This window comes from Vicia villosa, unplaced genomic scaffold (genome assembly GCF_029867415.1).
Source record: "Vicia villosa cultivar HV-30 ecotype Madison, WI unplaced genomic scaffold, Vvil1.0 ctg.002494F_1_1, whole genome shotgun sequence".
In the NCBI taxonomy this organism is placed as follows: Eukaryota; Viridiplantae; Streptophyta; class Magnoliopsida; order Fabales; family Fabaceae; genus Vicia; species Vicia villosa.
Window position 1 is genome coordinate 54,272 of NW_026705946.1, and position 72,089 is coordinate 126,360.

Genomic DNA, 72,089 nt, shown 5'->3' on the forward strand with positions numbered 1-72,089 from the left:
TTTGACTTTTGTGACTTCAGCTTCTTGTATCATTCCATTTACATTGTTTATCCTTTTAAAGGAGTTTGTCAGGTTTTCAAGCTTGGAATTCAAGAGAGTTACCTCATTTCTCAGATGAGAGACAGTTCACAGAAATTCCTTTTTTTCAAGTTTCAGATCATTAATGATCTTTTCGTGTACTTCTACAATTTTGAGATTTTCTTCACACCTGCCACAGGTATCCTTGTAGGACATATTCAGGTCTTTATAAAAGTCATTCTCATCACAGGATTCTACTTCATCTGCCCATATGCTAGAAAGGGCCATCACAAGTTTGGTAGTTTCAGTAGTATATTCATCTTCTGACTCATCATCAAACCAAGATGCAATCAACCCCTTTTTTTAGAGTCTTGAGATAGGTTTAACATTCTGGTCTAATGTGACCATATCCATCACACTCATAACATCGAATACCCTTGCTTTGATTGGACTTTTCTTCAGATCTGATATCATTATGAGAATCATTGTTGTTCATGATGTTAGATGAGATGTTCTTGACATCGGGTCTTCCTTTTCTATCCATTCTCTTTAGAATTCTATTGAATTGCTTCCCAAGTAACACACCAATTTTGGACAGTCCTTCCTCAGTATCTAAATCAGCTTGACCTATTTCATATTTAGTGCTAGATACAAAGGCTATGCCTCTGTTCTTCTTCTCAGACTTTTCATTAATAGCTAACTCAAAAGTTTGAAGTGAGTCAATAAGTTCATCAACCCTCGTGGTGGTGAAGGCATGAGCTTTTTTAATGGCTGTCACTTTCATGTCAAATTTCCTAGGTAGAGACCTAAGAATTTTTCTTACAAGTTGTTCTTCTGACATTTTTCTCCTAATGCACTGGATCCATTAACAATTTCAAGAATTGTTATATGATATTGTTGGATAGTTTCATCATCACTCAACTTTAAATTTTCAAATCTGGAAGTGAGAAGCTAGAGCCTAGACATTTTTTACCTTAGATGTGCCTTCATAAGTTGTCTTGGGGATTTCCCAAGCATATTTTGCAACAATGCAGGTGTTGATCAACCTGAATACATTCTTGTCTACTTCGTTGAATAAAGAATTCAGAGCCTTGGAGTTTTTAAAAGAAGATTTATCATCCTCATCAGAACAATCTTTTTCAGCTTTTAAGAACACATTCCCATCTTTGTCTTTACTAAAAGGATGCTCCCAACCTTTTAAAATAGCCTTCCAAACTTTGGTCTCCATAGATTTTAGAAAAGAAATCATTTTGATTTTCCATCAGTCATAGTTAGACCAATCCAATAGAGGTGGTCTGTTATTGTATCCTCCTTCTTTATCCATAGTACCAAAAAATATTTTCCCTGGAGCTCACCCAATAAACAGAACATGGTGCCTGCTTTGATGCCAATTGAAATTTTGGCACTTACAACATATGTCAAGATAGATGTCCTAATAACACACAATGTCAAGACATATGTTATAACATCTGCTGACTTACAAGAAAATTATTAGAATTGAAAACAACACCTAATCTGGGGGATTCCAAGCCAGGAAGGAAGTCCAGTATCAGCAGTATTAGTTCAAAGCTAAACACTATCGTTTACAACTTCTCGCCTAATCACTACGCAATGCTACTTCTACCTAGAAGTCGACATCTAAACCTGAGAAATCGCCTTCCCACTTCCAATGATAAAACAGTCACACACCTTGTGACCAAGGGAACCCAAGTAGAAAGATTACACTTTCCAATAAACAAAATACTTAGTTAAGCACTCTAACTAAGAATAATACTTGATCTTGCTTAAAAGTTTTGATCAAGAACAACACTCAACTCTCTTGCTTAAAAAATTTAAGAGTGAGAATACATGTCCACCTCAATGTATCATAAGATACACGAGTGACACAAAAGAACAGAAAACACGAAGAGCTTGAAGAACTTTCAAAACAACAACCCTTATTGCTCCCTCGTTTTTCCTTACATGAAAGCTTGGCAAACTAGGTTTCACAAGTTCCTTTTTATATATACTATTAGAATAGGCTTAGACTTCAATCTGAATCAAGTATTCTCTTTTCTGAAAACAACTGCAAGATCTTTTTACAAATTAGGAACAAATCAAATCAAATTAAATCTTAGTTTTTTAAAAAGAGATCACAAAGAATATTTTTAAAAATATTTAATCGGAGTAAAATAAAGTCTATATTTATATATATTTTTAATAAGTTACGTGATACCTACACAAAATCTCCAAAAGTTAAAAAATAAAATATATTAAAAATTAAAATGAAGGGTTTAATATGTTTTTCATCTCTATAAATAAATCAATATTTAATTTTAGTCCCTAAAAAATTTCCCTTCAATGAATGGTCATTCTACATTTTTTTTCATGCATTTTTAGTCCATGATATTTTTTAAAATTTTAAAAATTGTTTAATTATCCTTTAATTTTTAAATTTTTGAATAATTTTTTTTATACATGTTTAGAATACTGCAAAATATTTATTTATCAAATTTTAGAATTGTTTAAAATGATAAGAATTAAATATGAATTTTTAAAATTTAAAAAAATAATGATAAAAGTAATGAAAATCTCGACTTAAAAATCAAATTTTGAATTCATTTTTTTCAAGAAACTTTTTAAAACGTTCTTAACATGTCTCCAAAAGAATCATTCAAAAATACACATTGGTTTAACATTAGAAACTAAAACTATGTGCATAATAATTTTGTAAACATGTCATTTGTTTTATAGAGACCAAAAACAAAATTTGCTAGGGACAAAAAAAAATTTAACCCTAAAATGAATATTACCATATTTTAATGATGTGACTGTTAAATTGTATAGACCATATTTATATTTGAATGCATGCAATGCATGCTACTGGTGCTAGCTTTGTGTGATTAACATGTATGCATTATAATATTGGCCATTTTGACCTTGTGTCAATTTAAAAATAGATGACCATCAGTACTTTTCAAATGAAGAAAAAGGTTTCGTTTTCAAATGTAAATAATAAATGAGTCTTATTTCAATTTCTGTTTTCTTCTCTTATAGGACTTGGTCTTCGAACAATCAAGATTGTGCAGTGTGCATTATATAAATATGTTATACCACTTTTCCACAATAATAACACATAAATCAGGCTTTGAATATATCATTTATTAGTATTATTATTATTATTATTATTATTATTATTATTATTATTATTATTATTATTATTATTATTATTATTATTATTATTATTATTATTATTATTATTATTATTATTATTATTATTATTATTATTATTATTATTATTATTATTAATTGACCATACTCGTTTTCGTGTATAGTTTGGTACTCAAGAAGTTTGATTCGTTCAATTTTCAAAGTACAAACCAACAAATTACTCAGTCAAGAAACGAATTTCAAAAACCATTACTTGATGTTGGGAAACCTAGCTACCCTTCTTTCTCTTTATATATGTCCGATTGTTCCATAACATACCATTTCCATCTTCAAATCTCAAGTCCTAGCAAATAAAAATTGTACGTTCTAATTAAAGCTTTATATCATTAGATTATAGAGGAAAAAGCAGAAGTAGCATTTTTAATTATTACCTCCAAAGTAATTAATTACATTAATACACATTAAAGAAATCATGGGTATAGCTTTCTCTTACAACAGCATGAGGATCCTTTTTACAGTTCTACTCATCATTTTCTTCATTCTAGTTGTTTCTCCTCAACTTGGAGCTGGCTGCAGGCTCTTGCAAGATGAACAAGTTTCGAAAGAATTTGATGGGCTTTTGTTGCCGATCCTTCCACGTGGCCCATCAAAGCCTTATCCAAATCATCCTTAACTCATCGACCATGCAATGAAAACGTATATGCCAAAGTTGTTCATAATATTACCATCCTTACTAATACGATAATTAGTTAGGCTTGTATTGTAAATGTTTAACTTTTCACAGCTCACCCGAAAGCTTTGTGTTATTTTTCCTTCTTAACCATTATTCTTTTATTCACATTTCTTGTATGTTTAATCATTATTCTTAACCAAATATTTTGATAATAAATATCTATTTCTCTATATTATAGTGCATTTTCATTGGATTTAAATTAGAGATGTTGATTGTATGCAGTGGCGGAGCCAGAAATTTTATGCAGTCTGGGCAAATAAATTTAACTGCACGTTACATGTGACCATATATAAATAGTCATAAAGTGAGCTACATAAGAGAGATGAAATCTAACCTACGAATAGTGTGCTAAATAAAATTAAGAGGTAAATGCCCTCTCCGAGACTTCTTTGCAGTGAATGTTCGAATAATATCAACATCTTTAAGTGACTTGAATATATCCCGCTCGGTGTAACATATCATCAAGTCATTGAACCACACATCATTAATCTTGTTGCGCAAATTAGACTTGATAATCTTCATTGCTGAAAATTCTCTTTCAACAGATGCTGTCGACACCGACAATCTAGAAATATAAATAAAAATTCAAATGTATTCATCTAAATTTAAATGAAATTTACAAGTTCAAGTTAATAATTGTAGTAGTTTCAATAACAAACTTATTATACTAACCTCAACATCACCGCCATTTGTTCTTTGACAGATATATCACGTGACTCATTGTCTATCACCAAACTCTTCCATAATCACCTTGGTAACTTCATGTGCACAACACGTTGCAAGCTCCTTTTGAATGTCACCAGAAGTCATTGTGCAATTTTTTGGACCATGATTAAAAGCATCTCTCACTTTTTCATCATTAGATTTTACCCAATCCACCATCTCTCTAAAATTTCCCTTGTTTAGAGAAGTAGAGCTTTCATCATGGCCACGGAAAGCAATGCTTTGTGCTATGAGATATCTAGTACAATCTAAAGAACAAGTTAACGGATCTTATACAATTCTTCTGATTCCCTAGTTGCTCTAGCAAAGATACTTCTCACACTTTTTCTTTGATTATTATAATCGTCATAGTGTTTCATACATGAGTTGTGCTTACTATCATGACTACCAATATGATCTTTACAGCCTTTAGTTGCATGCTTCCAATCTTTAAATCCATCTTTGTTGAAAACTTCATAACCAAAGTGTTCGGCCCTCCCGGGAGGCTTAAAGAGAAAGCAATAGAAACAATAAGTGACATCCTTCGACTCACTGTATTCAATCCATGTATAATTCTTATACCATGCTTTACAAAATGCTCTTGAAGACTTCCCAAATTGAGTACGAGGAAATCTTTCTAAATCTGGTTGTGTTGGACCCTTCAATATATATGCCCTCCTCACTTGGTCTTGAATATCCGGAGCATACTCATGAATTTGTTTCCCACTTTGACTTAGTACACATATATGAGAATGTCAACGAAATGGTTTTAAATTGCAACTGCGATTGTGATTGCTGCGATGCGCATTATAGCGGTTGTAAAATGAGTTTTAATTAGGAGAAATTCGAAATATACTATTAAAAAATACTTGATGTTAAGATTTTTTTATTAATTATATATAGGACATAAATTAAGTTTTTGGGTTTTAAAATTTTGAATTTTGATAAAAATATTTGAAGAAACATAAATGAGATTTTGTCTTATGTGACTTCTAATAACAGTCAAACGCATAATTTTAATTCATACCATAATTACGATCTAATGCGTTTGCAGAAGCCACTGCATCAATAATTTTGTGATAACAATCACGATTGCGATTGCAAACTGTAATTTAAAAGTATGGTTGATGTTTTGTAGAGAGTGTACATCATTAATATTATCGTTCAAAGTTTTTATTCTGATATATATAAATGGAAATTGGAAGGTTTTCTTTGTCCTTATAATTTATTTATGTTTTTAAGAGAATATAATGGAAACCACTACTAATAAAATGTTATTTTCTGTAAAAAAAAATTTGAGACACATTTTTGAGCTTATAGTTTATAAGTTCAAATGACAATTTAGATTTGTTTGAAAACGGTCATTTTATCACAAACTTATAATTTATTTTGCTAATTTAAAATTTATTTTTCAAACGTTATCTCAATTATCGTTTTAGCTTATAACTTATCTTTACACCGACGGTGCATATTCATTAAACTTATACATACCAGTCTTAAAAATTCTTGATGCAAATTCTAAAAATTGATCCAAATTAAATTTAGTCGCATGTGTTTTTGAAACCACTTTTAAATAAAATTCACACGAACACCTAAAATATGTGCTATATTGATTTAATTTGGGATAAATTTGAAATATATTTAATATGAAAAATTACAACAAGAAGATGTCAAGAAAGATGATTCATAAAAAAAAATTGACTAACCCTCGACCTTTATGTCCATAAGTTTGGGAATTGGGATGCACCGATTCAATAAAAGGTATGTTAAATATGAGAATTAGATGTTTGGAGAAGTTACTTGTATAACAAGTTAGCAGACTATAGTGTAACTCTCAGTTAGTTAATCATAACTAACTTCTACAAATTGAGTATGTGAACGTTAAAAGCTTAAGTTAATTATGTGAAGGTTAAAAGTTAGTTAGTATGCATAACTAACTCATTACACATATATAGTGATTGTAAAGGCATTGTGTATTGTTCAAAAAAGTCTGTTGTGTGCGTGTTTCTCCGGCAAGAGCTGGGAAATTTAGAGGTCCTAGTAAGTATATTGTTAGAACATAGACTTGTGTTCTAGAGGTTATGCGCAGCAATGTGAGAATAAAAGTTGGGAGAGAGAAAGGTAATAGAGAAAGTCTCAAAAATGTTTATTAACAGGGCTAACTTGAATATTTACATTATATTGGCTATTTATAAGTGACACACACATATGCCAGCTAGGATAACTAACCAATAGTAGTTTTAACTAAACAAAAGAAAATATACAGTTCTGAATTAATCTCAACACTTCCCCTTAATTCATAACTGTTTAGCACTTATAACACCAAGCTTGTTTCTCAAAAACTCAAATCTGTCAAGTTTTAGAGCCTTTGTGAAACCATCTGCCAGTTGCACTTCAGTTGGACAATACTGCACTTCAATCACACCATTACTCACTTGTTCTCTAATGAAGTGAAATCTAGTGTCAATGTGTTTGCTTCTACCATGGGAGACTGGATTCTTGGCAAGGCTGATTGCTGACTTATTGTCAATTCTCAGCACCAATGGCTTCATCACTTCACACTTTAACTCCTTCATAAAAGAATCCAGCCATATTGCTTGGCAAGTTGCAAATGTTCCAGCAATATACTCTGCTTCACATGAAAAGAGAGCAGTCACAGGCTGTTTCTTTGTACACCATGAAATGGTTGCTTCATTGAACTTAAAAACATAACCAAATGTGCTTCTTCTATCTGTTATGTCACCACACCAATCACTATCAGAATATCCAACCAGTTCATGTTTTGCAGCCTGATTTTCCTTTGGAAACAGTAGTTCAAAGTCCTTTGTGCCCTTTATGTACCTAAGTATCTTCTTGGCAGCTTTCATGTGTGTCTTCCTTGGATCATGCATGAACTTGCTAACAACACTAACTGAGTAGCATATATCTGGCCTGCTGTTGCACAGATACCTCAATGATCCAATTATCTGCCTAAACAGTGTTGAATCTACCTTCTCCTCATTGTTGCACTCATCAATTTTTAAATTTGTTTCTGATGGATTTGAAGTTGGATTGCAGTTATCCATTTCAAACTTTTCCAGCAATTCACCAATATACTTTTCCTGATGCATCAAAATTCCTCTTTTTACCTTTAAGAATTCCATGCCTAAGAAGAATGAGAGTTCTCCTAAATCTGTCATTTCAAACTCAGATTTCAACTTGCACTTCACATTTTCAATTTCTGAAGCATTGCTCTCTGTGATGAGCAGGTCATCAACATACAAGCAAATTATCAAAGTTTCTTCATTTGAATTCTGCACATACACTCCAAATTCTGTTGCACACTTCTTGAAACCAATTTGCATCAGAACTTGATTAATCTTCACGTTCCAGGCTCTAGGAGCCTGCTTTAGACCATACAAAGCCTTGTGGAGTTTGTACACCTTGTGCTCTTTACCCTTTACCTCAAAACCTGGAGGCTGTGATACAAACACCAACTCTTCAAGTGGGCCATTTAAGAAAGCTGACTTTACATCCAAATGGTAAAGTGACCACTCTCTTTTACATGCCAAAGCAACCACCAGCCTCACAGTTTCAATTCTTGCAACTGGGGCAAATACCTCATTGTAATCAATGCCATGTTTTTGCAAGAAGCCTCTAGCCACCAACCTGGCCTTATGCTTTGAAATCTTTCCATCAGGGTTTAATTTCAACTTGAATACCCATTTCACATCTATCTTCTTTTTCTTGTCTGGCAGGTCAACCAACTCCCAAGTGTGATTCTTCTCAATTGATTTAATCTCTTCCATCATAGCTTCCTTCCACACATTTATTTTCAGTGCTTCTTCATAATTGAGGGGCTTAGCATCTGTCAATAGAGCAAAATGAATGATGTCACCTTCTTCATTTACAACATTGTCAGGGATCACCTCACAGTCATTCAGTCTGCTTGGCAACTGTCTGGTTCTTTGAGGCCTTACATTTACTGCTGTCACTTCTAGTTCTTCTGGTTCTTCTGTATTTTCTTCATTTCCTACTTCATTTTCTGACTCATCACTTGAATCAGGATAAATGCAGCTTTGTTGTCCACCTGAATTGTAGACTGGCTCCTCTTCCCACTTCCACTTCTCTGCCTCATTCACAATCGCATCCCTGCTGACATGCACCTTTTGGGTTGCAGGATTGTACAACTTATAGGCACCTGTAGGATGATAGCCTATAAGTATCATGACTTCACTCTTGTCTTCAAGCTTGCTTCTCCTTACATCTGGCACATGTTTGTAACATAAGGAGCCAAACACTTTAAAATGCTTTACACTGGGCTTTCTCCCACACCAAGCTTCCTCTGGCACCTGATGTTTTAACTTCTTTGTAGGGCATTTGTTAAGAATGAAAGCAGCTGTAGTTACTGCTTCACCCCAGAATTTGTGTGGCAAGTTTTTCTGTTTGATCATGCTTCTGGTCATGTTCAGCAGAGTTCTATTCCTTCTCTCTGCCAAACCATTATGTTGTGGTGTGTAAGGGGTTGTTACTTCATGAACAATTCCTTGAATGGTGCAGAAGGCTTCAAACTCCTTTGAAGTGTACTCTCCTCCTCCATCAGTTCTCAAAATTTTTATAGCTTTATCACTTTCTTTCTCTACTAAGATTTTGAACTTTTTGAATACCTCCAAAGCTTCACTTTTCAGCTTGATGGTATACAACCAGATCATCCTTGTAAATTCATCAACAAATGTGATGAAGTATTTACTTCCCCCTAATGAAGATACTTCAAAAGGACCACAAATGTCTGAATGGATTACCTGCAATGCTGAACTGGATCTCTTAGGTGTTTCAGACACAAAAGGAAATCTGCTCTGCTTACTCTTCACACACACTTCACAGATTGCCTTCTTTATGTTCACCTTTGGCAGGCCATGTACCAGATCTTTAGAATTTAGTTCACTGAGGCTTCTAAAATTCAAATGACCAAACCTCTTATGCCACAATTCTTCCACATCTTCCCCAACTGCAGTAGACAAACATAGCATCTTTTCACTTGAGATGTTGCATCTGTATGGTCTATTCTTTGACATGTTTAACTTGAGCGCCAAGTCCTTCTTTGCATCAAACAACTTCAAAGAATCACCATCCATGGTCACTGAGAATCCCTTCTCCACAAGTTGACCAATGCTCATGAGATTACACTTCATCTCAGGAACATACATCACGTCCTCAATAATGACTCTCTTGCCATTATTGCCTTTGATCACTATATTTCCACTGCCTTCTGCCTCAAGGCTACTGTTGTTAGCAAGTTTGATACTTGTCTTCTTGCTTGTATCAAACTTTGTCAGCCATTCTCTATGTGAGGTCATATGGTTTGAACAACCTGAATCAAGAAACCACTCCTCATTCTTAATTCTTTCATCACTGGTTGTGGCCATCAGCAGTATTGTACCAGATTCATCTCCATGGGCCAGATTTGCTTCTTCACCTGATTCCTTTTTGAACCAACACTCATCAGCAAAATGTCCATGCTTCTCACAATTGAAGCACTTCACCTTGCTTTTGTCAAAATCCCTCTTCTTGTTCTGATTTCTGCCAAAGCCTCCTCCTTTTGAAGATTCAGCTTTGTCCTCACCCTTGTTCTTTCCACTCTTGAACCAGCTTGGCTTGCCTTTTCCTCTTCTTTTGAAATCCTTCTAATTTCCCTCTTTCTTGTAGGTCTGAACTTGGAGGGCTTGTTGAATTGATCTCTCAGAACTTCTATCAAACACCAGGAGTTCATGTGCTTCTAATGAATTTTGCAATTCTTCGATCTTCATCGTTTTCACATCCTTTGCTTCTTGGATAGCTACAACTATGAAATCGAACTTTTGACTCAAAGATCTCAGTACCTTTTCTACTACCATTTGATCTGTAATATTTTCCCCACAGGTTTTCATTTGATTTACAATGGCAAATAGCTTCGAGAAGTAGTCACTTACTTTTTGATCTTCCTCCATCTGCATCATCTCATACTTCCTTCTGTAGGATTGCAGCTTCACTTGTTTTACCTTTTCTCCACCATTGTAATAGCTTTCTAAGATGTCCCACGCTTCTTTGGATCTTGTTGCTTTTGATATCTTCTCGAAGTGTTGATTATCAACATTCTGCTGGATGTAAAATAAGGCTTTACAGTCCTTTTTCTTGGCTTCTTTGAATGCATTTTTCTGTGCATCAATTGGATTTACCACCAAATCCTCGTAGCCACTCTGCACAATATCACTCACTTCTTATGCTCCAAACAGAGATCTCATCAGTGCACTCCATCGATCCCAGTTCTTGTTATCAAGAACCAGAATATTTGATCCAAGGCCGTTGCTATTCATCTTTCTTCACAGAAAGACTATCACTCACTGTTTCCCTTTTATTTGAACCAGGCTCTAGATGCCAATTGTTAGAACATAGACTTGTGTTCTAGAGGTTATTGTAGCGGGGAAAATCTGATATCGAAGCCATAGGATTGACTCGAATCAATATTTCAGTGAAAGTCGCCACCGCGCTTTATTGTTTCCAAAGGAAAAGGGAAAAGAACGAATAAAACCCAAAGTTTGTTTTTAAAACAAAAAGAAAAGATCTTAGGTACGGGTGTTGATTATATGAGGGGAAGGTTTAAAGCACCCCTCATATCTGTGGTACTCCACAGGAACCTTTTTGAAAATCTGTGTCGTGTGTGCTAAAAAAACAAGGTTTGTTTTAATTTTAAAATAAGCTCGGCAAAGCGTTAAGCTTTGTGCCTACATACCTCCTCGGTGCAATGGAGAAGTCAGAGCTAATGTAGTTCCGCTTAAAGGGAAAACGTTTTTTAAAACGTTTAAACACTTTATCGTCTTCGGAGAGAAATACTCAGCCATTGATCTTGAGCATGAGAACAAACGAGTTCTTTGCATCGCTAGTGAAAGAAGGGCTCCAACTCGGATAAAATCGACGAGTATGCCACTAGCTCTCTCACGCGGAAAAGATCTCATTATATCAATCAATTTCAAAATCGTGGGGTATAACGACTCGTTCCGACAATTAACAGTGTCTAAACTTTTGAAGAAAAAGAGGAAAAGGCCACTAAGGGCAAAAGATATTTTAAAGAAAACGTTTTGAAAATGATTGCAAATATAAGAAGGTTTTTGAAAAAGGGAGAAGATTTTGAAAATTTAAGAATGGGAGGAGATGAAGAGGCTATCCTATTGCGTAAAATAAAAGCTAAGGAAAATAACGGTCTAACCGAAGAAGAAGCCAACACTTGACATTATGAGTCAAGGTAGATTTCCCATCCTTTGGAATATCAATACTAAACCAACATTATCACTTGGGGATTCAGATGAACTTATTATCTTAGCACCACTTTGCATTAAGCACATTAAAAATTCTGACGAAAATCGGGCAGAGTAACGGCTGTTTTCGGGTAAAATCCTTATCTCAATGCCTTGGAATTAACCATCAAGGGCTTTCAAGGAAATACCTGCATACATAAACAAACAAAAATCCGATGCCAGACAGACAGAACAATCACAGAGTAATAACAGAATAAGGTTCCAGAGGTCTTAAGTCCATAAGTCGGAATCTCCAAAATGCTCAGGATAGTAACCAATAGTCCAAAAGAGAGCCTTAGGTATTTTTTAGATTTTTGTTATTTATTAGTGTTTTAGCATAAAAATAAAGTATGGTCCAAGGGGACAAAAGAAAAATAGCGGAAGCATAAACATATGTCCAAATGGACAAAAGGAAAATGGCGGAATGTAAATATGATGAAATGATAAAATAAAGCGATAAAGCGAGAAATATAAAGAGCAATATAATAAAGTGCGGAAATTAAAGTCAATTGTTAGATGTTAAAGATAACCATCTTGAAACTTGTCAAGTATGTTATCAAAGTTAGTAATAAAGATCGATGGTGAGTGAAGGATGTTCTCGGATTTAAATTCAATGGAACTTTATCAGAAGCTTGATAAAATCATAGCGACTACACGATAAATTTCCATAAGTCTTAAATCAACCGCATACAATTCTCTTCCATATTTGATCTTTTTGATTCGGGACACGAAATATTGCGCTATGTTAAGCAGATCGCCAAGTGATTTATGTAGAAATCACCCTACAACGAGGCCGGTCAAAACTTTATGTGCTAATGCATGCGAGAAGAACGATATGTAGATCGCCTTCCGAAAGCAATACCGCACGAAAAGAAAAATGGTGAGTGATCTAGTCTTTACCAAGAATCCATAAGAATTCTCAAGGCATTAAGACTTTCATCGATCAAAATAAAAAGGAATAAAAGATGGAACCACATTAAAAGCTCCTTTCATCCATAATTTCAATCACTTAATTTTGCGGATTTGGATTCTCATCCTATCGACGCCCTAAGTCCATTGAAATTAGAGAGAAATTAGGCCTCTAACTTGTGATTCAAAGAAAATATCAAAAGAATGGAGTAGAAGATGAGTTAGAACCAAAAACGAGTCAAAAACCACAAAAACAAGCATTCTGTCCAGATGTAAATCGATTTGCACAGAGTGTAAATCGATTTGCATAACTCTGTTTTCAAAATCTGCGCAGTTTTCAGTTGTGTAAATCGATTTGCACCAGATGTAAATCGATTTGCACAACACAGTTTTCAAAAAAACAGCAAATAAAGAGAAGAAAACTTGTTTAAACATAAAACCAAACACCTTGTGATCTTGGATCAATTTGTGCACGAAAATGTATCAAGTAAGCAAGCAAATCTCATCAATATAGCACCAAAGGTGCATCAAGCATAAACAACAATGGATCACATCTTGAATTATGGATTGGATCTAGAATTTTACCAAATCTTTCACAAATTTTGAATCTTCTTCAAGAACACACAACCACAAGCCTTGATCTCTCACAATTGATGAAGAAAAGTAGTGTTTATGTTGAGGTTTAGCTCTAAATTAGTGAGGTTCAAGATGTGACTCACTAATTTGTGTGGAAGAAAAAGAGCTTTGAGTGATGGGTTTGGAAGAGGTGAGGAGAGAATTTGCAATAAGTTTCTTGGCTATCAAAGCTTCAAGAAATGAATTTGCAATAAGTTTTTTGGCTATCAAAGCTTGAAAAATGAAGAGGGGAGTGCCTCAATTTATAGCACTTAGGCTTGAGAATATTTATGGCTTGGAGTTAGGATTGGAAAATAGAATTAGGCTTGGGAAAAGGATTTGGAGCCAAAAATGAAATCCAATGGTCTTGATGCAATCACATGAGGGTCTATGATTAAATGATGTAGATAATCAAATGTAAGAACTAAGTCATGCTTCCCATGCTTGCAAATGATGTCAACACTTTCAAAAGCTGAATTTTGCCTTCATTTTTCCAAATTCGCACTGGTGCAATCGATTTGCACCTTATGCAAATCTATTTACATAGCTGAAAAAGGCAAAATCTGGGGCAAAAACAGTTATGCAAATCGATTGTTGTCTTATGCAAATCGATTTGCACTGATGGCAGAAGCAAATCTGGTGCAGAATCAGTTGTGTAAATCGATTTACACCTTATGCAAATCGATTTGCATAGTGAAAATGTTGAAAAATGCTCCTTTTGATGGATGTTTTGACTTGATACCTACAAAACACAAACACACAAAAGCACAAGGCAATATTTTTGGTATTTTGGTTAGTAGAACAATATATACAAGACTAAAACACGAGTGCTCGATGATTCCCTTACAGATGGATTGAGCACAACATCACTGGTAGAGTTCTAAGTTAAAACTTCTTGATTGATGATTGGTATGCAAATGATGTGTGATCTTAGGGTCAAAAATTGGGGTATGACAAATGCCCCTATTTAAGTTTCTTCGATTTGGAGATACGATGATTGGAAATCTTCGTTTTGACGAAATCTAAGAGACTTAAATATATAAAGCACAATTTTTGAACCTAAGATGCTATGCAATGAATGCATATGATGAGGATAAAACACGACAACACTGGGGAGGAAAAGGACTCCACTGGGGAAACAAATGTCTTGCTGGCATAACTCCACTGGGGAAAGCAAGACTTTGTTGGAGAGATGAAACTTTGGTGGGAAAAGAAACTTCTCTGGGGAAACATTTCGCACCAGAGAGGTTAAGGCAATCACCTTTCGCTGGAGATGATAAAGGGGGGCATCCTCTTTTACTGGGGATGAGAAAGTACGCATCCTGAATCAGAATACCAATTTTTCGTTAACACACCATCGTACCACTGATGATATGAAGAGATGTATCTCCGTACCATTGACGATAACATTTTGATTCGTGGACCATCCTCTTACTCAATAGTTGAAGGTAGAAGAAAATTGAATCACCGTCTCAATAGTTGACGATAAGCTACCAACTCAATAGTCGAAGGTAGAAGCAAATTGAATTACCGCCTCAATGGTTGACGATAAGCTACCAACTCAATAGTTGAAGATAGAAGAAAATTGAATTACCGCCTCAATGGTTGACAATAAGCTACCAACTCAATAGTTGAAGCTAGAAGAAAATTGAATTATCGCCTCAATGGTTGACGATAAGCTGCTGAGAACAATAAGTTGCCGCTAAGAATAGGGATCAACTTCTTCAAGGACATGGCTTGAGAAAAGGAAATGGATGCAAACTGTCACTTCTGATGAAGGGACTTACCATTTGCTGACTTTGCTGGGGAATCTTTAAGCAAAACGAACTGTCTTCGTGAAGAAGGCTGCCATTCGTTATCTCAAAGGGAACAAACTGTCTTCTGCTGAAAGAGACTGCCATTTGCCGACCCTGTCGAGAAATCCTTAAGCGAAATGAACTGTCTTCTGCTGAAAGAGACTGCCATTCGTTGACCCATCTTAGGAAAAAGTGAGCAAACTGTCTTCTAATGGAGGAGACTGCCATTTGCTGACTTTAAAATAATAATTCTTAAACGAACTGTCTTCATGAAGAAGACTGCCATCCGTTATCTCAAAGGGAACAAACTGTCTTCTGCTGAAGGAGACTGCCATTTGCCGACCCTGTCGAGAAATCCTTAAGCGGAACGAACTGTCTTCTGCTGAAAGAGACTGCCATTCGTTGACCCATCTTAGGAAAAAGTGAGCAAACTGTCTTCTAATGGAGGAGACTGCCATTTGCTGACTTTAAAATAATAATTCTTAAACGAACTGTCTTCATGAAGAAGACTGCCATCCGTTATCTCAAAGGGAACAAACTGTCTTCTGCTGAAAGAGACTGCCATTTGCCGACCCTGTCGAGAAATCCTTAAGCGGAACGAACTGTCTTCTGCTGAAAGAGACTACCATTCGTTGACCCATCTTAGGAAAAAGTGAGCAAACTGTCTTCTAATGGAGGAGACTGCCATTTGCTGACTTTAAAATAAGAATTCTTAAACGAACTGTCTTCATGAAGAAGACTTCCATCCGTTATCTCAAAGGGAACAAACTGTCTTCTGCTGAAAGAGACTGCCATTTGCCGACCCTGTCGAGAAATCCTTAAGCAGAACGAACTATCTTCTGCTGAAGGAGACTGCCTTTCGTTGACCCATCTTAGGAAAAAGTGAGCAAACTGTCTTCTAATGGAGGAGACTGCCATTTGCTGACTTTAAAATAAGAATTCTTAAACGAACTGTCTTTATGAAGAAGACTTCCATCCGTTATCTCAAAGGGAACAAACTGTCTTCTACTGAAAGAGACTGCCATTTGCCGACCCTGTCGAGAAATCCTTAAGCGGAACGAACTATCTTCTGCTGAAGGAGACTGCCATTCGTTGACCCATCTTAGGAAAAAGTGAGCAAACTGTCTTCTAATGGAGGAGACTGCCATTTGCTGACTTTAAAATAAGAATTCTTAAACGAACTGTCTCCATGAAGAAGACTGCCATCCGTTATCTCAAAGGGAACAAACTGTCTTCTGCTGAAAGAGACTGCCATTTGCCGACCCTGTCGAGAAATCCTTAAGCGGAACGAACTGTCTTCTGCTGAAAGAGACTGCCATTTGTTGACCCATCTTAGGAAAAAGTGAGCAAACTGTCTTCTAATGGAGGAGACCGCCATTTGCTGACTTTGGTGGGGAACTTTGAAAGCGGACAAGCTATTTTCTGGAGAAGATTGTCAACTGTCGACCTGCTTGGGAAGTCCAAAAGTGGACAAACTATCTTCCGGAGAAGATTGCCGTCTACTGACCCGTTGGGAATAACAAAAGTAGTGAACAAACTTACTCTTTGAGGGAGATTTTTGCTTGCTTTGAAGATAAGATTGATATGTGGAGACGTACAAACTTGCTCAAATAAAGAGGCTTGTTGTTAGCCAAAACATGATGGGGATAACATAAGTTGCTTAAAGTCAAAACCTGCCCCTTGCTTTCAAGCACAAATTCCAAGGGAGTGCAATAACAACACTACTGGAAAATAAATATTTCAGTCTCTGATAAGAACATCAATCACAAATGAATTTTCCATTGTTGAGGAAAGAAGAAATCCTCAAGAGGTGCAAAATAAATGCCTTCTCAATCTAGGTTTCCCAGCCTAGAGAGGTTCAAAATAGTATTGCAAGAGACCAAAGTTCAACTCCAAGAACAAACTGGATAGAAACGGTCAAACAAAGCTTAGCCCCTTGAGGAATAAACTCAACTGGGGATTAATCAATCTCTGTGAGGAATTTACAGATCATCTTCTTTTTATCAAAAATATTGGACAACACATCAAGCTCTATTATGGGAAATCAGAGAAAATTTCTTTGGAGAAAATCACCTTTCCGAACTTGCAGAGGAACTAAGAAGTTAACATCAAAGCAAACAAGTTAACATGCGGGGGATTTTAGTTCAAAACTCAACACAAGGTGAAAAAGAAAACCCAACAATCAACCGTTGTCTCAAAACTTCTTGGTAGAGAGTGACATACTCTGGATTGATCATGGCAACAACCTTTGTACTTCAAGCTAATGAGGTGATCAAGGTAACTTCGGATTCACAACTTGCCCCAGATTACATGGTCTATGAAAGGAAACTACCTCAAAAAGGTTCATAGAGATCCTTGGCGTCATGCAGACTTGGAATAATCTGCCCCGGATCAACAGATTTTTTTGAGAGATTTGTCAAATCTTTACGTAACTGCCCCAGATTGACTAAACTTGGCACATTCTTTTACTCGACAAAGTCTTCGAGATTTGCCCCATGATGGTAATCAAACTTGCAAAAGCATTATACTGGGAAAACAACATGCCCCTGGCAATGTTTTAGTTTTCTACTGAATATCAGATGTAAACTTCCTGGATGTCAAACAAATGTTTATAAGCAGAAAAATGTTTATTCTGAGAATGATAATGAAAATGCAACAATTATGTAAGTCTTGAATTTTTTTTTTTTTAAAAGATGTCGCAAAACCTTGTGAATGAATCACTAGTTAAGAGATGACATTGATTTTTTGTATGCATATGATACCAACACAAGTTTTCAGCATAACCGATAGGAGTCAGGAACGCTTTCTTGTTTATGTATGCTTTCGAAATAAACCCTGCTTCAATTAGGACTTTTGAGGGTTGTAACGTGGCCTGGTTCATGGTTTTTAGAAAAAAAGATTTTTAGGCTCAAAGTTTATTTAGCCCACCCCATCTTCGTGATGTTCTCCAGTCCTATGTTCAGTTAACTTAACACGAGTATTCATCTCTCAAAAGGATTTTATGTCGTTAAGGATCCAATGAAACTTTCTTGGGAATAGCAGTCACCTCTTTTGTCTTCGTTTTCGTATTCACACAGATTTGTTCATTGTTGAGGACTTTTGCTTTGTAGTCCTTTCTTTTCACTTTTCACTCTTTTCTCTTCTTTTTTTTATATTTTATTTCCCTAACTTTTGCCTGGACTGATTCTTTTGAATTGGTCGTCCAGCGGGATGCTCTAACTTTTGCCTAAGTCACGTGTTTTCAAGTTTTTGACTTAGCGAGCTTTTTTCTTTATTTTTTTCACCTTTTCTTTCATTCTTTTGATTTGAACAAATTGTATGATATTGACTTTGTCTTGACTTGTTGAGAGGGTTGTGACTGCCTCATTTCTTGGCGGATGAAGGATAACCATTGTGGTTTCACATTTTCCAGCCTTTTGATGCGCGGGGAATAACCATTGTGGTTTCCCATGATCCATCCATTGATATGGATATGACATGCTTGACCTTTGGATGCACAATCCTTTTTGAAATATGAACATTCGGTCAAATTAACTGAAGACTACCCTGCCCCAGGTTAAAAATTAGGGTTTTTTCGTTTAGAAAAGAAACTCCTACTTCAAGGCTCAAAGGGGTTAACAAGGGATTATCTTCCTTATATCTCCGGTGTTTGGGAATTTGAAACAATGCCTGTACATCATCAGCAGGGTTTTATTCAAGAGCATATAACCAGAAATTTTGCGTTTTCAGATCATCATCCTCCCTCCAATCTTTGCATAAGCAAGAGTTTGGCAAAAGTAATTGGTATCATAATGCATAAAAACAAATAAACATGAGTGAAACGAATGAATTACTTCAAGACAAACATTATCATTGCATTAGCATTAACATTAAAAAATAAACAAGTTTCTACATGCAAACAATGCATTGAAAAACAAGAAATATTACAAATGGAAATCAATAAGAATACTAAAAACTGAGAAATACTCTCTCCATCTGGGCATATGCTGAACGAAAAATCTTTCGAGCTTCAGGCTACCATCAATAGTGATTCAATCATGCTTTGGCAAAGAATTGGCTTGAACATCATAACCAACATCTTGGAAAGTCAAAATACCAACATGGATTAATCTTTGAACTTCATTTTTTAGAGGCCAACAATTATCTAAGTCATGTCCAGGAGCATTCTGATGAAAAGCACAAGTGACATTAGCATTGTACCACCAAGGAATCTTCTCTGGAATTGGAGGTGGTGACCTTGTCTGAACCAAATTCTTATGAATTAGAGCAGGGAACAATTCTGCGTAAGTCATGGGGATAGGATCAAAATTCCCCTTTTAAGGTTGATTTTGCTCTTTCGGTGGAGAATCTTATTGACGAGTACTCTGCTGATAATCTGGGATTGCATGAACTGAATTGGATACAGGAATGACATAGGAAACATGCTGATGTTGGTGATGATTGTTTCCTCCCCTGATTCTCTTCTTTGAAAAGTCATTACCAAACTTCTTCACACTACCAGCTGAGTTACCTTCTTCAAACAAACATTCCTTTCGGACATCCTTTTCTAGAAGCGCTTTCATATCCACCTCTCTGTGGAAGTCAGCAGGTGTACTGACTACTGTCTCCTTGGGAAAGAACGAGTTCAGAGTTTCAAGAAAGACCTTTGCCATCCTTTCTTCCATCATAGGAGGATTGACTTGGGCAACAACTAGAGCCTCAACCAGAGCAGTCAGATGCTCCATACCAGCCTTCAGAGTAATCACCTCTTCACGGAGTTCACGAATCTCTTGCTTGATGCTTTCCATTTCTTCTTAGCACGAGTGTTGTACTGATGATACCAGGAGAAAGGAAATAAGGCTCGGGAAAAAACTTCTTTAGAGAGCAGGACCAAATGCAGAATGATGCATGCAATGCAAATAATTTGTTTTTTTTTTATTTGAGTTTCAAGGAACTTGAGATATTAACTTGAAAACACTCAACATTGGACTAAAGCTTCGATTAAGTTATCATCAAAATCAATCATCCATTTTGGTGGATTAGAATTTTCACTCCATCAACACCCAAGATCCATTGAGTTTGATGAAACTTATGATGTTTACAAGGAAAAACCTCTAAGTTCCTTGAAAACCAAAAGAAAAAGAGTTTTCATGGATGCATGAATGCATGGTTTATGCATCAACCACAACCAAGAGTACGCTAGGTCACATAAGATCATAGTTCAAAGGTTCGACGTCACGAGCATGGAGCCATGGGTCCAACCATCCCAAAAGGTATGATCTAAGGAATTTTGTACCTGCCGATCGGGTTCTACAAAGGTTCCCAGAGTTTTCAATCTTCTATTGGATATTACCGGCACGCACAATTGCTCATGGGCGCCAATAATATGCCTAAAAAGACCTCGTCTGAGCGTAGCATCGCATGACAACAAGCTCAAATTGGTACTTGATCTTGTTTCTGCACTACATCCTAAAAAGGCTTAGATGGGTTAAAAAGGTTCTAGGTCATTCAGCTTCTACGGACACTCACTATTGAAAGTAATAGCGTTATCACGATGGTTCGTAACAACCTCTACTACCTTCCATGAGGCCTCCACTGATTGGGGTTCCACCATATGACGCTCATGGTAAGGATTGCTCCTGACATGCGACTATTGGTCTTACCATCTCCTATCTCAAGTTACTCACCAAAGTTCGGGTTAGAACTTTATCTCATCACAGAGGAACCATCGAGCACCAAAAAGAAAAAAGAAAAAAGAAAATAAACATATAAAGCACACAACAATATATACAGATAAAAACACACAGATAAACAAAAATAGGCTTAACACACTTAAAACTGGATCCCCAGTGAAGTCGCCATTTTTCTGTAGCGGGGAAAATCTGATATCGAAGCCATAGGATTGACTCGAATCAATATTTCAGTGAAAGTCGCCACCGCGCTTTATTGTTTCCAAAGGAAAAGGGAAAAGAACGAATAAAACCCAAAGTTTGTTTTTAAAACAAAAAGAAAAGATCTTAGGTACGGGTGTTGATTATATGAGGGGAAGGTTTAAACCACCCCTCATATCTGTGGTACTCCACAGGAACCTTTTTGAAAATCTATGTCGTGTGTGCTAAAAAAAACGGTTTGTTTTATTTTTAAAATAAGCTCGGCAAAGCGTTAAGCTTTGTGCCTACATACCTCCTCGGTGCAATGGAGAAGTCAGAGCTAATGTAGTTCCTCTTAAAGGGAAAACGTTTTTTAAAACGTTTAAACACTTTATCGTCTTCGGAGAGAAATACTCAGCCATTGATCTTGAGCATGAGAACAAACGAGTTCTTTGCATCGCTAGTGAAAGAAGGGCTCCAACTCGGATAAAATCGACGAGTATGCCACTAGCTCTCTCACGCGGAAAAGATCTCATTATATCAATCAATTTCAAAATCGTGGGGTATAACCACTCGTTCCGACAATTAACAGTGTCTAAACTTTTGAAGAAAAAGAGGAAAAGGCCACTAAGGGCAAAAGATATTTTAAAGAAAACGTTTTGAAAATGATTGCAAATATAAGAAGGTTTTTGAAAAAGGGAGAAGATTTTGAAAATTTAAGAATGGGAGGAGATGAAGAGGCTATCCTATTGCGTAAAATAAAAGCTAAGGAAAAGAACGGTCTAACCGAAGAAGAAGCCAACACTTGACATTATGAGTCAAGGTAGATTTCCCATCCTTTGGAATATCAATACTAAACCAACATTATCACTTGGGGATTCAGATGAACTTATTATCTTAGCACCACTTTGCATTAAGCACATTAAAAATTCTGACGAAAATCGGGCAGAGTAACGGCTGTTTTCGGGTAAAATCCTTATCTCAATGCCTTGGAATTAACCATCAAGGGCTTTCAAGGAAATACCTGCATACATAAACAAACAACAATCCGATGCCAGACAGACAGAACAATCACAGAGTAATAACAGAATAAGGGTCCAGAGGTCTTAAGTCCATAAGTCCGAATCTCCAAAATGCCCAGGATAGTAACCAATAGTCCAAAAGAGAGCCTTAGGTATTTTTTAGATTTTTGTTATTTATTAGTGTTTTAGCATAAAAATAAAGTATGGTCCAAGTGGACAAAAGAAAAATAGCGGAAGCATAAACATATGTCCAAATGGACAAAAGGAAAATGGCGGAATGTAAATATGATGAAATGATAAAATAAAGCGATAAAGCGAGAAATATAAAGAGCAATATCATAAAGTGCGGAAATTAAAGTCAATTGTTAGATGTTAAAGATAACCATCTTGAAACTTGTCAAGTATGTTATCAAAGTTAGTAATAAAGATCGATGGTGGGTGAAGGATGTTCTCGGATTTAAATTCAATGGAACTTTATCAGAAGCTTGATAAAATCATAGCGACTACACGATAAATTTCCATAAGTCTTAAATCAACCGCATACAATTCTCTTCCATATTTGATCTTTTTGATTCGGGACACGAAATATTACGCTATGTTAAGCAGATCGCCAAGTGATATATGTAGAAATCACCCTACAACGAGGCCGGTCAAAACTTTATGTGCTAATGCATGCAAGAAGAACGATATGTAGATCGCCTTCCGAAAGCAATACCGCACGAAAAGAAAAATGGTGAGTGATCTAGTCTTTACCAAGAATCCATAAGAATTCTCAAGGCATTAAGACTTTCATCGATCAAAATAAAAAGGAATAAAAGATGGAACCACATTAAAAGCTCATTTCATCCATAATTTCAATCACTTAGTTTTGCGGATTTGGATTCTCATCCTATCGACGCCCTAAGTCCATTGAAATTAGAGAGAAATTAGGCCTCTAACTTGTGATTCAAAGAAAATATCAAAAGAATGGAGTAGAAGATGAGTTAGAACCAAAAACGAGTCAAAAACCACAAAAACAAGCATTCTGTCCAGATGTAAATCGATTTGCACAGAGTGTAAATCGATTTGCATAACTCTGTTTTCAAAATCTGCGCAGTTTTCAGTTGTGTAAATCGATTTGCACCAGATGTAAATCGATTTGCACAACACAGTTTTCACAAAAACAGCAAATAAAGAGAAGAAAACTTGTTTAAACATAAAACCAAACACCTTGTGATCTTGGATCAATTTGTGCACGAAAATGTATCAAGTAAGCAAGCAAATCTCATCAATATAGCACCAAAGGTGCATCAAGCATAAACAACAATGGATCACATCTTGAATTATGGATTGGATCTAGAATTTTACCAAATCTTTCACAAACTTTGAATCTTCTTCAAGAACACACAACCACAAGCCTTGATCTCTCACAATTGATGAAGAAAAGTAGTGTTTATGTTGAGGTTTAGCTCTAAATTAGTGAGGTTCAAGATGTGACTCACTAATTTGTGTGGAAGAAAAAGAGCTTTGAGTGATGGGTTTGGAAGAGGTGAGGAGAGAATTTGCAATAAGTTTCTTGGCTATCAAAGCTTCAAGAAATGAATTTGCAATAAGTTTTTTGGCTATCAAAGCTTGAAAAATGAAGAGGGGAGTGCCTCAATTTATAGCACTTAGGCTTGAGAAATTTTGTGGCTTGGAGTTAGGATTGGAAAATAGAATTAGGCTTGGGAAAAGGATTTGGAGCCAAAAATGAAATCCAATGGTCTTGATGCAATCACATGAGGGTCTATGATTAAATGATGTAGATAATCAAATGTAAGAACTAAGTCATGCTTCCCATGCTTGCAAATGATGTCAACACTTTCAAAAGCTGAATTTTGCCTTCATTTTTCCAAATTCGCACTGGTGCAATCGATTTGCACCTTATGCAAATCTATTTACATAGCTGAAGAAGGCAAAATCTGTGGCAAAAACAGTTATGCAAATCGATTGCTGTCTTATGCAAATCGATTTGCACTGATGGCAGAAGCAAATCTGGTGCAGAATCAGTTGTGTAAATCGATTTACACCTTATGCAAATCGATTTGCATAGTGAAAATGTTGAAAAATGCTCCTTTTGATGGATGTTTTGACTTGATACCTACAAAACACAAACACACAAAAGCACAAGGCAATATTTTTGGTATTTTGGTTAGTAGAACAATATATACAAGACTAAAACATGGGTGCTCGATGATTCCCTTGCAGATGGATTGAGCACAACATCACTGGTAGAGTTCTAAGTTAAAACTTCTTGATTGATGATTGGCATGCAAATGATGTGTGATCTTAGGGTCAAAAATTGGGGTATGACAGTTATGCGCAGCAATGTGAGAATAAAAGTTGGGAGAGAGAAAGGTAATAGAGAAAGTCTGAAAAATGTTTATTAACAGGGCTAACTTGAATATTTACATTATATTGGCTATTTATAAGTGACACACACATATGCCAGCTAGGATAACTAACCAATAGTAGTTTTAACTAAACAAAAGAAAATATACAGTTCTGAATTAATCTCAACATATATTACACGTTTGAGAATGAGAGCTAACTCACGGCAACGAGTAGTCCTCACTAAAAAAACGCGTAAATTCTGGCGTTTTTATTAGGTCGGTTATGTAAACCGCCACAATTTGCTGGAAATTATGTCAATTTATAAAATGACGTAAAACTATTTAAATTTAGGCGGTTTCAACAGCCATTATTTTCTTCAACTTTCCCTATTTGTTTAACATTATACCAAAAAATTTCTTAATTGTTTCAAATTTATTTTTACAATATTAATAGTAATAATTTACTATTTTTCTCATTTGATTTTCTAAAAAATTAAATGAAGTTATAACTTTTTCTTTAAATTATGAATCTTATTTTATTAAAATTATAAATAATATTAAAATTAACCCTAATAAAAATTAAATAGATGTAAAAGATGTATTTTATTAAATATATAAATTCTATTAAAATATAAATAAAAAATAAATTATTTATAATATTTATTTTACAATAATATTAATTAAAAATATTTAATTATTTAATTATTAGTTATAAATATTATTCAAATTATGTTTTTAAAAAATTATTCAAAATTTATAGAATTCAATAAAATGTTAATCTGCAGTTTCTCATTTACATAAATAGTGTGAAGCAATGGTCTAGAGGTAAAAGATTATCAAATAACCTTATGCATTATTATTTGTAAAATAATACAATTAAATTATTAAAAATAAAAAAAAAATTGTAGTGCCTGTACGATGGTTTTTGAGGTTGTTTGAGGGGCCAACTCACGTGAGGTGAGAAATCTTGCTAGTGGCTGGCGTTGCTAGGTTGCAGTAGGTGGTTTGAGTTATGTGGTTAGGTTTACTTAGAGCAGAGTGCTCTCTGAGTAGTGTTTGATTGGGTATAAATATATGTAACTTGAGAATCATATTATCCCTTGGAGGGATAATGTATTTATAGGAGTTCCTTGAGGTATAGGGTTTACACCCTCTTGGACGTGGTCTTAACCACTCCTTTTTATTAGGGAGATTCTTAACTAGCTATAATTCTGGAGTCAACAAACACTTTCTCTAATTTGACTACCATGTTCGATGGACCGTATAGGCGGCTCTATTGAATTTTTCCCTAGCGTCCCATTAAATAGGCGTTGGCGCCCTAATCTAGGACTTTTTCAAATATGACACTACATAGACCTCATGCACGATGGATTTTTTTATTAAAGGGAGAAGTGTTGTAGAACCATTCTCATTTTTTGAAGGCGCATATCGCCCTACCAATGATTCATATAGTTGAGGACGACGTTGTGGGGTGGCGCCCCCTTCTAGAGAGTCCCTCACTGTAAGGCGGTTAAAGTAGTAGGTCAGTCCCCCAGTTGAAAGCACATATAATAATAGGCAAGGTCATTGGTTATACTCCCCGCCCATTAAGTTAACATCCAAGTGTCTGTCGCTCAAGTATGGTAGGCTTTCCGAGATGTCAACCAATCACGATGCAAACATGTTCTTCTCTATTTAATTCCATCAATGATGACCTGCTGTTTGAGATTGCAAATGAAAGTTGCATATATAGGTAGCGTGCAGAGTTTCGCAAAATCTTGAGGGGTTTGAAGTTCTCCTATAAGAAGGAATTTGCTCCCCACATCCCGCTTTACTTTCTACAAATTTGGTCAAGCTACTCCTTTTGGATTTTATAGTGCAACCTCCAACCTTCTCACAAGTATGAGACTTGTCTATTTTCTATTCTGTATGCTAGATCGATCTTAGGGAATTTGTATGACAGAAACCCTTTGGTGTTAGATATATGATTTATGGGTAGATAGTTCCATTTTGTTAGTTCCATGGTTTTTGTATGGGCATAATTATGCTAAAACATGGTTCTTAACTGATGTTGAACAAAATGTTGTAACATCCTATTCTGCTGTCATAATAGGTTTTGGTGTTATGTATTTTGACAGATGTTCTACCAGATGTTGTGACATTCTACACTAGAATATCCTGAGAGTTCAGACTGGTTTTTAAACCTTGAAATATTTGATTGAAAAATATGAGAATCTGGAATATTCAGATAATTATTACAGGCGCATGCAATCAAGGGATGATTATGAAAATTGCATATTAGTCTGTGTTTTTAGAAAAAGAATCTTTGAGATTTCTTTCGGAAAACTAAGATTTAGTTTGATTTTATTTATTCCTAATTTGTGAAAAGATCTTGCAGGTGTTTTCATAAAATAAAAGATTGGATTCAGTTTGAAGTTCAAGCCTGTTCTGCAAGTATCTATAAAATGGAAATTGGGAAACCTAGTTTGTTAAGCATTCACAAAGGGAAACCATGGGTGCAATAAGAGTTGTTGTTTTGGGAGTTCCTCAAGTTATTCGTGTTTTCTGTTCTTTTGTGTTACTCATGTATCTTCTGATACATTGAGGTGGATGTGTGTTCTCACTCTTGAAGCTTTTAAACAAGAGAGTTGAGTGGTGTTCTTGATCGAAGTTTTTAAGCAAGATCAAGTATTGTTCTTAGTTAGGGTGCTTAACTAAGTGTAATCTTTCTATTTGGGTTCCCTTGGTCACAGGGTGTGTGGCTGTTTTATCATTGCGGTGATTGGAAGTGGGAAGGTGATTTCTCAGGTCTAGATGTCGACTTTTGGGAAGAAGTAGCGATAGGTAGTGGTTAGGCAATAAGTTGTAAACGAGGGTGTTTAGCGTTGAACTAATACTGCTAATAGTGGAATTCCTTCCTGGCTTAGTAGCCCCTAGGTTATGAGTTGTTTGCACTGAACTGAGTTAACAATTACTGTGTTCTTTATCTTTCTGCATTAATTTTTCAGTTTGATAATTATGATGTAAGTCAGCAGATGTTATAACATGTGTCTTCACATTGTGTGTTATTAGGACATCTGTCTTGACATCTGTGATAAGTTCCAGAATTTTACTTTTTGATGGTTGCAACAATGGTGGTGACTTCTTTTTGTTATATTATTTTCTCAGGAACAAAATGTCTTCCTCCTCCGTCGTTTCCAGTGGCGCAGATGACTTTGTCTCCATTTTCTCTTCTGGGGAACAAATATGTGTCTTCTTGGATGGAGTGGGTGTCTCTTCCTTGGGGGATGAGGAACAGGTTATTTTGGAGAGTTGTTTACCCTCGGAGAGGGTAACCCTGCCAGCCTCATCCCATCCCCCTCGCCATACTTATACATTTATGCCTCCCTAGAGACACGGGTTTCTTTTTCCTTTTTATGCCTTTTCCATACAGATCCTCAGGGTTTTTAATGTTTCCCCTTCCTAATTGTTCTCGAATAGCTAGGGTTACGTTAGGGCTTTCGAGATGGTTTAGGAGAAGTTTGACATCAATCAAACTGTTGAAGTATTCTTCTCTTTTTTCGTTACTAAACCAACAAAAGGCAACTGTGTGATCCTGAGCAACCAGTAGGCTCAAGGCCTTTTTACCACTCACTATAATAATTATAAATATTGGAAAGACAAATCTTTCCGAGTTAATGGTCAACAAGATTCCCTCGGAATGTTGGATTCTGACGGCGTTCCCCTTTTTCCGCTATCCTGGACGGAGGTTCCATCGATTATTACAAACTATGACTAAACATTCCTGACCAGGGAAGAAAGAAGAATACTACATACACCTATAAATTATTCAAGAGATAATAATACATACATCTATGAATTATTTTATTCTCTCTACTACTTACCTTTATTATTATGTTTCTCCTAATAAATTTCTAAATCTTTTTAAAACTTTAAATTATACCATTAAGACTAATAAATAGATATTACATACGATCTTATTTATGAGAAAAAGTTTACTTTTTAAATTTATTGAATAATTAATGTACATTCTCCAGTCACATTTATAAATAAAGTAGACTTTTTTGTATATTTGAACATTATTTATTTATTTTTGTAAGCAAGTTGTAATAATGAAGAACGAAAGTTCTAAAGAACTTGATAACAAGAGGGCGAAAAAAAACCAACCAAAAAAGAAAATTACCCAACCAAATGGAATCTAGCTTAAGTAAAACAAAGTGTTTTTGCTATACTCATAAAAGTTACAATTGGGTTGCATAGTTTTCCCGATATACGACCACCTCCAAATAAACTCTTTGCAACTCCAAAGCACATCTCTCATGTTCAAAATATAGTGCTTATTAATATCATTCCTACACAACCAAAATCTCCACACTATAGCCAACCACACACAACCCACCTTACCTCTTTTGACTTTCTTAAGATGACAAAAATAACTCCCATCTCAATAACTCTCTTTAAAATCAATCACAAGGTGTAAATTCATATCAATCATATATAAACTGCATACATTAATGATCAAATGTAACAAAAAAAAAGTTAAATTTATTTATAAATGTGACTAGAGGATATATGTTATTTATATATTTCTCTAGATACATTAATTATTTTAATTTAATTATTCAATGTTTTAAAAAATAAATTTTTTCTTTTAAATAGAACCCGATAAAATATAACAATTTTTATTTATCAAATAAACCAATAAATAGATATAACACTTTATTAATCCAATAGATGAAATCATATTTATGATTCATCAGAGTTACGTCTATTGCAATGGGGTTATTTATTGAGGTGGCAAAATTGACCCGGCCCGCGGGGAAAGCCCGTTTTACCTGCATTTTTTTGCGGGGCGGGGCATGATTTTAGGCCCGCTCTCTTTAATGTGTCCGCCCCGCCCTGCCCCGTTTTTTTGTGGACTTTTCCGGGCATTAGTTTTTTATAGAATTTTACTATTTTTAGGCCTAAAAAGCCAAATGCCCGGGCTTTCTCCGCCCCACCCTCATTTTTTTGCGGGGCGGGGCAATGTTTTAGACCCGCACTCTTAAAAAAATCCGCCCCATCCGCTCCGTTTTTCCGCAGGCGGACCTAAACGGAGCGGGCATGCCCGTTTGCCACCCCTAGTTATTTACTTACTGCTGCAGTCGGTGATGGAGGTGTAGAAAAGAAAAGAAGGTAACCGAGTGTTTAGTTCTAGAGAACAAGCACTGTCTTTATTAAATTACTTTTAACACGTGCCATGCTGCATGCACTTTCCTGCTTCGTTTGCCACATATACCTCCAAACATGGAACAACCATCTTTCCTTCGCATGACATGTGTAAAATCTCCATTCCTCTCTTTCTATCCACTAATTTCTTCTATATATAAACTCAGTCAGTTATAATTCCAAATCCAATGCAATTAAGTACTCAGATTAAAGTTATTACTCAATATACACAAATCCAAACCAAAGTGCAGAATCATGAGTCAAGAACAACCACAAAGGCCACGGGAAGATCAATTCCCCGAGCAACAACCAATCAAATACGGCGACGTTTTCAACGTCTCCGGAGAATTAGCATCACAACCGATCAAACCAAGAGACGCAGCTCTCATGCAGGCAACAGAGAATCAAGCCTTAGGACAAACCCAGAAAGGAAGTCCCGCTTCTGTCATGCAATCAGCAGCCGCGGTAAACACAGCAATCGGTCTTGTCCACCGTGACGACATGTCAGATATAGCTAGAAACCAAGGCGTGAGCATCTCCGAAACCAAAGTTGGTGGAAACCGCGTGATCACTGAGTCGGTAGGGTCACAAGTTGTAGGACAGTTCGTTGAACCTGATGTGCCAATGAATGATCCTGGTTTGGTTTTGGATGAGAATGCTATAACCATTGGTGAGGCGCTGGAAGCTTCTGCTTTAACTCCAGCTGGTGATAAGCCGTTGGATCAGAGCGATGCTGCTGCTATTCAAGCAGCGGAAATGAGAGCCACCGGAAAGAATCGAACTGAGCCTGGTGGGTTGGGAGCCATTGCTCAGTCAGCAGCAACTCGGAACACTCGTACTATGCCTGATCTGCAGAAAACAACATTGGCTGATGTTGTAACGGTAACTTGTCTAAACTAATATTACGCTACGGACTTTAATTTATAACTACATACTGACATATGGATATGGTTATGTATAATGATTCGAATGTAGGATGCAAGGGAGAAGCTGGGAGCAGACAAGGCGGTAACAAGAGAGGATGCGGAGGGAGTGATTGGAGCTGAGCTCAGAAACAAAGCTGACATGAGAACTACACCGGGCGGTGTGGCTGCATCGATGGCAGCTGCGGCCACACTCAATCAAAACAAGTTGAGTTTCTATAATATTATTTTTGAATTTGTTCTTTTTATCATGTAATGGCTTTAAGATAGCAATTTTGTGCAGGATGAACGGGTGATATGTCGTGGAGATTGGAGATTTCAAGTTTTTAAGATCAATCATGGTGTCTAAACAAATCAATGAAGATCGAGTTTGAGTTTAGGTGTTGTTTGTAAAACTACGTTAGCCTTACTGCCACTATGTTTTACTTGAAAAGAAAGTTGTTATTACCTTTCCTTTTGTAGTGTTCTTTTGTAAATAGTTTATTCCACTAAGTGTGTACTTGGGTCAACTTTTTAGTTTAAATGAATATAAGAATTTCTCATATTCTGTCATTTGAAGTACATTAATTTTTCTTAGACATCCAAATGCTATTCTTTCTACACTTTGAAAGAAAGAGATAGAAATAGAAGTGTGATGGATCTTCTGTAATTTGAATGACAGTTACACTAATGTGTCTTAGACATTATTCTATACCTTATGAGAGAATTCAATAATTCTTTGTTACTTTTGTAAATGCGTCTCGTATGGTAGAGGAAACAAGTGAAGGCTCAATTGAGGAAGAAGAGGATTTCACTTCTAGACCAAGGGCCAAGAGGAATGCAAAGAAGCCCAAACACTTCAAGGATTTTGTGATATCCAGCTAGAAGAAGTGGTTTGTTGTGACTTAAACCTAATGAGTCACTAGAAGATGTTAAGAAGTATTTTAGAAGATGTTAAGAAGTATTTTTTTAAGCAAGTGAAACGACTATGAAGATGTAAAACTCTATTGATGGAGTATGAACAAGCAGAAGAAGAAAAGCTTAAGCAAAGCAGAGTAATGAAGAAAGAGATTATAGATTGCTTGTTATTCAAGTTAGTTACAATATGGTTTATATAGCTGGTAATAATACCTAACTGAAAACCTAAACTAACTGAATTTAGTTATGCCATATAACTACTTTGTCACGTCAGCTTCATGCTTTGTCACTCCCCACAAGCTTGAGGTTGATATATGTTAATCAAGCCAAGCTTGGAAACACAGTCATGGAATGGTCGTGGTCCTAAGGCCTTAGTGAATATATCAGCAGCTTGATCCTTGGAAGAAACAGGTAATAATCGCATAACACCAGCCTGAAGTTTTTCACGAACAAGATGGCAATCTATATCAAGATGCTTAGTGCGTTCATGAAACACGGGATTAGCTGAAATGTGGATAGCACTTTGACTGTCGCAGTAGAGAACCGGTAAACGCGATGGATGTTGTTTGAGATCGTGCAACAAAAAACAAAGCCACTGAAGTTCCCTAGTAGCAGAAGCTAGGGCACGATACTCAGCCTCATCTGAGGAACAGCTAACCGTGATTTGCTTCTTAGCTTTCCATGACACCAAAGAGTGACCAATAAAGAAGCAATAACCAGATACGGATCTTCTAGTGTCAATGCAGCCTCTCTAGTCAGCATCACTAAAACCGGAGATCTGCAGATCTGAGGCCTGAGAGAGAAGAATACCATGAGCAGGTGATTGCTTGAGATACCTGAGGACACGTAAAGCAGCTTTATAATGTGACTCAGTAGGTGCACTCATGTATTGGCTCAGTTGTTGAGTAACAAAGGCAATGTCGGGTCTTGTGGTAGTGAGATACAAGAGTCTACCCACGAGACGCCTATAAGCAGTAATATCTAAGAAAACCGATCCATCATCTTGATGCAAACGAATAGAAGCATCTAAAGGAGTAGTAACAGTTTTACAACCAGTGAGACCAGCATCCTTTAAAAGTTCCAGACAATACTTACGTTGGCATAGTGTAATTCCTTTGGAAGATCTAGCTACTTCAAGACCTAAGAAGTACTTTAACTCCCCAAGGTCTTTGATATGAAAAGAACTATCCAAAGCCCTTTTTAGATCATGAAATATGGTGAGAGAAGTACCTGCTAGGATAATATCGTCCACGTAAACCAAAATGGCAGTGAATGAAAAAGCATCAGACTTGGTGAATAAGGTATGGTTTGCATGTGCATGAGTGAAACCTTGCGCCTGAAGAAATGTTGTTAACTTCTCAAACCATTGACGACTCGCTTGCTTCAATCCATAAAGGGATTTATTTAACTTGAAAACTTGCCCAGGATGAGAAGCATTAACACCTTGTGGCAACTTCATGTAGACTGCTTCATGCAAATCTCCATGTAAGAACGCATTGTTCACGTCTAATTGATGAAGAAACCAACCATGTATGGCTGCAAGAGCCAGAAGCACACGAATAGTAGACATCTTTGCCACATGAGAGAATGTCTCAAAATAGTCTAGCCCTTCATTCTGATTGAATCCTTGTGCCATGAGTCGAGCCTTGAACCTCTCTATGGAGCCATCAGCATGTCTCTTTGTCTTGTACACCCATTTGCTTCCAATAGGAGAAGCATTAGGTGGCAAGTCAACAAAATCCCATGTCCGATTTTGCTCCAAAGCATTTAATTCCAACTGCATAGCCTGAACCCATCGAGGATCTTTAATGGCTGCTTGATAGTTAGTAGGTTCAGTTTCAGAAGAGAGAGCCATGATGTAAGCTTGATGAGTGTGAGACAAATTATCATATGCAAGGTATTTGTCAATAGGATATTGACTATGGGAGGAGATGGAAGAACATATGTAATCCTTTAAATGTGCAGGTGGTCTAGACACTCGACTAGACTTTCTAGTATCATCCATTACTGGTGAGTCAGAAGCATTGGATTCATGAGACATAGGAACATCATTAGAAATAGGAACATCATTAGAAATAGAAGGATGTTCAATAGGCAAATTTTCAGAATTAGTTCCAGACACTTGAGCATCATGTACAGGTAAAGAAATATGATCATCATTTTCAGAAGTAAAAGGAATAACAGATTGGGAATTAGGGACAGAAAGAGAAGTATCTAAAGGAGTGTTTAGAATAGGCATAGAGGACTCTGAATATGATTGATCAAAATATATAGAAGTAGGAGTTTGCACTTTTGACTCACTATGAAAAGGGAACTCCATATCAAAGAATTTGACATTTCTTGAAATAACAATTTCATGAGATGTGACATCCAGAAGGACAAAGCCTTTCATACCTTGCTTATATTCCAAGAAAGCACACTTTCGTGCTCGTGAGTCAAATTTATGCCTGTTGTTAGGCAAGGTAGAGCTATAGCTCAAGCATCAGAATACTCTAAGTGAACTCAAGTCAGGTAGAGATCCATGCAAAACCTCATAGGAGGACTTGTTCTTCAAAATCTTTGTAGGAATCCTGTTCATCAAAAACACTACATGTAAAACTGCATATGACCAATATTTCTTAGGCAGTTTAGATTGAAACATCAAGGCTCGACTAATGTTCAAAATGTGCTGGTGTCTTCTTTCTACTCTTCCATTTTGTTGTGGTGTATAAACACAACTTTTCTGATGAATGATACCTTTTGAGGCATAGTAAGTAGGCATAAGTAATTTCTGTTCCATTATCACTCCTCACTACTTTCACCCTTTTGTCAAATTGAGTTTCAACCATAGCTATGAACTCTTTGATTCTTTGACATACTTCAGACTTGGATTTTAACATGACCACCCATACATGTCTACTATGATCATCAAGTATGGTTAGAAAGTATCTAAAACCATGAACAGAAATTGTACCAAATGGTCCCCATACATCTAAATGAATTAAGTCAAACACATTCTGAGCATTATTATTGCTTATTGGAAAAGGCATACATTTTTGTCTGGATTGTTGGCATACATCACAAGCTGTATGAGCACTCCTAGGTATGTAGCTATACACTTTATTCATACATTCCATCCTATCAAAAGACAAATGCCCTAGCCTTAAATGCCATAATAGGGCAGATGCTACAACATTAGAACTACTCTTAGTGAACACACTTGACACAAATCCTGCAGCATTTTCTCTATGGACTTTGTGAGCAGCTTCCAAGTAGTATAGACCATCTAGGGCTTTAGCTGAATCGATCCTCATCAAATCCTTCTTTGCCTGTATCACACACTGATCAGATTCAAAACTCAAAATGCAACTTTGCTCCTTACATAGTTTTGAAACTGACACTAAGTTAACTTCAAACTGAGGCAAATATAACACATTCTTAATGATCAGTTCATTAGACAACTGTGCACTAACACATATGGATGAGGCTATAGAGTTTCCATTTGGTAGATTAACCATCATAGGACTTATTCTTTCATATTCAACAAAAGAATCTAAAGAGTGACTTATGTGATGAGTAGCTCCTGTATCTAATATCCAACTGATACAATTCTTAGCATTAAAGCTAGTAGTGAAAGATTCAGAATTACCTCCCTTGGCTAGATTCACAGATCTTATGCTTTTCTCTAGCAAGGTCATCAATTCTGATACTGCTCCTTTGTGAGTGTCATGCTCCCTCCATTGTCACTTGTTGAGGCTACAGCAGACTTTGAATCCGAATCTTCAACATCAACCTGATTGGCATATGATGAAGATCCACTTCCTCTTCCAAAACTTGGTGGATAACCATGTTTCTTGTAGCAATTATCAATAACATGCCCTGTCTTACCACAGTAGGTGCACACTTTCATATTGCCTCTACCTCTCCCTGCAGAGGGATTTCCATTGCCTCGACCTCTTCCAAATTGTTTTGAATCTTCAACAGCATTCACCATCCCAGGTGCTTCCTCTATCACATTGTTGTTAGAGAAATTCAGACCACATATCTTCCTTTCTTGCTGCATGACCATTGAAAATACTCTATCTCACGATCTGCGTACGCGAATCCATTATCACTTCACCCCGAGCATCACTTCACCCCGACCCGAGCAATGCATTTGCTTCTTTCTACATGGAAGGCAAAACGTTCACCGCCCGAGCATCACTTTACCCCGAGCAACGCCTTTGCTTCTTTCTATAACTCCTCACTTGGACGACCTTTCTTCAAATTCTTGAATCGCACTCCCTTAACGAGGATCTAAAACACTAAAAAAAACTCAAATTTGTCAGGTTTTCTCCTCGCAAATACAAATCACCTCGCAAATACAAATATCATCCTGTAAGCAACAATTGCGAGGTGGTATGATCATCTTGCAAAAATGTTAGTCACAACTTTTTGCAAGAGGATTCGCACCTCGTAATTTTGCCAGGTGGTTTTCATCCGCTTGTCAGGTTTAAAACACCACGCAAACATGCTTTCTAAGACTTGCAGACAACTTTGTTCCATGTAGGGATGACAAGAAGACCCAAACCCGCAGGACCCACCCGCACCCAAACCCGAGTCAACGGGTGAAAATTCGAGTTGATCGGGTTTGGGTTCGGGTGCCACCCGATATTTCGGGTGCGGGTTTGGGTTCGGGTGCCACCCTATATTTCGGGTGCGGGTTTGGGTAGTGTGAAACCCGCACCCGAAACCCGAAATCACACCCGCTTATATATATATATATATATTATATATTATATTATATATTATATTATATATTATATATATTATATAAATATTTTGTGGAAAATTGTAGAAATAATATATTTTATGTATTTTATTGTGGGTTCGGGTTTGAGTAAAAAAATTCGAACCCAATGCGTGTGGGCGTGGATGTTATTTTTCCACCCGAATATCCTTTAGGTTTGGGTGCGGATTTGGGTACTGCGAAACCCGCACCGACCCGTCCCGTTGTCATCCCTAATTCCATGTGAGTTAGTTGATTCAGAGCAGGTAGTACAATTAATGCAGAGCAGGCGTGGCGGGATGAATTTTAAAAATATAATATTATTTTTTTTAAGACTGAACAGGTGTAGCAATATGTCAGACGTAACAGTCTGTTTTAAAAAATATAATATTATTTTTTTTAAAATGTAATATTCAATTTTAAGAATATATTACGTATATTTATTTCTGTTTTAATAATATTACATCTTTAAAAAAAATTAAAAATTAAAATAGTTTATTATGAATTAGTTTTATAAGAATAATAAACTAAAATCTAATAACCCAAATCAGAAGATGCAACCAGTTCTAATCAAAATCAATTAATATTCTAATACTTTAACATATTTATAAACAAAATAATACAAATTTCATCAACAAATTTTTAAAATATCATACTCAAATCAGTTCATACAACCAGTTCATTCATATAATGTTCAATAAAATTAAATAATTTAAACTGCTTCATACAATCAATTACAAATAAATTTTCATATGTGTACATTAATTATGGGTTGGATGAAGAAAATGAAAAGAAACACAACAATTATTATTGTTTGAACCTAACAAGAAAAGGAAATTTAAACCCAACAACTTTAATTTGTCTTGATATGTTGATTTGTAGAAAAAAATGAAATTTTTATGATTTTTTGTATGGTCTGCGGTGGCTTGTTGGGGGCAAAACAGAGAGTGAATGAGAGCTTAGTGTTTACTGAATGTGGGAAATGAAAATGAAACGGTGATATTTAAAGGAACTTTGTTTAAGCTTTTCCAAACATCTATAGAGGAGTATCAAACATAGTTTGAAACTTAACTTTGGCAAATCAAAAACCATCCATTCACATATAGGTTCAAGTTTTTCAACCACCCTCAGGCAATTCATCTAGCTAAGCTACAAGAAGAAAAGTATCTTGATCGAGCGCACCAAAAGCTCAAACTTTCATCAAGCGAATATATCCAGATGAACTTTAGGCATGTTATGTTACATTTGTGACAAAAGATTTCAACATGGGCATTATTGCAAACACCTCTTTCATCTCTTGATTGTGGAGCTAAAGGAAGTTGTAGACGCAACAACGGGATATGCCTGGAACGAACTTATTTGAGCTATAAACATTCGAACCTTTTGAGCTTGACCTAACCTAGATTATCCTCCACGCACTAATGGGTCAAGTTATTCCTTAAACATTCGGGTTATGGGCTAGATCCACCACAATCCAGTTGGCATGCTAATCGATAGTGGGGGTACCCATTACTTTCTTCAGGATATGGTGGCTAAACTATTGGGCCTGAATGATGAGTCAACCCATTCATTCGAATTCGCTAATATATCCTTCTTATTAGGCCAACATACATTCACTTTAGACTTATTTGCCTAACCCCTTAGTGGTGCAGAATTGGTGTTAGAGATACAATGGTTCAAAACCCTAAAGCCAATAATAATGGACTATGAGAAACTAGCCATGGGTTTCCATAAAGGTAGTAAAACGGTCAATCTTGATGGGTTACCTAAACCCGACCTAGAGGAAGCAAATTTACATCAGTTATAGCGACTTTTTGACACACGTCTCATTCTAAGGCCAATACTAATGGACTATGAGAAACTAACCATGGGTTTCTATAAAGATGGTAAAACGGTCCATCTTGATGGTTACCCAAACTCGACCTAGAGGAAGCAAATTTACATCAGATACAACGACTTGTTGACACACGTGTCATTGATACATGCGTGCATCGACGTGTTGACACACGTCTCATTGATACATGCATGCATCTTCCCCTTTCTTCCACTTAAAAACCACCACCCTTACTCGTCACCACTGATGATCGTCTTCCCCAATTACTCACACAATACCATAACCTCTTTTAACCACTCATCATAATTCCCCCAAAACAACCAATTGATCACTAGATCACACTTAGTGGATCATCTAACCTAATCAACGTGTGCCCCTATTGATGCCTTTATTTTCAAAAATAAGAGATTAAAGCACTAGTGTCGCTACCGCGAAAATCAACAGAGTCGCCACTAACATATTTATCCCGAAAAGGAAGGGAATGCCAGCAAACCACAAAACAAAACAACGGTCTCACGACCAGAGAAGAGGGTAAGGGAGTCGGTTACGTGAGGGGACGGTGTTAGCACCCCTCGCGCCCATCGTACTCGATGGTATCCACGCTCGTGTCTAAAACTATGGGTGTGTAAACAAACTGCGCTAATCTGGACTAAAATGCATGCAAAATGTAGGTAAAAGAAAGTGTTATACTCGCACGGGCCCTACCCCGCTGCCTACGTATCCTTTTTGAGGAATCAGAGGTACCGTAGCTCAGCTAACTAGTTTCTATTTGTTTTGTGTTTTTTAGGTGAACGAGTTACATTCGCACTCCGCTGCTCGACCTTTGGAGACTTAGGCTTGGGAATGAAGCGGAAATAACAAGCTCTTAAGAAAAGAAAATCAAAGAGTGTGGTTTGTGTTTTAAAGAATGCAAGAGGAAAACCTAAGCTAAGGGGGAAAGCTTGCTACCTAATGTTATCATACAAAGGGTACAAGTCTAAGCTAAGCCTATCAACCTACGGGGGAAAGCGAATGCAAACAAGAATATCATACAAACGAGCTCCGCTCGTAAAGCAAACAAACCAACGGCACTGGCCGAGTGGTAGAAAAGAGGTCCCGCCATAGCCAAGGGGAGCGAATCACCCGAGTCAACCAAGCATTAGACCTCGCGAAAATGATCGGGCCATAGACAAGAGGAGCGAGTCCCTCTCAGCAACCAAGCCGTCACGGATCTGAAAGGAAAACGGTGCGTGCGTACACCGAGCATCAATGTCGAGCGACGCGAGCTATAGGAAGTCTGGGGGTCCGGCTACATGAACCCTTTTCCTGACATACTCGATAACAAGATCTTGTGCAGGTTTAGAAGCGAGCAACGTGTAGCGTGCGCATACCAAACGAACTCGATGAGACTAGGCGGGGGTTGATTACTAACCCTTTCCGCGTGCCTTCCATGAGGACTTAACGGAGTGCCATATAGGACTTATTACACCGTGACTCCCTGCCGCAAAGCACAAATATAAACACACCAACAAAAACAAAGCCTCTTTCGAGGGCTTGGCCAGATGCATGTCTAAGTCCTACTTCTCATGTTAAAGGATGATGCGAGAAAGCAATAAAGTGCGAGAAAAATAAAATGAAACTGGATCAATACCAAACGGATGATGATCCGTAAACTATAGAGACGAGAGAAAGCAAACTAAGAATCCCGCGAGCGAGCTAGCAAAGCAAAAGCAAATAGTCAGCACACTGATTAGCCATATAAGCACACAAAGGTCGACGTGCACGTCGAACATAATCACAATACACCTGCAAGAGGAACAAGCAAACCAAACAAGCAGATATAAAGCAGAAGGATCGTGTCTCCAAGATGAGAACACGACACAAGTGAATAGAATCGTGTCCCGCAAGTAAAGCGGAACACTCAATTAATAAGCGTCAATCGGTGACCATCCAAATGCCTTGCACACTAGCACACAAGTTATAGATAACAAACATCGCAATCGGAATTACGTAATTACTACAAAGCGAAAGGAAATGGACAAGTAATATACACACGGAATAACCAACGAAGGTCAAAGGAAAACAAACATGAAGAACTTAACAATCAATCAATATCAATCATCTCATGAGATAGCACGTTTCACAAGCTTTTCAACGATATAAAGAACGTGCAAATCAGAGTTACGAGTAAAAAGATACGAAAGATCGAAGTTAGAAAAGAAACACAAAAATAACACACAGGAATCGGTTCCTGCATAGGACAACCCGGTTCCTGGTACAAAAAAAAACAGAGAGTAAGCCAACGAAGCATCTGGGAACCGGTTCCTACCTAGGGACAACCCGGTTCCTGGTACTAAATCACAGAGGCATGCATTTCCAAAACAGCTGGGAACCGGTTCCCGCCTGGGACAACCCGGTTCCTGGCACAAAAACCAGAGGGCAAAAACAACACAGGAACCGGTTCCTGGCTGGACGAACTGGTTCCTGGTACAAAAACCAGGGAGACAACAATTTTGGATTGAGTGGGAACCGGTTCCTAGCTGGGACGAACCGGTTCCTGGCATAGAAAAACAGATTTTTTGGTATTTTTAAAGCCTAGAAACCATTCTCACTCAATCTGAAACCGTGTTAATACGAAAACCACATAAGAAAAAACCAACTCACATGCTAAGCACGAAGAAATACTCATGGAAACGAGTCACAAATTCAAGATATCAACACATCCACACATCAATGCGAAGCATGTTACAAGCAAAGCGCGAATGCGACGCGTCAACCAATTCCACACTCAAATATCAACACAAATGACTATATCAATGCAAGCGCGACAACAAAAATTAGCACGTGCGATAGTGATCAAGCTATAAAATGTATTCGAGTCATGGTTTAAGCATCTAGCAAGTCCATTACCAAGCAAAAATCCAACGCATGCATTTATACAAACACTTTGAGTGCGTCACAAGCTACATACATGAACATCAACAATTATGCATACAAAATCACCAACGAAACATGGATCCAAACACGGATATCACAATTCATCATCAATGAACATTAATTATATGCAATGAACATTAGATCTAACCACAATTCACATGAACACGACCAATTCGAGCAATAATACGCAAATTCACCGATCATACATTATCAATCATCCATTAATCAAGAACAAGAAGTAGATCTAGATTTGAATTCACATAATAATCAACAATTAAACACTTAATTCAAGATCCGAAAGCTTACCGGATGGATATCTAAACCGAAGTACGAACACGAACACGACACGAACGCGAACGCAAAAGCGAGATCCAAGGGGAGAAGAGAGAGAGGCGCGCGAAATCTATTGAGGAGAGGAGGAGAAATTCGAACTCCGAATCTTGATTCTTCAATCCATGTTCTTGATCTTGATGAAAATTGATGAATTTTGATGAAAGTTTTATGTAATTTGTGATTTTGATTCAAGAGAATTGAGAGAGAGTTGAGAGAAAGTGTTTATGAATTTTTGGGTGAAGTGAAGTTATGAGAGAATGTGAAAGAAAAATGACTTATATAGCATGAGTGGTGAAATGTCCAAAACGCCCTTGTCTCTTTTTTTTGCTCGTTTTCAAGGAAACGAGAATCGGTGCGAATTTTGAGAGCGGGACCGACATCAACCCAAAGATGACTGAATTTGTAGATCGTATCCGCGAGAATCGTCTCTATCCAATAAGCGATAAAGAAAATACGCCCGTTTGAATAACGAGAAACGTCGATTCATCAGGTGCGACTGTGCAGAATTTTGTGCGTACCGCTCAAAGAACTCGATAAAACTCTATCTTCGGCTCAAAATCCAAACATGCACGTGTGACGAAGAATCGAAGCTAACAAAATTTCCAAAAGAATGCCGCCAGAATTGTCTACATACGATAAAAATCGAAGAAGTTATGAATTTTCGAACTCGGTGCGACATACTCGAAAACACACTTTTTACCGAAACAACGCGACGATCCTTAAAATGCCGAGAATTTTCGATGCACAATCAGTCGACGGTCCGAACATATGAAATCTTAGTAATGATGGTACGGAGCTCCAGTTAAATTTTCAAGAGAATCCGACTAGCGAACTAGGAGATATGAATTTTCTGAGATCCGAAACCCTACATTCAGCACTCTTTTCTTCATAAAAAACCAAGTAATTTTCCAATTTCGACCACTTTCCTCAAAGAACTGGTTTCCGAGCCGAACACGAAAGTCGTAGATATCGTCAAAACGGTCGGGACAACGTGGGAATTCAGCTCATATTACTTTCTCCATAGGACTTGTGAATTTTCTCGTAATTACACTGCTTAAACCACTTTTCGCTTCGCACTTCTTTAGAACCACAAGAAACTCTTTATTATTTTTCCACTTTCGAACGACGAAATAAACGTCGTTAATAACTTATAGCTCAAATAAAGAGGGAAAATTTTGGGGTGCAACAACTAGTCAAAGATATGTTGAACAATGACCTAATTAACCTTTTCTCAAAGAACAAAAATAGACTTGATCCAACATCAAGTGTTTTCAAAATAAAACTTAATTGAAGGCAACACGAGCCCTTGATCCAACATCAAGTATCTCTTCCATTTAATTCACGGATGTCATGATCAAACTTCAAACACTTGATCCAACGTCAAGTCATTTTCAAAATCCCTTTTCACAATAAAATGGAATGAAAAAGGAAGTGATTGGGCCCCAACCTCTTCCCACCCTGAGAATTTGGATACCGCTGTAGAGCTTTCTATCCAAAGGTTTGTCTTCCAAATCAAAAATACTTTAAATAAAACAAGTGTAGTTCATTCTTTAACAAACTAAAAAGAGAATGATTAGGCACAAGATTTTTCCTCTCTAGTACTAGGATATTGTTGTAGAGTTCATTGTTTGAATAATTGTTTTTCAATAAAGAAACGTGACTCTACTCGCCTCATCTATTACATAATAAATCTTTGGATGTAAATGAGGTGATTGGGCACAGACCTCTTCCTTCCCTGATAATTTGGATACTACTATAGAGTTCCCTGTCCAAAGGCTTGTCTCTACATAAAATCAATCACAACTAATCAAACTCTATTTCTTCGTCTTATGGCACTCAAAAACTTTTAAAAAAGGACATGTTCTTTCTATTCTAACTCAATACAAACAAACACTTAAGTCTCCCACGCGCGAGCATACAAGTAATGTTTAACTGCTAGAACGCGGACATTAACACCATTTAACAAAAACAACCAAAAAATTCTTATTTCAACCCCAAAAACTATGGGGCTCTGATTTTCTCATTGCACTTTGGAAATACGTAGGCAAAAGGTTGAAGATGAGCATGGAAGACTTGGAGCTCTTGAGCTAAAGCTGGACAGTATTTTCATCAAGGGAAGAAAGATCCATGCAAATGTGCCTAGATTTCAAAGAGGGGGTGAAGGTGCGGGGGATAGAGGTAGGGTGCAAGTGCCAGTTAGAGAAGGAGGGGGAAATATTAGAGGAGATATAAGGAAGAGGATGGCACCAAAGTATAGTAGTACAGGTGGAATTTATCTGATGTTCTCAAGAATAACGTGAACACGAAGCCGGGTATGCAGAATAAGAAGATGATAGGGTGGAACCAACATGAACCTAAACCTAAGTTCACTTATTTTAATTTCAATGTGGAAGAGAGTCACATGAAAAGGTTCGAGGACACTTATGTTGGGGTGGTGGAGAAACCAGGATCAACGTATAACATTCAGGAGGCGTTTCATGCTGAAGGGTGTTTTAGGATCAAAGTAACACCAACGGGAGAAAATCTGTGTCTGCTTGAAGAAATGGAGGTGGGCGAAATCAAGAGGATGATTCAGGAAGCGTCTGAAATGATTAGGAAATGGTTCTCTGACATTTATCCATGGTCACCGGCGGACGTGGACAATGAAAGGTTGACATGGATGAGATGTTACGGTCTACCTTGTCATGCGTGGAAGGAGGAGTTTTTTGAGTTTATTTCAAAACCAGTTGGTGCATATGTTTGTTCAGACGAGGAAACGAGGGATCTATCAAAACTGGATGTAGCAAGATTCCTTATCTGAACAAAATATTCATTGTCATTAAATGAGTGCTTCAATGTGGGTGTAAACAATGAAGTGTATAGCGTGAAATTAGTGGAGGATATGCATAGCCCTAAAAGGATTGTGGTTTCGGAAAATTTGAGTGACCAATTCAGTAGCTCATCGGAGACGGAGGAAGAAAACTGGGACGATGGTTACGAGACAGTGAACGAGGTTGATGCCGAGGAGCTGTCAAAAAAGTGCAATCAGAATGGCACTATTCAACCTGGTTGCATTGATGTTGATGTCCAGCCAATACAAGAAAAGAGTGATACGTTGGAAGCTGGTGAGATCTTAGAAAAAGTATGTTTGGAAAAAGGTACGCACGTTTCTGCTCCCCAAAAGTCAATATCAAAAGTTGATGGTAAGGGAGCATTAATTGTTGGTGAGGTGGACGATTTATCATCTTCGGTGGGTGTACATCTCCAAAATGAAAGGAAACGTGGAGTGGGGCCAAGTAACGGTAACACGGTTTGCCATATGGTGGATTACGAGGAATCAGACCCTATCTCTGGATCACCCTCGAAGCCCATTGGAATAGCCAGCATCCTTAAGCCCAAAATATTTTTTCCAATTGAAGAAGTTTATCAGAATTTAAAAATTCCTTTCGCCCCTTCTTATTTCTCTGCTCTTGTCCATTCCCAATCTACCCCTAATTTAGAAACTATCCCAAATTCTTCCCCGGGTATGGCTAATTCTAGAAACTCAATTTCATCTTCACCTGGAGGATATCCCCTTTGTGATGATTCTGTTGGAGGCTCATGTATAAATCAAGGAAACAAGCGCATATGGAGAGCGATGGAAGGTCTTCTATCAAGGAGAGGAAGACGATGAGGTTTTTGAAGGGATTGTGCGGGACATTGAAGCAAGGGAGAGAAATAACTTTGAAGCTAAGAAGGAGAATACAACTGTTATCCCATGAATATTGGAACATTTAACATAAGAGGGGGTGGTAATTCAGCCAAGAGAAGAAGAGTGAGTCAAATCCTGGTTGGGGCAAACGCAAACATGTGTTTCATTCAGGAAAAAAAATTAAGAAGATGGAGGTTCATTTGGCAAAGAGTTTTTGGGGTGCTTCGGAGTGCGAATGGTCGGCAATTGGATCGGAAGGTGCGTCAGGGGGAATTCTTACCATTTGGAAAAAAGAATCATCAATCCTATATTAAGTTTCAAAGAAAAAGGTATGTTGGGTCTTAATGTGGAGTGGAAAGGCATAAACTGCTACATTATCAATATCTATTCTCCATGTAATATAGCTGAGAAGAGAATCATTTGGAAGGATTTATTGGAGTGGAAACAGAAATTGCCTGCTGGGGAGTGGATAGTTCGGGGGGATTTTAACTCTGTTAAAATGATAGAGGAAAGAAAAGGGAAGAATCAGACTAGTAGGGTGGAGATGGAGGAATTTACTAAGTTCATTGAACTTTTGGAGGTGGTCGATTTGCCTTTAATTGGTAATAAATTCACCTGGATCAATTCAAATGGGAAAGCCCGTAGCAGAATTGATAGAATTCTCTTATTAGAAGATATTACAAATCAATGGAAAGCAGTAGCGCAGATGACTAGAAAGAGGGATATATCAGACATAGGCCAATTTGGATTAAAACAAGCAATTTGAACTAGGGTCCCAAACCTTTCAAAGTGTTCAATTGCTAGTGGGAACATGAATCTTTCTTAAAGTTTGTTGAGGAGGAATGGAAAGAGATCTCTGTTATAGGAACTAGTGCCTATATCCTTAAGGAAAAATTCAAATTCCTTAAGGGGAGATTGAGGTGGTGGAATTTGAATGTATTTGGTCATGTAGACTTGAGGATTGAAGAGGAGATAGAAGAGCTCAATGGGATTGGAGATGATAATTTAGCAGCAGCAAGCCAGCTGAGCAGGGAGATGCTGGAGAAAAGAAAACAGGTGCAAGAAAATATATGGAGAAACATCAATCTTAAGGAGAGCATGCTCAAACAAAAATCTAGACTGAAGTGGATAAGAGAAGGGGATTTTAATTCCAAATATTTTCATTCTGCTATCAGAATTAGAGCAAGGAAAAATTCAATTGTTTCTATTAAAACTGATCGTGGTTGTCTTGAGGAGGTTGGGGAGGTAAAAAGGGAAGTGAGGAGATACTTTGAGGAGAGATTTTCCAAAATTAATAGACCAAGGCCGAAGTTAACAGGTGTTGATTTCAATAAATTGACTGAGGGGGAGAGTATGGCATTAAAGGAGGAATTCTCAAGGGAAGAGATTCATGATGTTATATTCAATTGTGACAATCACAAAAGTCCTGGGCCTGACGGTTATAACATGGGATTTATTAAAAACTGCTGGGGAATTGTAGGTGAAGATTTAATCCGGTGTGTCCAAGAATTCCACCATAAAGCTTATTTGCCTCGTGCTTTCATTGGTTCGTTTATATCTCTTATTCCTAAGGTGGAACATCCACAAGGACTATCAGATTTCCGGCCTATTTGTCTTAACGGTTGCATCTACAAAATTATTTTCAAACTTCTTGCAGCCAGATTAAGTAAAGTGATAGGGAAGCTCATCTCTAAATCTCAAACAACATTTGTGCCAGGGAGGCAGATTCTTGATGGTGTCTTGGTAACAAATGAACTAATTGACTCTGTAAAGAGAAGCAAGAAGACGTGCATTCTATTTAAGGTGGATTTTGCGCAGGCATACGATTGTGTAAATTGGGAATTTTTGAAGGAGATGTTATGTAAGATGGGGTTTGGTCACAGGTGGTTGAAATGGTTGGATGCTAGTGTATTCACAAGTAACATGTCTGTACTAGTGAATGGAAGCCCAACGACTGAATTTAGGGAAAACCTTGGATTGAGGCAAGGCGATCCTTTGTCGCCGTTTCTGTTTTCTATCGTTATTGACGGCTTGGCAGGCATGGTGAGACAATCAACTCAAAGGGGTGGATTCAAAGGCTTTGAACTAAATGGAGGTGCATCATACGATTTACTACAATTTGCTGATGATACGATCTTGGTAGGAGAAGGAAGCTGAAACAACCTGTGGGCTCTGAAAGTTATTCTGAGAGGATTTGAGATGGTCTCAGGCCTTCGAGTAAACATGTGGAAGAGTAAGCTCTATGCTATTGGGACTGACCACCATTTCATGCAAGCAGCTAGCCAATTCTTAACCTGTAAGTTAGACAAAATTCCTTTCAAGTTTCTTGGTTTGGTAGTGGGAGACAACCCAAGGAGAACAAAATTCTGGACTCCTATTTTGGCAAATTTGAAAGCAAGACTCAGTCCTTGGATTGGAAGATTATTGTCCATTGGAGGTAGAGTTACTCTCATCAATTCAGTCATAACTACTGTACCTATATATCACATTTCTTTCTTCAAAATTCCTAAGAAGGTGAATATAGAGATAATCAAAATTCAACGTAATTTTTTATGGCAGAATGCTTTGGAGAGGAAATGGGTGGTCTGGATAAGCTGGAAAACAATTAACAAACTCAAGGAAGATGGTGGTCTTGGAATAAAGGACATATTGACTTTCAATAAGGCTCTTCTAACCAACTGGCTGTGGAGATTTGTTAGTGAAGAAAATACTATTTGGAAAGCAATTTTAGAAGAAAGATATGGGATTTTGCATGAAAGAATTCTGTTCAAAGTCAAAAAATCAAACAAGAATCTCAAATCTGTTTGGTGGAGGGATTTGATGCAGATTGGAGATGACTTGGAGGATTTTGGCTTCTTACAAATGTTGTCCATTAAAATAGGGGATGAAAACAAAACTCCTTTCTGGCATAGTAGGTGGATTGGTCAGAAACCGGTTAGTATTCCCAAACTTATTCTCTTGTGCACAAAATACTGATGACAGCGTGGCTTTGATGGGGGAGAGATCGAACTCAGTATGGCAGTGGAGAATTCCTATTAGGAATGATATGGACAATGCTCATGTGCAATAAGAAATGGAAGAATTATTGACTATTTTAAGGGAAGTAGAGCCAAAGACCGCAGTCAATGATGTATATGTTTTTGGATGAGTTTGAAGGATTTGAGGTAAAAAAATATTATCTGAAATTACAGGAGGGATTAAGTGGACATGATATGATGCTGGAAAATAGGACAGCCATTAATACCATATAGAAAGCTTGGATGCCATCGAAAGTAAAGATTTTTTTGTGGAGAATGCTTAAAGATAGAATTCCAACCCGTATGCAATTACTACATAGAAACATTATAGAAGATGATGAAGACTGTCATTGTGTTTTAGGCTGTCTAGTTAAAGAAGACATCCAACACCTTTTCATGGACTGTGTTAAATTGAGAAAGGTTTGGGTTAACATTTACCATTGGCTGGGAATTTATGTGGATATGAATATCGACTGTGGGAATCACTTATTGTAATTTGTGGAGGTGATGAAACAGTACTGTCATGTGAAGAGAGACTGTGGGAATCACTTATTGTAATTTGTGGAGGTGATGAAACAGTACTGTCATGTGAAGAGAGCTGTGGCAATTTGGGCAGCTGTATGTTGATGCTCTTGGAAACGTAGAAACGCAATCTTATTCGAGAACATGACTGAAGATTTAGAGGATCTTGTGCATAAAGTGAAGATGTACTCTTGGTGGTAGATGGCTATAGGAAATAAAAAGAGAGTAGGATGTTCTTTCTATGAATGGTACAATTATCCCTTATTATCTATGTCTTTGTAATGCTAAAGTTTTTGTAATGTCATCTTGTAATTATGTTTAGTGTTTGGCTGGCTGCGTAATGTTCATAGAATCTCTCTGTAATGTTGAAATAGCACTATTGGGGCTGTGTTAAAAAATTCATTGCTTATAAAAAAAGAATTTGAACTCATTGTTATCTGAGTCGAGTTAAGTGGAGTCAGACTATTCAATTACAATGCTGGAGGTTCATTTACTCCCTGCAACAGTCGGTGGTGGAGATGTAGAAAAGAAAAGAAAGTAATGCGTATTTAGTTCTAGAGAACATGCTTTGTCTTTTTTATAAATTTCTTTTTCACACGTGTCATGCTGCATGTACTTTGCTGCTTCCAATGCGTCCTGTACCTCCAAACACATGGAACCATGGTTTTAAATTGCGGTTGCGGCTGCGGATGCGGTTGCAGTTGCAGTCACTGCGGTTGCGGCTATTGCGGTTGTTGCGATGCGGAATGCGGTCGTTGCGGCGTGAATTCATATTTATGAACATAAAATATTATATTTTATTATTTATTTTCGATTTCATTATTTCTTCCATTTTCTCTCTAAACTTTCTTAGATATCTCATTAACAATTCGTCAACCTTTTGAATATCGCTAATTCTTTTAAAATATATCTTAAATCTACTATATAATTAAAAAAGAAGATAGACCAAATAATTTTTGCGAGAATTACATAATCTCTTGCGGCCTGATGCGGTCTGATGCGGCCGATGTGGTGTTATAATGCGGTCGTTGCGGTGTTATGATGCGGTTTTTATTGTGATTTACAATCACACCGCAATTGCGGCCTGATGCGGATGCGGACACTACCGCAACCGCAATATTGCGGCCGCATCAGGTGATGCGGTCCGCAATTTAAAACCATGCATGGAACGACCATCTTTCCCTCGCAATCTCGCATGACATCTGTAAAATCTCCATTCATCTTTTTGTATCCACTAATTTCTTCTATATATACTCACTCAGTTATAGTTCCTAACCCAATGCAATTAAGCAACACACATTAAGGTTCTCAAACATACACTTAAAAGCAAAGCAATCTAAACCAAAGTGCAGAATCATGAGTCAAGAACAGCCACAGAGACCACAAGCAAATCAGTTTCCCGAGCAACAAACAATCAAACCAAGAGACGCAGCTCTTATGCAGACAACAGAGAATCAAGCCTCAGGACAAACCCAAAAAAGAAGTTCCGCCGCAGCTCTCACGCAGGCAAAAGATAATCAAGCCTTAGATACTGGTTTGGTTATGGACAAGAATGCTATAACCATTGGAGAGGCGCTGGAAGTTTCTGCTCTAACTCGAGCTGGTGATAAGCCGTTGGATCAGAGTGATGCCGCTGCTATACAAGCAGCGGAAATGAGAGCCACCGGAAAGAATCAAACCCAGCAAGGTGGGTTGGGAGCTATGGCTCAGTCAGCAGCATCTCGGAACTCTCGTACTATGCCTCTGCAGAATACAACACTGGCTGATGTCGTAACGGTAACTTCAATTTAAAACTATTAATTAGTATAATGTCTTAGATAATGGTATATGACTGACATATGGTTTAATGATTTGGATGGAGGGTGCGCGGGAGAAACTCGGAGCAGACAAGGCTGTAACTCGAGAGGATGCGGAGGGAGTGATTGGAGCCGAGCTTAGAAACAAAGATAACACCAAAACTACACCGGGCGGCGTGGCTGGGTCGATGGCAGCAGCGGCTACGCTCAATCAAAAAACGTGAATTTCTATGATATTACTCATTATATTAATTTTGAATTTGTTCATTCTTTTTGCTATGTAATGGCTTAAGATAGCAAATATATGCAGGAAGAGCGGGTGATATGTTGTGGAGATGGAGATTCCAAGTTGTTAAGATCACACATCAATCATGGTGTCTAAACAAATCAATGAAGACTGGGTTTTAAAGACTAAGTGGTTGCGAAACTACATTAGCCTTATTTCCACTTATGTTTTACTTAATAAGAAAGTTACCTATCCTTTTGTAGTGTTTGTTTGTAAAGCGTAGTTTATTCTATTATATGTACATATTTAGCTTGTGTTTACTTGGTCAATCTTGGTTTAAATGAATTTAGGAACTTCTCTTGTAATGTCATTTTGAAAGAGATAGAAATAGAAGTGAGTTATTCTTAACTATTGTGGGAGCTAGAGATTCCTATTGGTATCAAATAGAGAGTAATTTCAGTGATCAATTCTTTTCATACTGAGAAACGGAAAGGCAGTAGTCACAAAGGTCTCGGAACTTCAAAAGTCTATTCAAAGTCTATCAAGTTAGCATAAAAAAATAAGGTGCATGATATCCTATTGTGAAGCCATCGCAGTTTGAAGTAGTATGCTTAGTTCAGATAATTTTTTTTTTTTTTTTTTTTTTTTACATTTTTCATCAAATTTAAAAGGTTAGTCTTTTAGAAGTAAATTCGTAAGAGGTTTTTCTATTTTACAAAAGTCTTTCGATTAAAAATTAAATTTGACATTTATTAAGAAACACGAAATTCTATTTTTGTCTCCAGTATTTATAGATGCACATTCGGAAGCATCTCTTATTTTAAAAAAATTTGATTCTTTCCGTAGATACATCTACGGAAGCGTAATAAACTACTGTATATGGGAAAAATACACATAAAATCAGTTCAGGGATGTTTTTGTAACTGCATCTACGAAATAATTTTGCATTACATTGTTCCATAGATACATCTACGAAAATGTTTGATATAGTTTGAACCAGCATGATCACTCCCTTCATTGTTTCATTTATTCAAACTCTTCATATTCCACACTTTAAAAACCCTACATCATCAATACCCTATTTTACTCCAAGACTCAAATGTTTTGGTACAACAAATCAAAGGGAGGAAGAAGAGTCTGAAGAGTTGGTGAACCATTAAGACTCGTACACGCGGGTATTTGGAGACGAAATTAAATTTGAATCGGTAAACGAAGATTTTGTTCATTGGGGGGCGCCTACGCACCAGTTTTGCATTAGATGAGATTTCCGAAAATAGGACATCTTATTGCATGCACATATGACATGGTATGCATTGACTTGACGCGTTATGATTTTGCGGAAACCTTTTTTCTGCTCCGCGTCACCCCTCTTACAAATCGAATTGATCGTATTATATGTGTTGGATGGCTCTCTAAATCGCGTCATTTTGTACAAGTTTACTTGAAACTGTAACACCCCATAATTTCAGTTTATTAATTTAATTTGGATTTAAATTAAATAATTGGAATTTTAGTATTTTTATTGGGAATTATTTGGAAAATGATGAGTTATTGGCATTGGGCCTAGAGTGGTGATTAGCAGAAGAGGGGGTGTTACAATAGTGGTATCAGAGCCTATTGTAACACCCTTCTAAACCCCCGCGGAAAATAGAATAATAATCAGAGTAAACATGAAATACAAGGATGTCACAACTTCTTTAACAGAAAAATACCATAGTCATTTGTCATGCTACACGAGGAACCACTTAACATAATTACAATTCATGTTCAACACAGCGGACAATAATCCATAACATTGCATATTCATTATCCGTGCAAGTTATTCTAAAACAATCATAAAACAACAAGACCGACATAATAATTCGTCTCTAAACTATCGTTCCCCAGTGTTACAATCAGAGCATGACTCGACACGAACCAACATAACCGGATAAACTCTACGAGTCATCCTCACCGATCGCTTAGGCCGCTACTTCAATCTGAAATCATCAAAGTAAGGGTGAGACTACATCATAATTAAATAGCATTATAAATCATCAGATATAGAATTTCATAAGCAATTATCCACCCTACTTAGCATATTCAGATTTATCAATTCATACCAATCACAATCACAAGTCAAAAGTATGCACCAATAACACCACACAATCATAACACCGGATTTCATCCTGACATGTCACAATTTATACAAAGACCATGCAGACTCTTATGCATGTGGTACCAAAATTCGTGAATCACATTCACAGGACTTCTCTCTTTGATACTGCCCTCTAGTCGCTCACACCCCACATGGGCACACGACTACTGCCTCATCGCTCACACCCCACATGGGCACACGATGACTGCCTGCTAATCTCCGCACAATGGGAATTAGCCTTCCAATGCAAATGATTTATGAATGAATGCACACATGTCACATACTTATATCATCATCAATCCGATGCTTAACATCGCTTTATCACATCTTACCAATAACTTCACAACAAGTATGTACATGTATCATGCATCATTCAAAAACAAATCAATCATCATCATTCATCAAAACACATGATAACAACATTTACCATGAATAACATCCATCTGCATCATCATTCATCAAAACACGTGATAACCATATTTACCACGAACAACATCCATTTGCATAACAAGCAAAAGCAATCACATTATAACAACACACATCATCACACCTATTCAATTATGCAAACAACAATTCATTGCACCTCATCAGCTATGCAAAACAAGAATAAACCACATTTGAAGAAAACGATACTTTTCAAAATAAAATCAATTTATTATTGTTTTCTTTATTTCACATGGTAAAGCATTCAATTTAAGGAACAACGTCCAAAACGGCGTATAAAACGGACTTACGGTTTGAAAATTAGAAGCTTTTAAAGTTAGAGTAGTTTTTAAAACGTGCTGCTGGAATTTGTACTGGAACCCGGTTCGTCCCACATGGGAACCGGTTCCTGGACCCAAAAATGCCATTTTTAACGTTCTAACACAGTGGAACCCGGTTCCTCCCACATGGGAACCGGTTCCCACGAACCCAGTAGCTGAAAAACATGGTTTTTAAGACTTTTATGCATCCCAAACACATACCAACTCATACCATTACAGAATTGATCATCGATAACATCAAAATACTCCAAATACATGATTCTAATGCACAAACAACATACCACAACACCATGTAACATTACTACATCATCAATTGCAGTCAATTCATCAAATCATACATGTCAGTGTTGGTATTTCACAAAACCTAACATCCCAAATAGAGATTCTAATCCCTTAATTCAATCCTAACATCATCAAAATCATAATACCATATAATTAGAGTAATCACCCCTTACCTTAGCCAAATTCTTGAGTGGTCTTCTCCCTCTTTGTTCCTCTTCACGTATCAGCTTCCCCATCTCTCGTCTCTTCTGCTCTGTTTTTCACGTTCCTTCTCCTTTCTTCCAATTCCTTATTATTTTATAAAAATAACATTAAATTAGAAATGGGCTTTACTAACTTAACACCTCCTTCTTACTAACATCACACATGGCCCAATAACTATTTTCCAATATTTCTCAATGTTCCTCATAAAATCAATTATTCCAATTATCTATCATATAGATCAATTCATGTTCTCTACGCAGGCTCCCGGCATATTAATTCCTCGCTGCCCACGAGTAGTTCTCGCACACTACTCCGCATCACACTTCCGCTGCGCGACTCTGATTACCCGTCTTAAATCACCATCCCATATGTTGCACTCTTTCATATTCACTTCTTCATAAATTCACACAACATGGTGAGTGATTATTCTCACGGCTTAGTGTCCATCATATCCTAAACCATTGAGGTAACAAACAAGCTCATCCTATCTATATGATTCCATCTACTATCAACAAGAGATTAAGGGTGATCAAGTCCTCAATTTGTCAATAGATAGCCGACAACCATATTTAAGCATAAACCGTCGTTACTACATAATAGTGTCCTTTTCCGAGTTTGCACTCAAACTCATTAACATCATCATAGTCCAATAGTTCACTCTGAGTCGTTACAACTCGCACACTTCCCTCTCAGTGGATCTTGTCAGTGGATCTTGTCAATCGTACGTGTCGGGTTTGGGACTTTGTTAGGTTTTGATGAATTGGTATGAACTACATGATTCTGTTGATGCTCATGTTATGTGTTGTTAATACTTGTATAAAATTTGTCTGAATTATGTGTTTATATGAAAATTGATGTTATATGTGTCATATGTTCTATGTACCTGAAATTGGGGAAAATGGGATAGGGAAATGCTGTCAAAATAGTGAATTTTGCTGTGCAGGTACGTAGGAACCGGTTCCCGTATGGGACGAACCGGTTCCCCCTTGTAAAAACAGAGAAATATGGATTCTGGGTAGCTGGGAACCGGTTCCCATGTAGGGACAACCCGGTTCCCCATAGTAAAAATCAGAGACGTGACTTTGAAGCTGCCAGGAACCGGTTCCCACGTAGGGACAACCCCGTTCCTGCAGCACTTTTTCTAAAAACGTTTTATCTTTGAAAACTCTTTTAGTGGGGGAGAGTTGTAACACCCCGAAAATTATTTCTAATTATCTAATTTAAGTAGGAAAATTAGTTAATTGGAATAATTGATTTTATGAGGAACATTGAGAAATATTGGAAAATAGTTATTGGGCCATGTGTGATGTTAGTAAGAAGGAGGTGTTAAGTTAGTAAAGCCCATTTCTAATTTAATGTTATTTTTATAAAATAATAAGGAATTGGAAGAAAGGAGAAGGAACGTGAAAAACAGAGCAGAAGAGACGAGAGATGGGGAAGCTGATACGTGAAGAGGAACAAAGAGGGAGAAGACCACTCAAGAATTTGGCTAAGGTAAGGGGTGATTACTCTAATTATATGGTATTATGATTTTGATGATGTTAGGATTGAATTAAGGGATTAGAATCTCTATTTGGGATGTTAGGTTTTGTGAAATACCAACACTGACATGTATGATTTGATGAATTGACTGCAATTGATGATGTAGTAATGTTACATGGTGTTGTGGTATGTTGTTTGTGCATTAGAATCATGTATTTGGAGTATTTTGATGTTATCGATGATCAATTCTGTAATGGTATGAGTTGGTATGTGTTTGGGATGCATAAAAGTCTTAAAAACCATGTTTTTCAGCTACTGGGTTCGTGGGAACCGGTTCCCATGTGGGAGGAACCGGGTTCCACTGTGTTAGAACGTTAAAAATGGCATTTTTGGGTCCAGGAACCGGTTCCCATGTGGGACGAACCGGGTTCCAGTACAAATTCCAGCAGCACGTTTTAAAAACTACTCTAACTTTAAAAGCTTCTAATTTTCAAACCGTAAGTCCGTTTTATACGCCGTTTTGGACGTTGTTCCTTAAATTGAATGCTTTACCATGTGAAATAAAGAAAACAATAATAAATTGATTTTATTTTGAAAAGTATCGTTTTCTTCAAATGTGGTTTATTCTTGTTTTGCATAGCTGATGAGGTGCAATGAATTGTTGTTTGCATAATTGAATAGGTGTGATGATGTGTGTTGTTATAATGTGATTGCTTTTGCTTGTTATGCAAATGGATGTTGTTCGTGGTAAATATGGTTATCACGTGTTTTGATGAATGATGATGCAGATGGATGTTATTCATGGTAAATGTTGTTATCATGTGTTTTGATGAATGATGATGATTGATTTGTTTTTGAATGATGCATGATACATGTACATACTTGTTGTGAAGTTATTGGTAAGATGTGATAAAGCGATGTTAAGCATCGGATTGATGATGATATAAGTATGTGACATGTGTGCATTCATTCATAAATCATTTGCATTGGAAGGCTAATTCCCATTGTGCGGAGATTAGCAGGCAGTCATCGTGTGCCCATGTGGGGTGTGAGCGATGAGGCAGTAGTCGTGTGCCCATGTGGGGTGTGAGCGACTAGAGGGCAGTATCAAAGAGAGAAGTCCTGTGAATGTGATTCACGAATTTTGGTACCACATGCATAAGAGTCTGCATGGTCTTTGTATAAATTGTGACATGTCAGGATGAAATCCGGTGTTATGATTGTGTGGTGTTATTGGTGCATACTTTTGACTTGTGATTGTGATTGGTATGAATTGATAAATCTGAATATGCTAAGTAGGGTGGATAATTGCTTATGAAATTCTATATCTGATGATTTATAATGCTATTTAATTATGATGTAGTCTCACCCTTACTTTGATGATTTCAGATTGAAGTAGCGGCCTAAGCGATCGGTGAGGATGACTCGTAGAGTTTATCCGGTTATGTTGGTTCGTGTCGAGTCATGCTCTGATTGTAACACTGGGGAACGATAGTTTAGAGACGAATTATTATGTCGGTCTTGTTGTTTTATGATTGTTTTAGAATAACTTGCACGGATAATGAATATGCAATGTTATGGATTATTGTCCGCTGTGTTGAACATGAATTGTAATTATGTTAAGTGGTTCCTCGTGTAGCATGACAAATGACTATGGTATTTTTCTGTTAAAGAAGTTGTGACATCCTTGTATTTCATGTTTACTCTGATTATTATTCTATTTTCCGCGGGGGTTTAGAAGGGTGTTACAGAAACCAGGATGTCCCATACCACCTACGTCACCGGAATTGAATCTTCATCATACCGAACTTACCGAGAAGTGGTCGGGCGTTTTTGTTGATAGGATGCATGAATTCAAAAGATTGAAGAATATCGTTAAAATCTTGAATGCAGATAAGTCAAAATTGGAACCACCAATAGATTTAGCTGGCGACAGTTCTTTTGATGTATTTTTGGTTTTCAAAATGTAATCTATGCACTATATACCATTACAATATAATCATTTTTTGTAGTTTATGTGTTGTTGAAAGTATTTGTGGGTAAATATTTTCGGTAATATATCGTATCCACAGGGATTGGTTAATATCACTGCCGTTCTATAGTTAATTATTTTGAGTTAGAAAAAGTAATTGGATTTGTTTTATGATTATGATACTATCAAATTTAAACAATAATTTAAATGCAAATAATTTAAATGCAAATAATGAACGTTTGTTAACGATTAAGGGAGTATGTTGAGCTTTAGGGTTCATCAACCTATTCCTATACAACTTATCAATTAATTCACAATTGAACAATCATTTGAATTACTATCTTCACTTATCCTCAAATATGATTCCATGTCTGCAAATCAAATTAGATAAACTTTTACCGGTATGAGATTCGATCTCTCCAAATATCAATATCGATAATAGTAATAAGGAACGATAATTATGAAAACTCAATCACAATTCCATCTCGACAAATTGAGATTGAATCAATATAGTAACCTAGGGCAAAAGTTAAAATCTTTTCTTTCGATCAAAGATTCAACAATGGTGTAAAGTAAAAACAAGGTTTCTTATTGATAATAAATTCGAACAATTGTTCATAGGAAATAATTAATGGCATTGCATATTCATAGGTTAACTACTACCTTAAACTCAACAAGAGGAATTTAGCTCTCCATAGACATGAAGAACACACAAGAATTAATAGAAGGATTCATCTTCATCAACAGAATGTCTTCGATTGGTAAAGATTTGACCTTCGATTGTTGTTCTTGACTGCAAACTCAGAATGCTCTCCTAATTTCGCTCACAAAGGATCTGTCCTTCACTTGGAAGCTAGGGCTTCTATTTATAAGTTTTGGGCTTTTAACGCCGAGGCCGCGGCGCGGTAACGAAGGTGCGCGGCGCGATCAGAAACAGAGACTTTGGCGCGGCGCTGGCTAGAACTCCCGCGGCGCGCCCTTGTCAAACTTCATCTTTTTGCTTTGCCTTTGAGACTTCCAGCTTCCTTTCCTCTTCATGTTTTCCTAAAGCTCCAGTTCAGCTCTAAACCTGCATCAATAATACCCACAAGTGATTCAATTTGCTTTACACATGAACTAAACCTTTTCAGTTCAATTCTCACTAAAAACCTATGGATCTATCACAATTTGCATTAGTTTAGAGAAGAAATCACTTATATTAACACATGAATTTACCATTAATTTACTCCTAACAAACTCTCCCCAACTTAGAGCTTTGTTTGTCCCTAAACAAAATTACTTACCTCCAACAAAACATACCAACAGTCATGCAACAAGTTTTTCAAAAAGGTTTCTCAAGTGGTTCAATTTAGCAACCAAGTCAAAATACTCCTCCTCTTCCTGCAAACTCAGAACATACACATGAAACAAATTTTGAAAGCAAATTACCTCCAGAAGTTCAAAACACTACACAATTGTAATTGAATCAGCACTAATCACTCTCATCAAAAAGTATGATGACTAAAAGAGGGGTTAAACACTCATCCAAACAATTAAATCAACAAAGATCCATATCATGCGTTCACCAAATTGTTAGCATCAAGTCCTGTGGAATCTGAGAATCAGAAGGTCTTTTTCGGGTTGTAATGCGGTTTAGATTCAAAGCAAAGAAGATAATCAAGGGTTGTTCCTAATCTAGGGAAGCATCCAAATCATAACTCATTCCTCCTTCTCTATAACTTTCGCTTTCTCACCCGGTCATCTTTTCTCATTCGTAGCTCGGTTTTTCTTTTTCACTCTTTTTTTTTCAACAACCGTTATATTCAAACGTTGTTCTTCTTTTTTTTTCATATATAAATATATATATATTTTTTTCGAGCTACGAATTTATTTTGTCCTTCACCGCTTACCACTTGTACTTACTTTTCTTCGGATTGTGATTCTCCCCAACTTGGAGATCAACCTGTACTTAGATTGTGTGAATGCTCCCCTACTTTCTAAGAAAGGTCAAAGAGAAAACACATCACCAAATTTTTTGGTTGATGGTTCGAAACAAAACTTTTTTATTGACATCAAAACTCACCAGGTATTTTCCTTGGTGCATATTATGATGCTTATCTTGACCTCAGGCTCAAAGAATGGTTAGCAAAGGATCACACTCTCACAGAAGAAAATAAGTTTTACGTTGGAATTGGTTAAAAGAACTCTCAGATTCAAACAAGTGCTTAAATCACTTTCAGAGATTTCCACAAACGATGCAACAACTGGTTTAGCATGATACAAACAAGTCAAAACAATTGATGGTCTCCTGCATATAGTAAACAATGGAAAGCTTTCCTCACAATGGTTAAGGCTAAGCCGATCCAAAAAGTAGTGTACCATAAAGAACTTCTGTCAAGTATTTACTAACAACCTAAGTTTCATGCACACATTAGGAGTTTGAGTTCAAAAATTCGTACCTTCTTTGTCACATTATTGAAAAAGTAAGTGAACTTAAAAAATTTCAAAAATTTTCACTTCACTTACTACCACTTTCACGCATGTTGCTCCATTGTTGGTACTTTGCTTGAGATTTTCATTATGTTGTGGGACTACTCATTCTAAACTGGGGACAAATAACAAACATAAAAGCATAAAATTGAAAAATGCAAAAGAGTAAATCCACCACCAAACTTGAACTAAACATTGACCTCAATGTTTCAGAACAAGCCCGAGAGGGTTGACTCACAAGGGGTATTGCCATATCAATTGATTCTTCCTAGCTTTCACCAGAAAGGTCCCCTTATTATTTCCTGAAATAAAAATAAACAAAACAAAATAAAACATTAGAAGTGTGGGTTACCTCCCACGAAGTGCCTTGTTTAACGTCGCATGGCTTGACGGTTCATGGTTGAATCATCAACCATTGTCTCTTTTCCTTGGTACTTTTCTTACCAATGTGAAGCCCCAAAAGTATTTCATGTTTGCTTGTTTGGTTTCTTCATCCTTAATTCTTACCACATCAACTCGCGGTCTCTCTTCCTTCATTTGTTTTTCCCTCTCCTCAAGAGAGGTAACCTCCTTATCTGTTAATTTCTTCCTCGGTGAGAACCTATCCTTGATGAATTTGACCAATTTTGGCTTTAACTTTAAACCTTCTAAAGATGGGATGGTGATTTGCAAACGGCTAAACATTTCCATTGGCCGAAAGTAGTGAATCTCATTCCCTTCTTTATTGGGAACTTGTAGAGGAAGTAATTCCAATGAGAGTTTATGCTCCTTTGCATTACTACTCTTCTTTAACTCTAAGTCCACCATATTCTCTTTTGAAAAAGTTTCAACTTTTAAAGTTTCTAACTCATTCACGACTTCTTTGATTATATCCTCCTTTTTTGTTCCTTCGACAAACACATCATCTCCTTTTTTAGGAGGTCTTGGATAAGGTAGCTTCATTGAAATCTCATACTCAACTTCTATATTTTTTTTTATGTTTACATACTCTATATTATCCTTTTCAACAACATCTTCCTTGTCATCAATTTCCTCCTCCACTCTCTTCTTTCCAACATCCTTGTTTTCAAATTCCTCATCAACCACTTTTACACTCCTTATAGAAGTAGCATTGCAGGTTTCTACAAAAGTCATAGGGTTTTGAAAAGTTGAGGCCTGACTTACGTTTTGCTCGGTGAAAAATTTGGTAAGTTGAACATCTTGCGTTTCCCGGTTCTGTTGAATGGCTAAAGAGAATTGCATGAATTGATTCATGGTTTCCTCTAACTCAGTGGGTCCTCTTTGATAACATTGATTATAGTGTGAAAACCCTTGTTGTTGGTATTCATGGTTAGCCATATGATACTCCATTGCATCTTCCGGTGTGCACCATCCGATATCATGAAACTCATTAACTTGAGGTGTGAATTGTGACACACTTTGAAGGAGATACTCCATTTGTCGAGTTAGGATCTCGTTTTGAGCATGAATCGCAACATTTATATTTGGGTCCCACATTCCGAAAAACAAAAATCTACAAAACTAGCACACAATTGAAATAACAAGAAAAAAACTAATAATAATAAAAAAATCAAAATTAAAAGACTATTGCAATAACAAAATCTAAAATAAAGTAACTAACTAAATATCTAAAATAAAGGAACTAAACTAAAAATCTAAAATTAAGCAACTAAACAAAAAAAATCTAAAAATAAGTAACTAAACAGAAAAATCTAAAAATAAGTAAATAACTAAAAATAAGGAAATACTCAAAATAAAAAAAACTATTGCAATGCGTGCAATATTGACACCAATCCCTGGCAACGGCGCCAATTTGTTGAAAGTGTTTGTGGGTAAATATTTTCGGTAATATATCGTATCCACAGGGATTGGTTAATATCACTGCCGTTCTATAGTTAATTATTTTGAGTTAGAAAAAGTAATTGGATTTGTTTTATGATTATGATACTATCAAATTTAAACAATAATTTAAATGCAAATAATTTAAATGCAAATAATGAACGTTTGTTAACGATTAAGGGAGTATGTTGAGCTTGAATTGCACACTAGCACCATTTGTCCAACTTCAAAGTTTTTGTGATGAGTCTTTCCCTCATGATTTGCCTTCTCCTTGTCCTTATGAAATTGATTCGCCACCTCAATGATTTCTCCTTTTTCATCATCGATTTGAAAGTTGTCATGTTCATCCTTAGGAAGCTTCGTAGACTCAAAAAGAGTAAAAATTACCTCTTTATCTTGCACCCTTACTTTCATAATCCCATCATCGATATCAATCATCATTCGGGTGGTCTTCATGATTGGTCTTCCAAGTATTAATGGCACATCACAATCCTCCTCCATGTCGACTACCACAAAATCAACCGGGAACAAAAATTTGTCATCCTTTACTAGCATGTCTTGTACAACTCCATATGGTGAAATGATAGACTTATCGGCTAGTTGCAAAGTTATCCTGGTGTGTTTCATCTCAATGTTCCCCAATCTCTTGACAACGGATAAAGGTATTAAATTGATGCTAGACCCCAAATCAACCAAACCATTACTAATGTAGTTACCTCCAATGGTGATCAGTAAAATGACTCGTCTCGGATCGGCTTCCTTTCTTGGGGGAGTTTTTTTTGAATAATTGCACTACAATGAGCATCAAGCACAACTGTCTCTTCATCCGTGTACTTCTTTCTCTTTGTGAGCATTTGCTTCATGAATTTTGCATACTTGGGCATTTTCTCCAATGCTTCGGAAAATGGAATATTTATGTGAAGTTGTTTAAATATATCCATAAATCGAGTGTAGCGCCTTACGTCTTCCTTCCTTGATTGCACGTGCGGGTAAGGTAGATATTGGAGAGGAATTGTGCTCACGATCTCATTTCTCTTTTTATTCCTCTTCACCTTTTTGTCATTCTTCTCTCTTTCTTCTTTTTCTTTCCGCTCTTTTTCAACTAATTCTTCCTCCATTTTCTCCTCACTCTTTTCTCCCTCATTTTCAACTATCACTTCCTCCTCTTCATCTTCAACTATTAGTTCCTCCTCATCTTCCACTATAAACTCTTCATTTACACCACTATTCACCTCTTTCCCACTTCTTGTAACAATGGCTTTGCAATGCTCCTTTGGATTGGTTTGGGTGTTGGCGAAAAAATATGCTCCCGGTTGTTGCTCGGACAATTGCTTTGCAAGTTGGCCCACTTGATTTTCTAAATTCTTTATGGCCGCTTCATTACTCCTTTGATTAGCCATGGATGCTTGCATGAATTGTGTAAGAGTGTCTTCCAACTTTGAGCTTCCACTTTTAGATTGTTGACCTTGGCCTTGTGGATTTGAACTTTGATAAGGACTTTGATGTTGATAGTGTTGATTGCCGAATCTTGAAGGTTGGAATCCTTGGTTGTTTCTTTGGTAAGGATTGTTGTGAGGTGGAGGTTGCCTTTGATAACCTTGATTTTGATTGTTGACATAATTCACTTCTTCACCCTCGGGAGGAGGACAAAACCCGGTAGGATGGTCACCTTGACAAAGTTCACAACTTGCTACGTGAGAAGTCATTTGCATCCCATGAATTTCCTTCATTTGTTGTGGAAGCTTCTACATTTGCTTAGTGAGTAACTCAACTTGTTGAGAGAGAATCTTGTTTTGAGCAAGGATGGCATCATTGGTGTTTAATTCAAGAGCACCCGACTTTCTTTGTGATGGACTTCTATCATGTTGAGTTTGGAGGTCATTGAGTGCCATACGATCAATTATCATTATTGCATCCTCCGCGCTTTTTGACATTAAAGATCCACCCGCGGTAGCATCCAAAAGTGTCTTGTGCACCGGTTGAAGCCCATTGCGGAAGATGTGAATTTGTGTGAGAGCATCAAAACCATGACCCTTGCATTTTCTAAGCATGGATTTGAATCTTTCCGAAGCATCATTTAAGGACTCGTTGCTTCCTTGATTGAAAACCGCAATTGCCGTTTTGGCCTCCATGAATCGGGATTGAGGAAAATATCGTTCTAAAAATTTTTCTTCCAATAAATTCCAATCCGTCATCACATTTGGTAATTGATCAAGATACCATTCTTTGGCTTTCCCAAGTAATGAGTGGGGAAATAGTCTCTTGAACAATGATTCTTCATTGGCCGCATCGACTCCCGTTGAACCCGCAATCTCATAAAATTTGGTGAGATGTGCGAAAGGATCCTCATGATCCATTCCGGTGAATGGATTTGCATAAACAAGTTGGAGGATTCTGGTCTTCATCTCCGTATTTGCTCCACCTTGAGCATTGCGTGCAAATTGGGCGGTACGTCTTGGACTATTGGCGGACATTTCGGTTGGAACAACACCCGCCATGTCTCCTTCAAAAGTCTCTACAACTACTTCTTCAATGTGATTGTTAGAAGAAGTAGATGCCTCTTCTCTTTGTCGCTTCTCTTGGGCTAACTTCCTTCTTCTTCGTGTGTTGCTATTGAGCTTTCGGAGTGTTCTTTCAATTTCGGGATCAAAATGAAATTGCTCATCGGAAGCTTTTTCTCGCATACACAAGAATCTACAAAACTAGCAAACCAAGTGAAACGAAAAAGCAATATTAATAAAGTAACAAAACTTAAAACAATGAACTATTGCAATGCTTGCAATATCAAACGCCAATCCCCGGCAACGGCGCTAATTTGGTGAATAGTATATTCAAGGCAAATATTTTTTTTATCGTATCCACAGGGATTGGGTGATATTACCGCCGTTCTATAGTTACTATCGCTTTAAGTTTAAGTTGTAACAAAGTTGGTTTGAGTTGAGTTTCTATTTTTCTATTCAAAAGGTAAGACAAGTAATAAAATAAGATTTGTTCAAAGATAAAAGATTGACAAGAGTGGTTTTGGTTTCACTATCCCTATCTCCTAAGTGACTCTAACAACTAAAGTATACTTCAATAGCAATGCAATGTTCTAGTATCCTCTCAACAATGTTTATGTCTAAACAAAGTTGTGAAAGTTAATATATTAATCTTTAGATGATCTCTCACTCTAACTACCAATACACTAAGCTTGATTGTTTGATACAAATAGAAAAGTGGCAAATAAATCTAACTCTAGCATTTATTCACTACTTGATAAAATGTTGTAGAACAAGACTTGAAATATATTTCTCAATCATAAATCAAATCTAAATATGAAATATAAAACAACAACATTCATCCATTTCAATACTAATGAAGTTCATACAAAAGTGTTAGAGAAAATACATAGTTAACAAGGATAGCTACTACCTCCAATCTTGTCAAAGTGGGATTTAGCTACTCATCACCATAGTTGACAGCAAGAAGAATGAAGAAGAAGCTAAGAACATCAATCTCTCACAAAGTTGTTCTTTTTCTCACTCAAAACCCTAGCCTAAATGTTTGGTTCACAATAGAATATGATGTTCAAATTCCCCTTTTTTATCTCCCTTAATAACCCCTAATTCGTACTAACTTTTCCTATTCAAAAGATAAGCCCATCTCTCATAACAAGTGGCAACAAAGTAAAAGATAAAATTATGCAGCGCAGTGTTTGCGGGGCAAACAATGTTTGCGGGGCAAACAGTGAATCTTTTGCCACATCAGTTGCAATTCAAAACTGGACTTGTTCAGCATCTATCAGTTGGCGGCGCAAAGGATATTTGCGGGGCAAACTGGCCTTATCAACACTTCTTTTGCTATTCCAAGTCTTCAAGTAATTCCTCTTCGCTTCCATGATCTTCAAACCTTTTAAAAACGCTACAAAACTAACAAACATGTGAAATAACAATTCAAATGAACTAAAATGAACAAAATTGCAAAATTATTAAATTGTATGAATAAAAGTGTGATTATTGAGTAAAAAGTGGTTAAAGGGACCAAAAACAATATATGAAAATTAGTACTATTTGGTCCCTAACAACCCCCAAACTTGAACTAAACATTGACCTCAATGTTTCAGAACAAGCCCGAGAGGGTTGACTCACAAGGGGTATTGCCATATCAATTGATTCTTCCTAGCTTTCACCAGAAAGGTCCCCTTATTATTTCCTGAAATAAAAATAAACAAAACAAAATAAAACATTAGAAGTGTGGGTTACCTCCCACGAAGTGCCTTGTTTAACGTCGCATGGCTTGACGGTTCATGGTTGAATCATCAACCATTGTCTCTTTTCCTTGGTACTTTTCTTACCAATGTGAAGCCCCAAAAGTATTTCATGTTTGCTTGTTTGGTTTCTTCATCCTTAATTCTTACCACATCAACTCGCGGTCTCTCTTCCTTCATTTGTTTTTCCCTCTCCTCAAGAGAGGTAACCTCCTTATCTGTTAATTTCTTCCTCGGTGAGAACCTATCCTTGATGAATTTGACCAATTTTGGCTTTAACTTTAAACCTTCTAAAGATGGGATGGTGATTTGCAAACGGCTAAACATTTCCATTGGCCGAAAGTAGTGAATCTCATTCCCTTCTTTATTGGGAACTTGTAGAGGAAGTAATTCCAATGAGAGTTTATGCTCCTTTGCATTACTACTCTTCTTTAACTCTAAGTCCACCATATTCTCTTTTGAAAAAGTTTCAACTTTTGAAGTTTCTAACTCATTCACGACTTCTTTGATTATATCCTCCGTTTTTGTTCCTTCGACAAACACATCATCTCCTTTTTTAGGAGGTCTTGGATAAGGTAGCTTCATTGAAATCTCATACTCAACTTCTATATTTTTCTTGATGTTTACATACTCTATATTATCCTTTTCAACAACATCTTCATTGTCATCAATTTCCTCCTCCACTCTCTTCTTTCCAACATCCTTGTTTTCAACTTCCTCATCAACCACTTTTACACTCCTTATAGAAGTAGCATTGCAGGTTTCTACAAAAGTCATAGGGTTTTGAAAAGTTGAGGCCTGACTTACGTTTTGCTCGGTGAAAAATTTGGTAAGTTGAACATCTTGCGTTTCCCGGTTCTGTTGAATGGCTAAAGAGAATTGCATGAATTGATTCATGGTTTCCTCTAACTCAGTGGGTCCTCTTTGATAACCTTGATTATAGTGTGAAAACCCTTGTTGTTGGTATTCATGGTTAGCCATATGATACTCCATTGCATCTTCCGGTGTGCACCATCCGATATCATGAAACTCATTAACTTGAGGTGTGAATTGTGACACACTTTGAAGGAGATAATCCATTTGTCGAGTTAGGATCTCGTTTTGAGCATGAATCGCAACATTTATATTTGGGTCCCACATTCCGAAAAACAAAAATCTACAAAACTAGCACACAAGTGAAATAACAAGAAAAAAATAATAATAATAAAAAAATCAAAATTAAAAGACTATTGCAATAACAAAATCTAAAATAAAGTAACTAACTAAATATCTAAAATAAAGGAACTAAACTAAAAATCTAAAATTAAGCAACTAAACAAAAAAAATCTAAAAATAAGTAACTAAACAGAAAAAATCTAAAAATAAGTAAATAACTAAAAATAAGGAAATACTCAAAATATAAAAAACTATTGCAATGCGTGCAATATTGACACCAATCCACGGCAACGACGCCAATTTGTTGAAAGTATTTGTGGGTAAATATTTTCGGTAATATATCGTATCCACAGGGATTGGTTAATATCACTGCCGTTCTATAGTTATTTATTTTGAGTTAGAAAAAGTAATTGGATTTGTTTTATGATTATGATACTATCAAATTTAAACAATAATTTAAATGCAAATAATTTAAATGCAAATAATGAACGTTTGTTAATGATAAAGGGAGTATGTTAAGCTTGAATTGCACACTAGCACCATTTGTCCAACTTCAAAGTTTTTGTGATGAGTCTTTCCCTCATGATTTGCCTTCTCCTTGTCCTTATGAAATTGATTCGCCACCTCAATGATTTCTCCTTTTTCATCATCGATTCGAAAGTTGTCATGTTCATCCTTAGGAGGCTTCGTAGACTCAAAAAGAGTAAAAATTACCTCTTTATCTTGCACCCTTACTTTCATAATCCCATCATCGATATCAATCATCATTCGGGTGGTCTTCATGAATGGTCTTCCAAGTATTAATGGCACATCACAATCCTCCTCCATGTCGACTACCACAAAATCAACCGGGAACAAAAATTTATCAACCTTTACTAGCATGTCTTGTACAACTCCATATGGTGAAATGATAGACTTATCGGCTAGTTGCAAAGTTATCCTGGTGTGTTTCATCTCAATGTTCCCCAATCTCTTGACAACGGATAAAGGTATTAAATTGATGCTAGACCCCAAATCAACCAAACCATTACTAATGTAGTTACCTCCAATGGTGATCAGTAAAATGACTCGTCCCGGATCGGCTTCCTTTCTCGGGGGAGTTTTTTTGAATAATTGCACTACAATGAGCATCAAGTACAACTGTCTCTTCATCCGTGTACTTCTTTCTCTTTGTGAGCATTTGCTTCATGAATTTTGCATACTTGGGCATTTTCTCCAATGCTTCGGAAAATGGAATATTTATGTGAAGTTGTTTAAATATATCCATAAATCGAGTGTAGCGCCTTACGTCTTCCTTCCTTGATTGCACGTGCGGGTAAGGTAGATATTGGAGAGGAATTGTGCTCACGTTCTCATTTCTCTTTTTATTCCTTTTCACCTTTTTGTCATTCTTCTCTCTTTCTTCTTTTTCTTTCCGCTCTTTTTCAACTAATTCTTATTGATAATAAAGTAAAAAGTTAAAATCCTTTCTTTCGATCAAAGATTCAACAATGGTGTAAAGTAAAAACAAGGTTTCTTATTGATAATAAATTCGAACAATTGTTCATAGGAAATAATTAATGGCATTGCATATTCATAGGTTTAACTACTACCTTAAACTCAACAAGAGGAATTTAGCTCTCCATAGACATGAAGAACACACAAGAATTAATAGAAGGATTCATCTTCATCAACAGAATGTCTTCGATTGTTAAAGATTTGACCTTCGATTGTTGTTCTTGACTGCAAACTCAGAATGCTCTCCTAATTTCGCTCACAAAGGATCTGTCCTTCACTTGGAATCTAGGGCTTCTATTTATAATTTTGGGCTTTTAACGCCGAGGCCCCGACGCGGTAACGGAGGTGCGCGGCGCGATCAGAAACAGAGACTTTGGCGCGGCGCTGGCTAGAACTCCCGCGGCGCGCCCTTGTCAAACTTCATCTTTTTGCTTTTCCTTTGAGACTTCCAGCTTCCTTTCCTCTTCATGTTTTCCTAAAGCTCCAGTTCAGCTCTAAACCTGCATCAATAATACCCACAAGTGATTCGATTTGCTTTACACATGAACTAAACCTTTTCAGTTCAATTCTCACTAAAAACCTATGGATCTATCACAATTTGCATTAGTTTAGAGAAGAAATCACTTATATTAACACATGAATTTACCATTAATTTACTCCTAACATGTGTTTATGTGTTTTATACTGCTTTGAATTCTGCCAAAAAAATAGCAGGGAAAATTCTGTAGATGCATCTACGAAAGGGTGTTATATAAAAAAATTATGGGTGTTTACCGTAGATGCATCTACGGAACAGAAAAATATATGACCCTTCCGTGGTTATATTTACGGAATATTCTGTGATAGAGATTGTGTGGCCCATAGTCTCTAAAGGCTTCTATAAATTTGAGGTTTCTAGGTTTGCATTACGCACAAACACAAACACAAACACAAACCCTAAACACAAACACAAAAATGTCTCGCACAACGAACATCATCCAAGCGTCACGATCATGAACCGGAATATCGCATAAGGGAAGGGCATGTCATTTTCTCTCCCGTCAAACCCCTTATGCCGGCTAAGTTTTGGAATATCCATTTCTTCGACCAACTCAAGAGGATTGTCATGTCTTTTTTAGAGGGGAGTACAAACTCGACGAAGTCATCAGAAGGATCCAGAGGCTTAGAACAAGAACCTCTTCTGTGACCGGAGAAAAGGAATGTTGGTGGGATGAAGTGAAATTCGACATGGTTTGCATTCAAATGATGCATGGATCAGATGACATTGTTTTAACCGTTGTAATTTCTTAGATCTCTTAGTTTTCTTAATTCTCTGTTGGAAATTTCGCTGTAATGCCGATTAATCAATGAATTAATGCATGAGTCTTTTATGGTTAAAAATGTTATTCTGGTTTTCTAGGTCTGGGATGATTCCGTAGATGCATCTACGAAAGTCTTTTGTAAGTGCATCTACGGAACAAACAACGTTAAACAAAAAAAAGGGTGCTTCCGGAGATGCATCTAAGGAAGCACAAGGGCAGTTTTCTCAACTCGGTGGTGCGCCTCATACCTATGGAGTGGGTTGAGAAATATTTTTTTTACCAAAAGTAGCACTAAAAACTAAAATATCATCTAAAAATACTTCTCTCTAGACCAAGAGATAAATTAGACATGCATTTATCAGAAAGTAGAAGTAAAATCTAAAATATCATTTAAAAATACGTTAATATGCTTTTTGTGTGAAATTGTAATTCCTTGTGTCGAAAAGGAATTAGACACTTCTTGGGTCATTGAGATACCTTTGTCACACAAGGCCTGACTTAGCATACTGTATGGGTGTGGTAAGTAGATTCATACAGAGGCCAAAGGTATCACACCTAGCAGAAGCGAAGAGGATATTGAGGTATCTAAAAGGAACACTCAACTATGGCATTTTATTTCCTATAGCTGATAAAGGAAAAGAATTCAAATTAGTGGGATACACTGATTCGAGTTGGTGTAGTGATGTTAAGGATCGAAAATTCACAGCAGGATATGTGTCTATGCTAGGTGATGCACCATTTACTTGGAGTTCGAGAAAGAAACTAATAGTGGATTATCATCATACGAAGCAGAGTAAATAACTGCTTCTCTTTGTGCATGTCAAGAAACGTGGATGGTGAACTTGGTCGAGGAAATAACAGAAAAAGATCATGGAGCGATTACCATGAAGATCGATAACATGTCAGCCATCAACCATGCGAAGAATCCGATAGCGCATGGTCGAAGCAAGCACATCAAAATAAGGTTTAATTATCTTCGAGAGCAGGTAGCTAGAGGGAAGATGAATTTGGGACACTGCAGAATTGAGAATCAAATTGCAGATATCATGAAGAAAGGAGTGCTGGTTGAAATGTTTAGAAGACTAAGAGCTATGATAAACATAGATAGCCTAGACACAATGAATTAGGTGGTGTTTTAAATTGTAATTCCTTGTGTCGAAAAGTTTTTTGTTTAGAAGTGTGGAAATTATTTTTTTACACACATAGATATTTTTGGATCTAGATAGACTTAATTTAGATTTAAAATAGATTAGATTTAACTTAGTTCTAAAATAGGTATTTTGGGCTTTTATAGTTTTGGGATTTGGCTTAGGAAGCAAGTTAACCTAATCTATAAATAGGGTGTAACTCTTATTATTTTTTAATCAAGTCAATTGAGTTGTATTCACAGAATTTGCAGTTGCAAGTGACTAATAAAGTTTTCCATAGTTTGTGGGCAGAGAGTTACTCTGAAGAAATCCTAATCTCTTTTCTTCTTTAAATTTCCTTTCTTATTTTCATCCTTATTGGGATAGAAATTCATCATAGATTTTGGTGGATTTCCAACATTTTGAGCATATTATAGAATATGAATGTCACGGATCTTTGCATCTTTGCATGAACATTTGATATAATCTTTGAAATGTTGCATGAACGTTGAATTGGTTGAGTTGATACAACGAAAATTTTTTATATGCAAATTCACCATATAGGTAGATGAATTTGATTTTCTCTTAATTTTTTGGTGCCATTGCTATCTGATTGTAGTCAGAGTATCCATTTTTTAAAAACAATAATATGTGTGTTCAACCAACCTCTCTAATATTTTATCAATGAAGAAAAGAGAAGAAAATGAGCATTCTTAGTTACTGTGTTGAGTCTGCTGTAGTCGATACAAACTCTCTAATTAAATATTATGCGATTTGGAAATTGCTTAAGCGAAAAACATATTTTAGGTGAGATGGCAATCGCTTAAGCTCTATTCTTTATGTTGATTTTTTTACATTTTTCTTTACATGTGATGTTCTGATCAAATGTTCCCATTGAATAAGGTTGAATATACTTTGGGGTGGATATGCTTCCATTATAGCTTGAACTCACTATCTCTTTTGCTTCCACTTTGTCGATAAAATTAGAACTTGTTCTAAAGGAAACTTTTACACTGGATTTATTATAGTTTCCTTTATGATAGAATCAAAGATCCCTATACTATGACAAAAATTTTAGACGCGGATACCTA

The 72,089-nt window shown here is 36.7% G+C and overlaps 4 protein-coding genes and 1 long non-coding RNA gene across 6 annotated transcripts; 4 read left to right on the plus strand and 1 right to left on the minus strand.

The window, feature by feature from the left end:
- The first annotated feature begins 29,822 nt into the window (after nucleotides 1–29,822).
- On the plus strand, nucleotides 29,823–31,107 carry LOC131638957 (late embryogenesis abundant protein D-34-like). The gene is made up of 3 exons (XM_058909481.1): nucleotides 29,823–30,524; nucleotides 30,618–30,772; nucleotides 30,849–31,107. Exons 1-3 carry the CDS (start codon nucleotides 29,898–29,900, stop codon nucleotides 30,859–30,861), a joined length of 795 nt encoding a protein of 264 aa, XP_058765464.1. The 5' UTR covers nucleotides 29,823–29,897; the 3' UTR covers nucleotides 30,862–31,107.
- A 16,078-nt stretch (nucleotides 31,108–47,185) lies between these two features.
- LOC131638962 (uncharacterized mitochondrial protein AtMg00310-like) lies at nucleotides 47,186–49,267 on the plus strand. The gene is made up of 2 exons (XM_058909487.1): nucleotides 47,186–47,885; nucleotides 49,203–49,267. The coding sequence occupies exons 1-2, from the start codon at nucleotides 47,186–47,188 to the stop codon at nucleotides 49,265–49,267; spliced, it is 765 nt and encodes a 254-aa protein (XP_058765470.1).
- A 506-nt stretch (nucleotides 49,268–49,773) lies between these two features.
- On the plus strand, nucleotides 49,774–50,931 carry LOC131638954 (late embryogenesis abundant protein D-34-like). Of its 2 annotated transcripts, none has more exons than XM_058909477.1 (3): nucleotides 49,774–50,277; nucleotides 50,363–50,517; nucleotides 50,595–50,931. In XM_058909477.1, exons 1-3 carry the CDS (start codon nucleotides 49,858–49,860, stop codon nucleotides 50,677–50,679), a joined length of 660 nt encoding a protein of 219 aa, XP_058765460.1. In that variant the 5' UTR covers nucleotides 49,774–49,857; the 3' UTR covers nucleotides 50,680–50,931. The 2 variants fall into 2 exon arrangements, with proteins under 2 accessions (XP_058765460.1, XP_058765462.1); XM_058909479.1 differs by having other exon boundaries at nucleotides 49,775–50,277; nucleotides 50,608–50,931.
- A 4,392-nt stretch (nucleotides 50,932–55,323) lies between these two features.
- Nucleotides 55,324–57,403, plus strand: LOC131638956 (uncharacterized). The gene is made up of 2 exons (XR_009294818.1): nucleotides 55,324–55,404; nucleotides 56,782–57,403. It is a non-coding gene; the product is annotated as an uncharacterized LOC131638956 (long non-coding RNA).
- Nucleotides 57,404–61,840: 4,437 nt separating this feature from the next.
- LOC131638963 (uncharacterized) lies at nucleotides 61,841–63,072 on the minus strand. The gene is made up of 2 exons (XM_058909488.1): nucleotides 62,695–63,072; nucleotides 61,841–62,464 (listed from the first exon to the last, which is right to left on the minus strand). The coding sequence occupies exons 1-2, from the start codon at nucleotides 63,070–63,072 to the stop codon at nucleotides 61,841–61,843; spliced, it is 1,002 nt and encodes a 333-aa protein (XP_058765471.1).
- Nucleotides 63,073–72,089: the final 9,017 nt, after the last annotated feature.

Coding starts and splice junctions, on each gene's coding strand:
- LOC131638957 (XM_058909481.1), top strand. CDS start 29,898: ATGAGTCAAGAACAACCACAAAGGCCACGGGAAGATCAATTCCCCGAG. Junction 30,525..30,617: donor CATTGGCTGATGTTGTAACG/GTAACTTGTCTA, acceptor ATTCGAATGTAG/GATGCAAGGGAGAAGCTGGG.
- LOC131638962 (XM_058909487.1), top strand. CDS start 47,186: ATGTGGAAGAGTAAGCTCTATGCTATTGGGACTGACCACCATTTCATG. Junction 47,886..49,202: donor CTGGCATAGTAGGTGGATTG/GTCAGAAACCGG, acceptor ATGCGGTTGCAG/TTGCAGTCACTGCGGTTGCG.
- LOC131638954 (XM_058909477.1), top strand. CDS start 49,858: ATGAGTCAAGAACAGCCACAGAGACCACAAGCAAATCAGTTTCCCGAG. Junction 50,278..50,362: donor CACTGGCTGATGTCGTAACG/GTAACTTCAATT, acceptor ATTTGGATGGAG/GGTGCGCGGGAGAAACTCGG. Junction 50,518..50,594: donor GCTACGCTCAATCAAAAAAC/GTGAATTTCTAT, acceptor GGCTTAAGATAG/CAAATATATGCAGGAAGAGC.
- LOC131638963 (XM_058909488.1), bottom strand. CDS start 63,072: ATGGCTAATCAAAGGAGTAATGAAGCGGCCATAAAGAATTTAGAAAAT. Junction 62,465..62,694: donor ATAAAAAGAGAAATGAGATC/GTGAGCACAATT, acceptor TGCTCATTGTAG/TGCAATTATTCAAAAAAAAC.